This window comes from Budorcas taxicolor, chromosome 22, assembly GCF_023091745.1.
Source record: "Budorcas taxicolor isolate Tak-1 chromosome 22, Takin1.1, whole genome shotgun sequence".
Lineage (NCBI taxonomy): Eukaryota > Metazoa > Chordata > Mammalia > Artiodactyla > Bovidae > Budorcas > Budorcas taxicolor.
In genome coordinates, this window is record NC_068931.1 from 25,603,727 (window position 1) to 25,675,815 (window position 72,089).

General features: G+C 41.1%; 1 protein-coding gene across 1 annotated transcript; it reads right to left on the bottom strand.

Moving 5' to 3' along the window:
- Nucleotides 1–5,854: 5,854 nt before the first annotated feature.
- Nucleotides 5,855–38,608, bottom strand: MEP1B (meprin A subunit beta). The gene is made up of 15 exons (XM_052660368.1): nucleotides 38,546–38,608; nucleotides 36,331–36,349; nucleotides 35,426–35,470; nucleotides 35,296–35,339; nucleotides 30,021–30,099; nucleotides 22,044–22,161; nucleotides 20,214–20,392; nucleotides 17,886–18,104; nucleotides 16,816–16,968; nucleotides 14,086–14,301; nucleotides 11,061–11,504; nucleotides 9,007–9,186; nucleotides 7,689–7,812; nucleotides 6,256–6,460; nucleotides 5,855–5,887 (listed from the first exon to the last, which is right to left on the bottom strand). Exons 1-15 carry the CDS (start codon nucleotides 38,606–38,608, stop codon nucleotides 5,855–5,857), a joined length of 2,121 nt encoding a protein of 706 aa, XP_052516328.1.
- Nucleotides 38,609–72,089: the final 33,481 nt, after the last annotated feature.

A 72,089-nucleotide genomic window follows, 5' to 3' on the forward strand; every position in this document is an offset into this window, starting at 1 on the left:
GTGACATTGTACAGGAGACAGGGATCAAGACCATCCCCACGGAAAAGAAATGCAAAAAAGCAAAATGGCTGTCTGGGGAGGCCTTAAAAATAGCTGTGAAAAGAAGAGAGATGAAAAGCAAAGGAGAAAAGGAAAGATATAAGCATCTGAATGCAGAGTTCCAAAGAATAGCAAGAACAGATAAGAAAGCTTTCTCTAGCGATCAATGCAAAGAAATGGAAGAAAAGAACAGAATGGGAAAGACTAGAGATCTCCTCAAGAAAATTAGAGATACCAAGGGAACATTTCATGCAAAGATGGGCTCGATAAAGGACAGAAATGGTATGGACCTACAGAAGCAGAAGATATTAAGAAGAGGTGGCAAGAATACATAGAAGAGCTGTGCAAAAAGATCTTCACGACCCAGACAATCACGATGGTGTGATCACTCATCTAGAGCCAGACATCCTGGAATGTGAAGTCAAGTGGGCCTTAGAAAGCATCACTACGAACAAAGCTAGTGGAGGTGATGGAATTCCAGTGGAGCTATTTCAAATCCTGGAAGATGATGCTGTGAAAGTGCTGCACTCAAAATGCCAGCACATTTGGAAAACTCAGCAGTGGCCAGAGGACTGGAAAATGTCAGTCTGCATTCCAATTCCAAAGAAAGGCAATGCCAAAGAATGCTCAAACTACCACACAATTGCACTCATCTCACATGCTAGTAAAGTAATGCTCAAAATTCTCCAAGCCAGGCTTCAGCAATACATGAACCATGAACTTCCTAATGTTCAAGCTGGTTTTAGAAAAGGCAGAGGAACCAGAGATCAAATTGCCAACATCCACTGGATCATGGAAAAAGCAAGAGAGTTCCAGAAAAACATCTATTTCTGCTTTATTGACTATGCCAAAGCCTTTGACTGCGTGGATCACAATAAACTGTGGAAAATTCTGAAAGAGATGGGAATACCAGACCACCTGACCTGCCTCTTGAGAAATCTATATGAAGGTCAGGAAGCAACAGTTAGAACTGGACATGGAACAACAGACAGGTTTCAAATAGGAAAAGGAGTATGTCAAGCTCTATATTGTCACCCTGCTTATTTAACTTCTATGCAGAGTACATCATGAGAAATGCTGGACTGGTAGAAACACAGGCTGGAATCAAGATTGCCAGGAGAAATATCAATAACCTCAGATATGCAGATGACACCACCCTTATGGCAGAAAGTGAAGAGGAACTAAAAAGCGTCTTGATGAAAGTGAAAGTGGAGAGTGAAAAAGCTAACTTAAAGCTCAGCATTCAGAAAATGAAGATCATGGCATCCGGTCCCATCACTTCATGGGAAATAGATGGGGAAACAGTGGAAACAGTGTCAGAGTTTATTTTGGGGGGCTCCAAAATCACTGCAGAGGGTGACTACAGCCATGAAATTAAAAGACGCTTACTCCTTGGAAGAAAAGTTATGACCAACCTAGATAGCATATTCAAAAGCAGAGACATTACTTTGCCGACTAAGGTCTGTCTAGTCAAGGCTATGATTTTTCCTGTGGTCATGTATGGATGTGAGAGTTGGACTGTGAAGAAAGCTGAGTGCCGAAGAATTGATGCTTTTGAAGTGTGGTGTTGGAGAAGACTCTTGAGAGTCCCTTGGACTGCAAGGAGATCCAACCAGTCCATTCTGAAGGAGATCAGCCCTGGGATTTCTTTGGAAGGAATGATGCTAAAGCTGAAACTCCAGTACTTTGGCCACCTCATGTGAAGAGTTGACTCATTGGAAAATACCCTGATGCTGGGAGGGATTGGGTGCAGGAGGAGAAGGGGACGACAGAGGATGAGATGGCTGGATGGCATCACTGACTCAATGGATGTGAGTCTGAGCAAACTCCGGGAGTTGGTGATGGACAGGGAGGCCTGGCGTGCTGCGATTCATGGGGTCGCAGAGTCGGACATGACTGAGCAACTGAACTGAACTGAACTGAATCCTGTTATCTTAAAATGTAAATTATGGGAGTAGGTCTGTTGAGGTCTTTACAACCTCCAGACATTCTTTTGATTTATTGGAGAGACTATAACTCCACTGCTAACACTAGCAAGACGGTACTCTTTCTGCCCTCTTCTGATGCCTATGTCAGAAGCTTTCTCTATCTCCTTTATACTTTAATAAAACTTTATTACACACACACACAAAAAAGAAGCAACAGTTAAAACCGGACATGGAACAACAGACTGGTTCCAAATTGGGAAAGGAGTATGTCAAGGATATATATTGTCACCTTGCTTATTTATTTAATTTATATGCAGAGTACATCAAGTGAAATGCTGGGCTGGATGAAGCACAAGTTGGAATCAAGTTTGCTGGGAGAAATATCAATAACTTCAGATACCACCTTTATGACAGAAAACGAAGAGGAACTAAAGAGCCTCTTGATGAAAGTGAAAGAGGAGAGTGAAAACCTGGCTTAAAACTCAACATTCAAAACATGAAGATCATGGCAAATAGATGGGGAAACATTGAAAACAGTGACAGACTTTCTTTTCTTGGGCTCCAAAATCACTGCAGATGGTGACTGCAGCCATGAAATTAAAAGACACTTGCTCCTTGGAAGAAAAGCTATGACCAACCTAGACAGCATATTAAAAAGTAGACATCATTTTGCCGACAAAGGTCTGTATAGTCAAAGCTATGGTTTTTCCATTAGTCATGCATGGGTGTAAAGTTGGACCATAAAGAAAGCTGAGTGCCGAAGAATTGATGCTTTTGAACTGTTGGAGAAGACTCTTGTGAGTTATTTGGACTGCAAGGAGATCCAACCAGTCAGTCCTAAAGAAATCAGTCCTGAATATTCATTGGAAGGACTGATGCTGAAGCTGAAGCTCCAATATTCTGGCCACCTGATAAGAAGAGCTGACTCATTAGAAAAGATTCTGATGCTGGCAAAGATTGAAGGCAGGAGGAGAAGGGGACGACAGAGGATGAGATGGTTAGACGGCATCACCGACTCAATGAACGTGAGTTTGAGTAAGTTCCGGGAGTTGGTGATGGACAGGGAAGCCCAGTGTGCTGCAATTCATAGGGTTGCAAAGTCGGACACAACTGAGCAACTGAACTGAACTGAATTATAAATTAATAAGATGTAACATTATGTGTAAATTATTTATGAATATATATAGATAACATGTAATACAATTCAACAGAGAAAATAATGCCAAAAATTAACTCCAACCTAAACCTTACACCTTGTACAAAAATTAACTAAAAATGTATTATTGAGTTAAATGTAAAACAAAAAATATACAAAACATTTTTTAAATAGGAGAAAATATTCAGGATCTAGGAGTAGACAAAGATTTCTTAGATTTGACACCAAAGCCACAATCCACTAAAATAAAAAAAATGATCAACTGAACTTTATCAAAATTAAAACCTTCTGCTCTGCAAAATATTATTTTAAGTAAATAAGGCAAGTGGCAGAGTGGGAAAATATGTTTCCAAACCACCTGTTTGACAATGAAATAGATAGATCAAAATATATTAAAAGTTCTCTAGACACTATAAGAGCAAAAATCTCATTCAGAGCATGAGTGAAAGATGTAAAGAGATAGTCCACTGAAGATGCTATAGAGACAGCAAATAAGCGCATGAAAAGAGGTTCAGTATCATGAGTCACTAGGGACCTGCAGACTAAAACCACAATGAGATATCACTTAACAGGAATGGCTAAAATAAAAAATAGTGACAAGGGAATTCCCTGGCAGTCTAGTGTTTAGGACTCTGCTCTCTCACTGCTGAAGGCCTGGGTTTAATTCCTGGCTGGGGAATTAAAATTCTACAAGCCTTAAGTGTGATTAAATAATAATAATAATAAAGAAAACAAGAAAGTAGCCACTTTCAGATGGAGGGGCAGATGTCCCCAGGGAGAACGGAGCTGCCCTCTGCCCCTCTGTCCATCAGGACAGGACAACATGGCAATGGGGAGATTCTACATGGAAGATCATTCCCATTGGGCAATTTCTAGGGAATGGCCTGTGAGGCCATGGCACTTGGCCCCCAAAGAGAAGGATCAGTCACTTGGAAAGCTATTCCCAGTTCTCTCTCTCTGACTTATAAACAGTGTTTTTCTTCCACAACAGCCTGAATTGCTTCTCCACTTTATCTATTTTTATTTTTCAATTTTTCTAATCCCTTCCTTTAAAAACAAAAACACAGCAACATCTCACCAATTAGACTTTTACCAAAATAATGATTTATAGTGTACCCAGCTATTTACAGAGAGAAGATCCATTTACAGAAGGAGGAAGTGGTTGTAATATATTGTGGGTGAATCCATGATGAAGAATCTTTCATTTCATTTGCTGGCTGTATTGCAGAGTTAATCTTCAAAGTGCATATTGCTAAAGGGGGGAAGAACAATTGATGACTTAATTTCTGAATTTAAAAACTGTTATCGAAATGCATCACAATGAAACAGTCTCATGTTTCAGCGAAGCACCCTCTGCAATCTTCTGGCTTCCCTCCCAGCTGGCATCCTTTCCAGGCTTGGACTGCAGGAAAATGCACAGGCATCTCCCACTTTATTCAGATGTTCAGACATCAGGGTGAGCACACACTTCAGACTCAGAAAAAAAGGTCATTTCAGTTTCAGATTTAAACTAGAGGTAGAGGTTCTGCTATCAGTGAATAAACTGTAGAAAGGCCTTGTGACCCCATGGACTGTAACCCGCCAAGCTCCTCTGTCCATGGAATTCTCCACGCAAGACTACTGGAGCGGGTTGCCATTTCCTTCTCTAGGGGATCTTTCCCACCTAGGGATCCTATATCTCCTGCATTGCAGGCAGATTCTTTATGGTTTGAGCCACCAGGGAAGCCCCAGAAATGCCTAGACTAAGTTGATTCCTTACTCTTGGGCATGTGTTTAAATGACCCAGAGGCAAAACAGTTGTGTTGTTATGTTATGGTGGTTGTGTGTGTGTGTGTGTGTGTGTGTGTGTGTTTCCATTTAATGGCCCTAATAGTTCCTTTATTGAATTAACTTCCTTCTTTTTCTGCTCTTTGTTTTATCATTTTACTTCCAACTTTAGCTCAATAAATCAACCTTTATAATAGTGCTTACATCTTTCAGTTTCCAGAGGACTATCTTGGTAGTCTCACCCTTCAGCTAACCAGTCCTCTCCTCTCTAATCACTTCTCCCACCATAGTTACTCCAACCCCCAAGTACTCCCCTAATGGCCCTGGGTTTCCACCAGGCTGACCTACTGGATCACTGGTTGATCTGTCCCTTTTAAGTCATAAGATAAGCTGGAAATATCTGTTTGTTTGTTTGTTTTTTTAAAAAATAAAGCTATTAATATATACATTTTAAGTACTTTTCTAATGAGCTTGTGAAGGAAGAGATCCACTGCCTTATGACTTGCTTTAAATATCTTCCTGAGGTTCAGGAAACATGACAGCTGTATATGAGAATAAAACTCTTTGCTTTCTGTTCATTATCATTGTCCATCTTTTGAATAACTTCACAAAAAAATTTAGTGAAGTTAGTTTGTCTTTAGACAAAAATTTAGTTTGTCTTTAACAAACAAGGGTCTTCAAACAAATAAGTCTGTCCACTTAAAAAAAATCATAACTTTAAAATAGAGCTGCCTGGTCCAGCTTCCCTCACTCCATCACTTGTATCCCTGGTAAACATCCTTTATGCCAATACCTATCTCAGAGTCTCTGCTTCCCCCAGGGTAATTTCAAGAGTCTGTTGCCATTCTGGAGACCATCTAAGGCAAGGCTTTAAAATTTCTACTTGAAAACCTTGTCTTAGAGTTATCACACCTGAAGCCAGAATTAGTTGGAATCTTCTTTAATGCAAACACCCCAAGTGTGCCTAGCGCCGCCTTTCTACAAGCCTGAGCTCAGCCTTTAGAACAAAGACATTTACATGGTTCATCTTTCCACTTAACCAGGTAGAATGAAATGTGTAGGCAAAAATCAGTCGTGCCTTTCAGGAGGGTCATAGACTCCCACCCCAGAAAACTGCAGAACCATACACAATTCTAGGTACAGTTTCAGGAGGATAATAAGCCTCCCCTCCAAAAGTTTTCAAGGATTCCAATTTAAGAATCGTTGATTTATAGTGAAAGTAACAAAAACTCATAGTCTCCAAGCCTTTTTCCCCAGTACAGGGAATAGAAAAAAAATTTTTTTAAGATATTAAAAAAGTCCTAATTTTTCTTTATATGATTTCATCAGTGGGTTTTGAATAACCAAATATCAGAGTCAACTTACATTTTCCATAACAGTGTTGACTGTCCTTGGACTTGGCTGTTTACGATACTTCTTCCTGGTACAGTAGATGCTGACAAGAGTGACGATCAGCATCAGGGCAAACGCAGCGGCAGTGGAAGATGTGGCAATGACAACGGTGTCTCGTGTTGACCCTCTCTTTTCACACCTTTCTCCCATGTACCACCAGTCATCCCCCGACCGACACCTACACGTTTGAAACATGACTGAGTTATGAGCGGACATTTAAATCTGAAAATCTTCACCATTGAAGGTGTGGGTCAACACTCAGGTCATTGACAGATGGAACCATTGGTCACCCACTCGGACTGAAAGGATTGGTTAAACTAGCCCAGGAAGCCAGGCAGGGCCAACAGCAAGGAGCAATGAAATTATTCCTAATCTGGGATTTAAAACAGCAGCTCCGAGCTGGGGAAGAAAGGCAGCACAGACAGTGGAGAAAATTTAGTTCTCAGTGTCCCAGTCTGGAACATCTCAGCTGTGACTATGGCCGGGTTCTTCTCAGAATTTAGGTATCTCCATCTACGGAATGCAGACAGTCACGTTGACCACATCAGACTGTTGTGAGGATTTATAACTCATGAGGACTGTTTCAGGCAATTAGAAAAGAACGTGCCGGCTTCCCTGGTGGCTCAGTGGCAAAGAATCAACGTGCCAAAGCAGGAGACATGGGTTCCATCCCTGATCAGGGAGGATCCCACCTGCCTCAGAGCAACTAAAGCTGTGAGCCTGTGCTCCAGAGCCCAGGAGCCACAACTACTGAAGCCCATGCACCCCAGAGCCTGTGCTCCCTAACAGGAGAAGCCACCACAGGGAGAAGCCCGAGCACCACAGCCAGAGAGAAGCGTCCACTCTCTGCAGTTACAGAAAAACCCACATAGCAAGGAGAAGGAAAAGGCACCCCACTTCAGTACTCTTGCCTGGAAAATCCCATGGATGGAGGAGCCTGATAGGCTACAGTCCATGGGGTTGCAAAGAGTTGGACATGACTGAGTGACTTCACTTCACTCACTTCATATTTTATCACTGGAGAAGGAAATAGCAACCCACTCCAGTACTCTTGCCTGGAGAATCCCAAGGACAGAGGAGTCTGGTGGGCCATGGTCCATGGGGTCGCAGAGAGTCGGACACAACTGAAGTGACTAAGCACACATGCATGCCACATAGCAACAAAGACCCAGCAGAGCCATAAATAAACAAAATCTAAAAAATATATAATGTACTCACTTTACATTAATAATTTCATTGTTCTACTGGCAACCCAAACTCCCAAATGGAGAGCAAACAATAAATTCCCTATGAACAGTTGTGAGATGAGAATCAACTGATTTCACTCATATGAAATATCACATGAATCATACATTGTGGGAATGAAACAAATAGCTAACGAAAGGATGAGGAGATGGCACCCTTACCTGCACTCAGCTTTGCCATTCTGGAGAATGCAGATCCCATCATTCTCACATCTGAAACTTGTGCAGAGGTCATTGACGTCCAAGGTTGGAAGTGGGTCATTTTGTGTATTAAGGTGGGATATGTCTAAGGAGGATGAGGGGAGAGCAGGTGGGGAAGTCAGTTGGAGTTTAATGAGCATTTGATCTTTAAGTTCAAAATCAAATGTTCAGTTTGTAATACATTCAGGTAATCTTGAAGCAGTGTCCAGTAACATTCACAAGAGTGAAAAAATCAAACAGGCGGGTTGAGAGCTAGCCACCAAGGGAAGCTGGGCCAGCCTGTGGGGCTACAGCTGAACATGTGTTTGCCTGGGTCTGGGCTCACCTGAGCTCGAAGGGGAGCCTGTGTTCCGAATCCCAAGGGATCAACAAGGAAACAAAAGCTCAGAAATGCAAAGAAATGCAAAGAGGCCCTTGCCCAAGATCCCAGGTCTCTTGCATGGCAGAGCAAGTAGATAGATATTCAGCACAAGATACCAGGTCCCCTGACAACCAAGAATCTGTTCTTTTCGGTGTTTTCTGATCCAAACAGGGTCAAACAGACATGATGAACATATGAATTTGTCTCTGCTACCTAAAATGTTTTCTCCCTCAATGAAAGTTATTTCTGAATCGTTTTTCCCCTGAAGTATCATCTAGATTTACTCTGACACTGAAATCAAAATTTCATGGGTTTTAATCACATCACCTTTTGTCACAAAAAATAGTTCTGAGTTACTGAGATGCAAGTGGGTATTTAACAGTAAATGAGTTAAAATCCTATCACATAAAACATGGAAACCACCAGTTATTCCTGGAAAATGTTATTGGTGGCTGCGATGACTAAGAAACTTTAGAAGACAAGAGATTAATGCTGGTACTGACAAGACATATGTATGTGTGCACGCATGTGTATACATATTTAAAAGAGACAACAAAGTCCATTTCCACTTTCATTTTATGTTTTGTGTGACATTTTTACTTCTAGAATCCAAGAATTAAATTCTAGGGTATAATGGATATACTTTAGCTTATTTTTAAAGAAATTTTCTGGACTAAAGCTTTCCACTGTTGTTCCATGCAGTGGTAATTAATTTGTCCTGGCACTATCTCTGTTTCCATCTAAATTATTTTTATATTGTTAATAATTCATACAAAAAAAATCCCACTCATGCCCACTTCTTCCCACATCTCTATCTAATATATCGGAAAATAGAACCCAGAAGAACACAGTAAATAATCAATGACCACAAGAAAAAAAAAAAGAATAGCTTAGAGAAAACTATTTTTATTGACATACCTTCCACTGTCAGTAGGATATAAACATCATCTCCTTTGATAAAATCTCTGCTTTTCAGCAGTTCTTGGGTCATAAAGTTATGGAATCCACGGCCCCTACCTCTTTGAAACTGAGTTCCATTAGGGAAAATAACTTGTGCTCCCACTTTGGAAGGCCTGTCCCAAAAATAGGTTCCATTATCTGAAAAAGCAATTTATATTAATGGATTATGTTTAGCATCATCATAGCTTTTGGTGGCAGGAAAATGCAGGCAATGTGAAGCACAATTAAGATGGAGCTCAGAATAATTAAATGATGTTATTGACCTGTGCTGTAGTCCCCGGCAAATCACTGGAGTTTTTCATTTATATTATCCTGATGGAAACGAGATGGCGCAGCAGAGAGGACCACACTCAGGGTTACTACAGAAAGTTTCCTGGGTAGGAGGCATGGGTAGTAAAGCTCTACACTTTTACTGACTGACCAGTGTAGAAATTCAGCTACCCATTAGAATCATTCTGTAGTGGCCTTCTGAGTTACAGACAGCCCTTTAAACTGAGTTAAATCAGTGCATTACTGAGAGAGTTATTAATTTTAGCATAGAACAATTCATCTTATTAACTAAATTATTCGCCTAACATAGCAAAGTGCTTCAGGAGTAGAAGACAGTAAAAAGCACTGTTTCTGGAAAAGCAGGTGATGACCCATCCAACCTTGAGACATTTTCAACATCATTCAGAGAAAAATGTTTTGAAAAAAGATAAAGAAATTGTGAACATCAAATTCCCACATCTCTTTGTCAATACTATTTTTTTTTTCCTATCAGATTAGATTTTTATCCCCCCAGATCACTTAGGTCCATTCTTTTCATATACAGAATTCAGATTTGACAATAATATTGACCTTGTCATAATTCCTTGTTTTACTTTGTTAGGTTCCCAGAGGGCAAAGGATTATTATAATTAGAAATGTGATCATTGCTTTCTGGGCACTGCATCTTTCAGTCTAGAAAGATGGGGAATGATGTCACCATTGGCAAGTCCCCCAGAACTCCTCAGTAAGAAGTTACAGTCCATTCCCACACCCTTCCCAACACTAAGAACATCTACTTAACATCTTCTTTCTGATCAAAAACCACCCGCATTTCAAAAGCTGAGCTGTTTTTGACAATATCAGTGACAAGACAAGGACAGCATGGGTTAGGAGAACTCAGCATCTGAGACTCTCTCCCTGCCAGGCCCTTCCACAAGCTTCCCTCCTTGAACTGTAGAGACACTGTTAATAGAATTGTGGGGTTATTATTATTGTCCCGGTTTTGCTGCTGAAGACACTGAGGTTTCAAGAGATTATCAGTGCAAATTCACAATGCTAGTGAGAAGCAAACCTTGGATTTGAACCTAGGCTTGTCAGACTCTAAAACCAACAACACACCTCCTCCCAGGTGGTGCTAGTGGTAAAAAACAAACAAACAAACAAAAAAACCCGCCTGCTAGTGCAGGAGACATAAGAGACAAGGCTTGATCTCTGGGTCGAGAAGATCCCCTAGAAGAGGAAATGGCAACCCACTCCAGTATCTTTGCCTGGAGAATCCCATGGACAGAGGAGCCTGGCAGGCTATGGTCCATAGGATCACAAAGAGTTGGTCTTGATTGAAGTGACTTAGCACGCACACACTCCTTGTACAACCTTGAGAATTTAGGCGTTGTCATCAAATTCCAAGAATACAGCCAATATCTTCTCAATTTGTTGGCATCTCTGTTGATATTCCTGACAGTCTCCTGCCTGGGAGACTCTGTCCAGAATTGCTGAAGCCCTTCCCCTACACTGAAGAAGGAAATGGCAACCCAATCCAGTATTCTTTCCTGGAGAATTCCATGGACGAAGAAGCCTGTCCATGGGGTCACAGTCAGACATTACTGAGAGACTATCAGACTTCCCCCACACATCTTCTGATCCAAAGATTTGGGGCTCAAAAATTCCCTAGGTGCCTGGTTGTGCATTCTCTCATTCCCAAATCATCCATCCCTCCTAGAGCAATGATTGTGTATTAATAATAAAGAAGATGAGCCACAAACCGATGGTCAGGAATGGGTCTGTCGTTAGACTCTGCTGGTTGGACATACGCTTTCGAATGTCAGGAGTTTGATCCAAGATTGTCATCGTGACTTGTTGCCAAGGACATGGCCACTCTAACTGATCATCATTGGCTCCAGAGATCAGGTGGAAATACATTCCTATTTTAGGCAAACTATATAGATTCAAGTAAATCTGAAAGGCATATCCCTTAGAAGAATAAAATGGAGGGCTGTAGAAAGACCCATCAGGGCTGCCAATGAGCTGTGTGAAATTCCTTATATGCCAGACATGATGAGGGCACCGTGTTTCTGAGAGATTGATGTCATCAATAGACAGGCCACCCAGTGAGGCACCAGCGCCTCTGACCCCTTCAAACACCACTCGAAATTTACTGGTCGCATTCAGTGTTACATGGTAAAGTTGCCAGCTCCCAGAGGGTATATCTGCAAAAGAGGTATTATTATTTCAGAGAGGATAAAGGACCATGTGGGTCACATACAAATTGACATTAGAGTCCTAATCTTCATGGCCAAAGGATCTTTCTAGAGCTGCTGCCTCCTGCAGGTGTAAGGTATGGCTTTCTTCTTCCGCCAGCTCAGATCCAGTTACTCCGAGGCAGTTTTGTAGGGCCAAGTGGCTCTCTGGAATATTTGAATGCTTATCTAGCTCATTTTTATTCTTAGATAGATCACCATTTTCCAGACACAGGTGAGCAAACAATAGCATCTAACTCATGAGTACTCCATACCCAACTTATAAGTCACCTCCTCTCAGTCAGTTAAACAGACAAGCAAGCCCAAGACTTTACATTTGTACCAGATTCCTGTGGTCCTCAGCCAAAGCCTCCTTTAATCTATGTAAACTTTGATTGGAATATTTCCTCCAAGTGCAAAATTTTCAATCAGTTTTTGGCAGTATTAGACAGGAATTCATCAGACCATAGAAGGCCCACAACCTACAGTTGGCTCCTTACATCATTTACCAGGGACTCAGCATTACAAGCTTCCCAGGTGGCACAGTGGTAAAGAATCCACCTGTCAATGCAGGAGACGCAGATTTGATCCCTGGGTTGGGAAGATCCCCTGGCGTGGGAAATGGCAAACCACTCCAGTATCCTTGCCTGGAGAATTCCATGGACAGGGGCATCCGGCCGGGTGGGCTACAGTCTATGGGGTTACAAAGAGTCAGACATGACTGAGCAACTGAGCACGCAAAGGCATCAGTATTTATCTGATACCTGGTACCATCTCCTTTCTTCCCAAACTGCACATTCCCCTCAACTATTACTCTCTACCCTGGAGAACAGTGCACCATAGGATATCTTGTGTTATTTTCTTATATCATACAGTCAAATAAGAAGCAGTACATTAAACAATTTTCAGAAGCTCATCCCACAAAGGGAAAGAATAGCTCAGGAATTCATGTCAAATAGTAGTTAACACAGTGCCTTAAAATTTACATGTATTAGCACTTAATGAGAAACACATAGCTTGAAAATCAGTTAGAAAAATCCAAATTACAGGAAACGCTGTTGTCCATGGAAAGACCCTGAATTGAACAAAAATCTCTCATGAGAGCTTCCCTTTGATTTTGATCCGTACTTTCAGCTTAAATTCTGGACTTCTAGGCAGGTTTCTTAAGTACACTTTGTGCTATTATCTATCAGTAATAACACCCACAGATTGCTAATACAAAGGATTATATATGTATAGTCATGTATGCATGTAATAATTTTATTTATAACCTTTTACATATGCATTAGATACATATTATATACATATATAATGTATGGTATATATACATGTCGGAGAAGGTAATGGCACCCCACTCCAGCACTCTTGCCTGGATGTATAATATGAGATTAAGAACCTCAGCTTAAAGTGGTCTTGAAGGGAAATATCATCTATGTTTCAGATTGTTTCTCCTTGTTAAACAGGGGGGAAATGGCATGATATATGGCATAACATGGATCAATTTTTATAATAGGTTTTAGTCAATTCATTCAAATCAAGAAGTCAATATATGAAGCAAACAGTAATATAGTCACTAGCCTACAACCCCTCCCTTCCTCCCTCAGGGAACCTTCTGAACCATCTAATAGGTGGTCAACATGACCCACCTCCCAGACACACGATTGGAAGGAAGGGTGGCCACTCCATCGTTATTGCCCTCTCTCCACTCCAAATTGCTCCAGAAGATACATTTAACCCAAATCATAACAGTTAGAATCCTGCATTGGAATTTATGTTTTTTAGGCTACAAATTAGAGGAAGAGATCCTTCTCTAGTCTGATGGCATGTTTTTAATGTAAATGTAAAATACAAAAATGCAAATGGGAAGTGAAACAGTCAAAGCACCAGTTTTCTGGACAAAGCCCCTCTGAGATAACAAGACAGGTCCCCAGCCATGTTCAGGGACAGGTTCCATCCTACCTGCGGCCACTTTCTCTCTTCTCCATCCTATAATTTAGATATGTTGAGCCAGTAACTCTTGCCGTTTTGCCTAAGCTAGTTTCCATTCTATTTTATTATTTGCCAAGAACTAACTTCGCCAACACCAGAGACCAATCTACAGTTTCTTAAGTGAGCGTCACGTATTCTATAGCACAGAAAGCACTTTCATTTTAGCTTCCTAACCACAGCATAAAACAAGGAGGATCAGGTTCTAGGTTCTAGGTTCATAACCCCTACCCTGTTGTGAGTGGTTGCATTAAATAAAACATTAAGATTGTCTCGCTCTGTTTGGGTTGGACTTGTACGCACTGCTATATTTAAAATGGGTAACCAACAAGGACCTACTGTATAGCGCAGGGAGCTCTGCTCAATGTTATGTGGCAGCCTGGCTGGGAGGGGAGTTTGGGGAAGAATGGCTACATGCATATGTATGACTGAGTCTCTTTGCTGTTCACCTGAAACTATCCTATTACAACATTGTTAATCAGCTATACCCCAATACAAGATAAAAATTTAAAAAATAAAAAGATTGCCTCACTTCGAATGTAAGAATAAAAATGTGATACTATACCTTTTATTTGTTCCACAAGGCTTAGAGTCCTGCTCAGATGAGCCGCAGAATACTCCCTGACATAGATGTTCAGTTGGTCATCTTCACTTCCACTGTTGTACAAAAAAAATTGCAAGCACTGAAATCCTCGTTTAGGGTAAAGTATTCTACTTTCCAGTATTGCTGTGGCCCCCTCGTTTACAGAGCTACAGTTGAAATGCATGAAGAAGCCAGAACCTGTTAAGAGGATAAGAGCAGAACTGAGAAACCAGGTACTGGATACAGGGATGCATATCTTGTGGGCACTCTGTTCCCACTTAGTTCCTGCTGTATGCAGGGCACTGTTTGAGCACCGAAATGCAGATCTTGGAGCAGGCAGACTATGAAAATAGCAACATTAGATCACTTTTTTCTTACTACAGTTGTTAGTTTTCAAAAATAAAAAAAAAGGGGGACTACCCTGGGTCCAATGGTTGAGACTTCACCTTCCAATGCAGGAGGTGCAGGTCCAAAATCTGTTCAGGGAGTTAAGATTCCCACATGTCTGGGCCAAAAAACTAAAACATAAAACAGAAGCAGTATTGTAACAAATTCAATAAAGACTTTAAAATTGATCCACATCAAAAAAATCTTTTAAAAAATGGGAAAAAGTGTTACCTGCTCAGTCTAGCCTCTCTCTCTCTTTCTCCATCCCTTCCTCCCTCCTACAGTAGTACCTATGGAGGGCCACTATCCACTATTCAAATCTACATTTAAAAAATATTTTTATTGAAAATATGTGACATGCTGATGGTGATTGCAGCCATGAAATTAAAAGATGCTTACTCCTTGGAAGGAAGGTTATGACCAACCTAGATAGCATATTAAAAAGCAGAGACATTACTTTGCCAGCAAAGGTCCGTCTAGTCAAGGCTATGGTTTTTCCAGTGGTCATGTATGGATGTGAGAGTTGGACTATAAAGAAAGCTGAGCACCGAAGAATTGATGCTTTTGAACTGTGGTGTTGGAGAAGACTCTTGAGAGTCCTTGGACTGCAAGGAGATCCAACCAGTCCATTCTAAAGGAGATCAGTCTTGGGTGTTCATTGGAAGGACTGATGTTGAAGCTGAAACTCCAATACTTAGGCCACCTGATGAGAAGAGCTGACTCATTGGAAAAGACCCTGATGCTGGGAAAGATTGAGGGCAGGCGAAGAAGGGGACGACAGAGGATGAGATGGTTGGATGGCATCACTGACTCAATGGACATGGGTTTGGGTGGACTCCGGGATTTGGACATGGAGGCCTGGCGTGCTGTGGTTCATGTGGTCGCAAAGAGTCGGACACGACTGAGTGACTGAACTGAAGCATCGTGTAAATTCAAGGTAGGCATGTTCATTTGACACATTTATATATTGCCCACTAATTGCCATCGTAGCAATAATTTGGCGCTCTATTTGATACATAGCATCATTTTTTTGGTGCTGGGAATAGTGAAGTCTAGTCTCTTAGCAGATTTGATGATTATAATATAATATTGTTGCCTATATTCATGATGCTGTACATTCCATCTCTAGGGCTAATTTACTACTTCTTACAAGTTTGTACCTTTAAACAATATCTGTCCTGTCCTCACCAACCCCCATAAAAGAAAAAGGAGAAGCACTTCCATGCTCTAGAGACCCCAAGCCTTGCCCAGACCATCTGAGCTGTCAAGCAACAGTCCTGGGTTCTGAAATCTAGTTTCACCTATCTGCTGCCAGAAATTAGCAAATAAATAAAAATGTGGTACCTGTAGCTAAAAAATGATTATTTGATTCAAAACAAAATTTCAGTAGAAATTTTTACTCATCTGAGTAAAATTAAATACACTGTACTTTCTACCTTCATTCCTGTTTGCAACAGGAATGTGTAACCTCAATCAGCTGAAGTTGCGAAATGGATTAATTCCCAGTCTGGTGCTGTTCACTGGAAGATCTCTTGGATTCTGAAAGCTTCGAGGAAACAAAACCCCACTGCTCCAGAGGTAAGAGTCCTTCCAGAGAGTGGCAGCCCCCCCACCTCCTTGCAGTGGGCATATATTATGGGTAGCGGCCTCACAGAGCCCAGGGCTGGCCCATGGGGAAAAAAGCAAACTCAGACAGTAAAAGCAAAGAAATTAACCATATCCTTATATCATACAGAACCAATTCTTGAGTAGCACTAGTGGGCTATCATTAGTAATTCTAATACAAATAAGAATTCAAATTACAGTATTTCACAGCAAAGAAAAAGGCTACCTAGAGCCTGTTATACAGAGTGAAGCAAGTCAGAGAAAAATAAGTATTGTATATTACTGCATATCTATGAAATCTAGACAAATGGAACTAATGAACTTATTTGCAGGGCAGCAATGGAGACACAGACCTAGAGAACAGACTTTCCACACAGCAGGGGAAGAAAAGGGTGGGACAAATTGGGAGAGCAGTATAGAGACATGTACATTACCATATGTAAAATAGATAGCTAGTGGGAAGTTGCAACTTACAGAGAAAACAGGGAGCTCAGCCCTGTGCTAAGTGGTGACCTAGAGGAGTGGAAAAGGGTGGGAGGTGGGAGGGGGGTTCAAGAGGGAGGGGACATGTGTATACCTATTCATGTTGATGTATGGCAGAAACTAGCACAGTATTGTAACGCCATTATCCTCCCATTAAAACTAAATTTAAAAAGAAGAAAGGAAGAAAAAGGCTAGAAGCACTGAGAATAAAACCCAGAAGAATCTCACTCCTGTTACCTCTGCACTGGCCCATGTTGGAGTGATCACTCTCCGGCCCCTCAGAGACCTGGGAGAGCCGCTGCCAGTCAGCACTGTCTGCTGAACTCTGAATCATCCCACACACATTTTCCAGCTCAAAATCGCACGACTCCATAAAGCTCAAGGAGGAGGCTACAAAAGCAACAGAAACAATTACTGACATGCAGATCGAACACAATAAGCTAAGTAGTAAAAACAGCTCATCCAGAAGAACTAGGAATTCTAGGGTGATATTAAAGGGGACTCGTCGCTGAGTCAGGGTGATGGTGGCTTGAAGATCTCTTGATATCTGCAAAACCAAGACAATCAACCAACTGTGAGTTCTGTATAAGCTGCCTCCCTGATTCTTGTTTATCAGATTAACTGTGTTCGAAACCTGAGTCGAGTCGCTTCCCTGGTGGTCCAGTGGCTTAGACTCTATGTTCTCAATGCAGAGGGCCCAGGTTCCATCCTTAGTCAAGGGACCAGATCTTACATGCCACACCCGACTGAGTTTGCATGCTGCAACTAAAGAGTGTTTTTGCATGCCACAACTAAAAAGATCCTGCATGCTGCGGTGAAGATCAAAGATTTCAAGTGCTACAACTAAAACCTGGAGCAACCAAATAAATATTCTAAAAAGAAAGAAATATGAGTCTACACTCCTCTAGTTATTCAGCTTAATAAAGCACAACTCAAGTTATTTGAACTCATTTAAATTATGACTGTATACTTCATTTGGACTGAAAAGAGTTTTGAATATAGTTGGTCTATACATTTGAGTTAGCAACAATTTCAGAAACTTGAAGGGGGCATGCTGTGACAGGACTTAGTTGGTTTTTAAATCTGAAGCCCAGAACACATGAGAAGAAAAATGCTACTTCCATGTTGTCATTTGGGATCTGGGTGCTAATCTTTTTGTTTTTTTTGTTTTTTCCTTTCTGAACATCAAACTTCAACTATCAACCTATAATTAACTAACTATAATTTCAGAAAACCCAGCACAGAGTAGAATGTTTTCCTACAGAGCAGAGAGGAAGAGAGATCATGTCAAAGAATCTGTCACATACAGCAGTTATACAGTTGATTCAACTTTAAGACATCAGAGTCACTGAAATCCATTCGCTGGCCAATCACATCCATGAAGTCTGGGACCCTTGTTACAATTGTAGGTTCTGATCCATTTCCGAATGCAGTTTTACTGTAGTGCATCACTGAGCTGTAATCATAGGGAACGTTCAAGGAGTCTATTACTTGATCATCATAGAAGTCAAAATTTCTCTCTTTGCCTAAATGATAAATAAAAATTTTAATTACAAAATTTAGTTTGTCTTACTCCGAAGACTGTTAACTTAGAAATAAAGACAATAATAAACATTGTGCAACATTGGTTACAACTAACACTTGATGGTATTTCAAGAGTGCTTCAAATATTCCTGTATTGGAATAGACTCTTCAAACTTAGAATTATGATACCACCTGTCATGCTGAACTTGTCTAAGGTTTCACTGCAGCCCAAAGTTGGACTTGAGCATTTGGCCTAAGGTTCTAAGAACTGCTAATGGAAAGCTATGGCTTTTCCAGTAGTCACAAATGGATGTGAGAATTGGACCATAAAGAAGGCTAAGTGCTGAAGAACTGATGCTTTCAAACTGTGGTACTGGGGAAGACTCTTGAGAGTCCCTTGCACTGCAAGGAGATCAAACCAGTCAAAGGAAATCAAGACAGGGAAGCCTGGCATGCTGCAGTCCATGGGGTTGCAAAGAGTCAGACACAGCTTAGCAGCTGAATAACAACAGTGGGTAGAAAGGGTCTAAAAGGTATTATTGAAACACTCAGTGTCATTGACTGCAATGACGAGATGTAGGTATTCTCACTGGATGGAGATGAAAACAATTGGGAGGTGTGGTGGGATGGGATGGGGATGATGATGCAGGAAGGATTTATATCATCAGTGATTTCTCAGTTGCTGGAATATGTGTAGATGTATGTAAATAAATACATTTAGAGAAGATTCCTGACCACTTAGCATCACTACAAATGGGTCTGATCATCAATGCATAAAGATGCATTATCAAATCAAGGCAGAAGTTTCTAACAAAAATAAGACATTGGAAACCCTGAAGAATGAGGCCATGGGTTGAAGCTAAGCACTTCTCTTGCTCTAGAAATCTTTTAGACTTGGCTATAATGTCTTCCCCCAGACTCTGGGTCAGGGCAAAGGCAGGGGCAACTAATGTGATGTTGGGATTGTGGTGTCAGGGGCCCTCAGCACAGAGCAGCCCTCACTGGCCTCATTTGATGGCCATGTCATCCCTCCCGTCTCACTTCTCTGCCTCCCCATCCCCCTCACCATACCCTATGGAGGCAAGACAGATGGAGAAACGAAATGTCACTGCAGAAAACATGAGTTCTAGTCAGACATGGATATTACAGCCTTTCTGGAGATCTCCCTGGAGATCCAGTGGCTAAGACTCCATGCTCCCAATGCAAGAGGCCCAGGTCTGATCCCTGGTCTGGGAAATAGATCCCACATACTGCAACAAAGACCCATGTGGCACAACTAAGACCCAGTGCAGCCAAATAAACACATTTTTGGGGGGAGAGGGTAGGGGTGGAGAAATCTTTCTGACTTTGAGCACAAAGTCACAAAAAGTTCCAGCTGTTCAACTACTGCAGCGTTTCGCAATATGGGCTCCAAAGGATTATACAACCAAATACTTCAAAAAAAAGAAAAAAAAAGACCATGATCAAGTCACTTGGGAAAACGCTCCTGCTGGAGATTTGCAATTCACGTTAGTCGAGCAAAGACTCCGAACAGTACAATAGTGTAAATAGCTAAGTGTAATTTCTTTTAACCTAGGATTTCCCAAATTAATTTGACCACAGATTCCTTTCTACAAAACACCTGCGAAAAAATTGTGGGACAGTGCTCCATAAAATACTCTTTAGGAAACACTGGTTCCTAACATCACATCCAGCTCAAACTGGGGTTCTGGAAAACTGTTCCCCAATGGCCATCAGGGACTTCATCTCTTACTGTGTTAGAGCCAAATATGCTCAGCCGTGTCCAACTCTTGGTGACCCTATAGACTATAGCCTGCCAGGCTCCTTGTCCATGGGATTCTCCAGGCAAGAATACTAGAGTGAGTAGCCATTCCCTTCTCCAGGGGGTCTTTCCAACCCAGGGATCAAATCTGTGTCTCTTGCATCTCCTGCATTGGCAGGCAGATTCTTTACCACTAGCACCACTTGGGAAGCCCAGAGCCAAATGAAGTAAGATCAAAACATCAGAGTTTTTCCATTATTAATAGACAACACCAATGGCAGAAGAAAGCACATGTTTAGAAATTCAGTATTTACGTTTAAAACAATGTAAAACAACAAGATAAACCTACCTGAAATAATTCTGTTCCAAATTATGCTGACATAGTCATTCCGATCGGACCGTGACTGTTCATGCCAGAACCCAAGGGCATGGAGAAACTCATGTTGAACCGTTGCTATTTTGTCACAGCCCTCTCCGATGGACAGCTGTTGCATCCCAGTAAATTGCTTCCCCACTGAAGACCAGCAGCTGACAGGGGAGTTTACAGTACAAGGAGGAGAGGCTTTTATATTGATGCAGGTTAAGGTCTTAGAGCTAAATCCCTAATGCCTAATCTACCTGGTTACCTAAGATCCTAGATCTTTCATTTGTGTCTAAACACTGTGCACTTCTCCCAAAACCCAGTGAGATATGAAAAGCCTTCCAGACCAGATGATCTTTGGAGAACTTGGGCTGACACCAAATGTTAAGGAGTAATTCACCCTCCACTCAGCCTGGCCTGATTTTTTCTGAATATCCCAAAATTTTTCAGATGGTCCTTGAATAAGGGTTCTATACAGGTAGAGAAACTACTCAGAACTGCTGACCTTGAGTCAAATAACTATCATCTTCTTAAGCAAAGTAGTAAGAGTTCTTGGATAGCAAGGAGATCAAACCAGTCAATCCTCAAGGAAATCAACCCTGAATATTAATTGAAGGAACTGATGCTGAAACTGAAGTTCCAATACTTTAGCCACCTGATGCGAAGAGCTGACTCACTGGAAAAGACCCTAATGCTGGGAAAGATTGGAGACAGAAGGAGAAGAGGGCAACAGAGGATGAAATGGTTGGATGGTATCACAGATTCAATGGACATGAACTTGGGCAAACTCTGGGAGATGGTGAGGGACAGGGCGGCCCAGTGTGCTGCAGACCATGGGGTCACAAAGAGCCGGACATGACTGAGAGACTGAACAACAACAACAAGAGTTCTTGGGTTAAAATAAATTTAAATACACATGCTTGCATGCATACAGATGGGTTTTACTTGAAGGCAGAAGTAAGGAGCTTATTGGAACTCCCCTGGTGATCTAGTGGCTAAGATTCCAAGCTTCCAATGCAAGGGGCCTGAATTCAATCCCTGGTCAGGGAACTAGATCCCACATGCCCCAACTAAGACCTGAGGTAGCTAAATAAGTAGATATTTAAAAAAAAAAAAAAAAAAAGCGGCTTCCTTGGTGCCTTAGTGGTAAAGAATCTGCCTGCCAAAGCAGAAGACAAGGGTTCAATCCTTGGTCCAAGAAGACCCCACATAGCACGGAGCAACTGGGCGCGGGCACCACAGCTATTGAGCCTGTGCTCTAGAGCCCATGTGCCATAACTACCGATGCCTGAGTGCCCTAGAGCCCAAGCTCTGCAACAAGAGAAGCCACCACAATGAGAAACCCACACACCAAAACTAGAGCGTAGCCCCTGCTCACCACGACTAAAGAAAAGCCCAGGCAGCAACAAAGACCCAACACTGCTAAACTAAATAAATAAAAGAAATAAATGGCACCCCACTCCAGTACTCTTGCCTGGAGAATCCCACGGACAGAGGAGCCTGGTGGGCTGCAGTCCATGGGGTTGCAAAGAGTCGGACACGACTGAGCAACTACACTTACTTACTTAAGGAATGCAGAAACTACAAACAGGCTGAAGGTCAGAGTCTTAGGGCGGATGGCATGTGACCCCACCCTCCTTGTCTTTACAAGGTTGAGACAGTGCAGTCTGGTTTTATGGCGAGAGGGAAACTACATCCAGCAAATAGCGATGGTAGCCCCAGCCTCCCTCAAGGTTAGGGTCCAGGGCAATCACTATGATGCAATGTCTCAGCCACAGCAATTCTCAGAACACTTAGAAGACAAACTCTTCAATTTACCCATTGCCCTTGAACACTGATATATAGTTGGGTTCTCCAGACCAAGGCTTGAAGTCAATGCATGATTTTAGGCGATAGCGTTCAAATGCCTTGAGAATAACCCCCCTGGCATTCATCTCTGAAGGGAGAAAACAAACAAAAATAAACTTATTAAAATTATCACCATTGAACAATTCACCATGGAAACAGGGCCTGTAATATATTGTTTATCATGAATTAATCCCTCTATGAAAATTTAGCATTTTATTTTTTACAAAACTTAGTATACAGTATTAATTAAGTATCACATGTAAGTATTTGGTTGTTTTTCAGATTATCTTATTTTGTTCCATGTATATTTCTCTGGAGCCAGTATAGTGCAGATAGCAAAAAAAAAAAAAAAAAGGAGGGGGCGTTTCCTTACCTCTGAGAACACATATACTCGTTCACAGACAACCAAAATGAACCATCACTGTCACATGCTTCATCTAAGAAGCTATAATATATATTTAAAGGCCTGCAGCAGAGTTTTTAATCTGAAGACCTTGAGATGAGAGGGACCATGAATATGTTGAGATAGTATTCAAAGAATTATGTCTATATCTCTATTCATATCTATCTCAGCAAAGTGCAATTTCTGGGGAGAGCATTCATAAGATTCTCAAATGAGTTCAGGGTCTAAAATACGAATAAGAACAACTGCTTCCAAGTTGACTGATGCTAACAGTTTAGATAGAATAGTGCTCAAAGAAGGCAGGGGCAAGAAACCAATAAAGGTATGCAGGAAAAGAAGCTCAGAGGGCAATCTGGGGGAAGGGGCCGTATCAGGTGCATATGAAGAGATAGTCACAAATCAGAGCAGGTACTGGTGAAGTGAAGGATGGTGGCTGCCAGCAGTGGGTGACCATATGGCAGAGAAGATGGTGTGTTGACTGGTTCCAACCAGACACACCTGGGTTCTCTCCTATCCTCACTACTTACTTTTTTTCTAAACCAGAGTCAAACATGACTGAGCAGCTAACTTTATGCTTTTTATACAATGAAAACAATGAACAACTGTTAAGTTAGAAACTTAACAATTATAAAAACAATTAACCATTCAAAAGTGAACATTGCAGGGGCAATTTCATACATGCATAATGTTCTTTAACAACTTGTCTGTCTAGTTCCAAAATGCCTTCATCACCCCAAGAGGACACTTTGTACCCATTAAACCATTGCATTCTCTCTGTATGGATTTTCCTATTCTGTGAAAAGTGAAAAGTCTTAGTTGCTTAATTGTGCCCAACTCTTTGTAACCCCATGGACTATAACCTACAAGGTTCCTCTGTCTGTGGAATGCTCCAGGCAAGACTACTGGAGTGGGTTGCCATTCCCTTCTCCAGGGTATCTTCCCAATCCAGGGACTGAACCCAGATCTCCCGAATAACAGGCAGATTCTTTATGGTCTGAACCACCAGGGAAGCCCCATTCCTATTCTAGTCCTTCTTATTTTTTTTAATTGGAGGACAATTGCTTTACAATATTGTGTTGGTTCCTGCCATACAACAACATGAATCAGCCATCAGTATATCTATGTCCCCTCTATCTAGAGCCTCCTTCCCACCACCCCTCATCCCACCCCTCTAGGTCATCACACCATGAGGATGAGCCCCTTGTGTTATATAACAACTTCCCATTAGCTTTCTATCCATTTACTATTGATGCATAATCTTTGCCAATTTAATTCACCTTTGGAGTTTTGGTATTATCACAAGACCAGCTAAGAGGGGAAATAAAATCGACTTTGCAGGGATATTGTAAGACTAGCACAGAAAGAAGAGGTGAAGTTCCAAGCACAGTAGTCCCCATGGATCTGTGGTTTCACTTTCTGTGGCTTTGGTTACCTGCCATCAACCAAAGTCCAAAAATATTAAATGGAAAACTGCAGACATAAGAGTTGATGATCATGAAACTGCATGCCGCTCTGAGCAGCCTGAGGAAATCTTGTGCCACACTGCTCCATCCCACCAGGGATTCCCCAATCTTAGATGTCCATCATCTGCTTTCAATATCCACTCATCGGCCTCATCAAGGCTCAATGACCCAGCATCACCCAAAGCAGATAGTCCTCCTTCTGATGTGTCATCAGAACGTCAACAGTAGCCTAATGACGCATCACAGCACCTATGTCATTCACCTCAGTTCATTTCATGAAGTAGGCCTTTCATCATCTCCCATCATCAGAAGAAGGCTAACACAGTTCAATAAAATATCACATAACTTTTATTATAGGTTATTATAATTGTTCTATTTTCTTATTAGTTACTATCTCTTACTGTGCCTAATTTATCAGTTTATCATATGTACATAGATTAGGAAAAAACCTAGTATATATTGGGTTTGGTACTACCCACAGGTTCAGTCATTCACTGGAAGTCTTGGAACATATGCCCCAAGGATAAGGGGACACTACTATAAAATGAGCATTTATCAAATGTTTATTTTCTGCTACCTTCTTACATGTCCATTTCACAGACAATTTAAAGACATTATTCAGAATGCCTCGGTCTAGGTAAAGGTAAAGAACAGGACACACATAGGACCTAAAATCCATGAATCTCTAACAGGCACTCAGAATTCAACCATTTACAATATCACACAAATGATACATGCTCAGGGACGTCCCTCATGGTCCAGTGGTTGAGAATTCACCTTCCAATGCAGAGGATTTGGGTTCAGTCCCTTGTGGGGACCAAGATCCCACACATCAATAGGCAACTAAGCTCACATGCTGCAACTAAGACCCAATGTAGCTTAATAAATATTTTAAAAATAATAATTTTTAAAAAGTATAAGTTTTCTAAAAGTAGCTATGAAAAAATAACACACGGTTATTATAAATAAATAATGAAAGAGAAGAGTGAAAAAGTTGGCTTAAAGCTCAACATTCAGAAAACGAAGATCATGGCATCCGGTCCCATCACTTCATGGGAAATAGATGGGGAAACAGTGGAAACAGTGTCAGACTTTATTTGGGGGGGCTCCAAAATCACTGCAGATGTGAAATTAAAGCCTTGGGTATCATCTGGCTGCTAGTGGCAACTCACCTGAACGGGGTAACAAAGCAACTGTGTGTAGCTTCCCATGAGTGAGTTACAGTTGCAAGCCTGAGTGCCAGATTTGAGGTGAGTGGTGGGAATTAAGAAATGGAGGAGAAGGGTTAAAGGTGGGTCTAGAAATGAAGATCAAGGTCCAGGAGCAGGAAGGGGCTGCAGCCATGAAATTAAAAGACACTTACTCCTCGGAAGAAAAGTTATGACCAACCTAGGTAGCATGTTCAAAAGCAGAGACATTACTTTGCTGACTAAGGTCTGTCTAGTCAAGGCTATGGTTTTTCCAGTGGTCATGTATAGATATGAGAGTTGGACTGTGAAGAAAGCTGAGCACCGAAGAATTGATGCTTTTGAACTGTGGTGTTGGAGAAGACTCTTGAGAGTCCCCTGGACTGCAAGGAGATCCAACCAGTCCATTCTGAAGGAGATCAGCCCTGGGCTTTCTTTGGAGGGAATGATGCTAAAGCTGAAACTCCAGTACTTTGGCCACCTCATGCGAAGAGTTGACTCATTGGAAAAGACTCTGATGCTGGGAGGGATTGGGGGCAGGAGGAGAAGGGGACGATGGAGGATGAGATGGCTGGATGGCTTCACTGACTCGATGGATGTGAATCTGAATGAACTCCGGGAGTTGGTGTTGGACAGGGAGGCCTGGCGTGCTGCGAATCATGAAGTTGCAAAGAGTCAGACACGACTGAGCGACTGAAATGAACTGAACTGAAGCCCCTTCCTGCTCCTGGACCTTGATCTTCATTTCTAGACCCACCTTTAACCCTTCTCCTCCACTTCTTACTTCCTACCACTCACCTCAAATCTGGCACTCAGGCTTGCAACTGTAACTCACTCATGGGAAGCTACACATGGTTGCTTTGTTACCCCATTCAGGTGAGTGCCACTAGCAGCCAGATGATACCCAAGGCTTAAGCTAAAAGACTAAAGCCCTACTGGCAGAATTTCATATGGAAAACAGTATGGAGGTTTCTCAAAAAAGCAAAATAGAACTGTCATATGACCACTCCTGTGTATATACCTGAAAAAAACAAAAATACACCACCATCTGAAAAGACACAACCCCCCCCCCCCAAATGTTTATAGCAGCACTATTAACAATTGCCAGGATATGAAAGCAACCTAAGTGTCCATCAAGAGAAGAATGGAGGGACCTCCCTGGTGGTCCAGTAGCTAAGACTCCATGCTCCAAATGCAGGACGCCCAGGTTCAGTCCTTCATCAGGGAACTAGATTCCACAAGCCACAGCTAAGAGTTTGCATCCTGTAACTAAAGATCCAGCATACTGCAGCTGAGACCCAGGAAGGCCAAATAAATAAATAAGTATTTCTTTTAAAAAAAAGTTCCTTAACTTTGTAAAATTTAAAAAAAAGAACACAGATAAATGGATTACGAAGATTAAGTACATGATGGAGTACCACTCAGTCATGAAGAAGAACAAATTTTTGCCCTTTACAGAAACATGAATGGACTTGGAGGCAATTACACAAGTGAAATAAGTCAGAGAGAAGAAAGAAAAATACTGTGCTGCTGCTGCTGCTAAGTCACTTCAGTCATGTCTGACTCTGTGCAACCCCATAGACAGCAGCCCACCAGGCTCCACTGTCCCTGGGATTCTCCAGGCAAGAATGCTGGAGTGGGTTGCCCTTTCCTTCTCCAATGCATGAAAGTGAAAGTGAAAGTGAAGTCACTCAGTCATACCCAACTCTTAGCGACCCCATGGACTGCAGCCTACCAGGCTCCTCCATCCATGGGATTTTCCAGGTGACAGTACTGGAGTGGGTTGCCATTGCCTTCTCCAATAAATACTGTAGATATCACTTATATGTGGAATTTTTAAAGTACAACAAACTAGGTAATATAACAAAAAAGAAGCAGACTCACAGATGTAGAGAACAAACTGGTGGTTACCAGTGGAGAGATGGAATGGGGCTGGGGTAATATAAGGGTAGGGGATTAAGAGGTACAAGCTATTAGGTATAAAATAAGCTATAAGGATATACTGTACAAATGAGGAACATAGCCAATATTTTGTAATGAGGAAAAATGTAGTATAACTTGTAAACATTTTAAATCACTATATTGTATACTTGTCATTTCAGTTCAGTTCAGTTGCTCAGTCATGTCCGACTCTGTGACCCCATGAATTGCAAAACGCCAGGCCTCTCTGTCCATCACCAACTCCTTGAGTTCACTCAAACTTACATCCATCGAGTCAGTGATGCCATCCAGCCATCTCATCCTCTGTCATCCCCTTATCCTGCTCTCAATCCCTCCCAGCATCAGAGTCTTTTCCAATGAGTGGCCGAAGTACTGGAATTTCAGCTTTAGCATCATTCCTTCCAAAAAACACCCATGGCTTCAACAATCTCCCATACTCTTAGCAACTCCCTGTTAAGATTTCTCTATCTTGAATGGCCAGACCAGACACCAAGACATCATATGGTGTCTCCACCACAGTGAGCCTGAAGCATTTCAAATCCTGCATGCCAAAAAGCAATTTCCACCATACTTCTCCATCACTCCCTCTTCAAGACATATTCCCTATTCTTGTTAAAGTCATTGCCATCCACCCAGACACCTAAGAATGAATCCTGGGCACTAGCCCTTCTTTCCCTAGACCCATCTTCTTGATCTCTCACAGTGAATCACCAAATCTAATTGCTTCCTAAGCCTCTTTTAGAATGATTCACTCTTGTCTATCATCACTGAGAGCCTTGGTTTAGAAACGCTTTAATCCTTCTCTGAATTTCTTCAACAGTCTAACTGATCTCCATACTCTTTTTTCTGCCCCTCTGGTAATACATCTTCTGGACTGCAACCAGACTGATAATGATCTCATTTCTGCACTAAAACCTTTGGTGGTTCCACATGACCCTTGGTATACACACCAAGTTCTTTAACACAGGAAAGACTCAAGGCTGGATTCTGCCTACCTGTTCAACTTCATTATCTCCCCACTCTCAACCTAATTCTAACCAGTGGCTTTCTCCTTTCCCCATGCCTTTGCACATAGTGATCTGTCTTCTTAGAGCATTCTTCCGTTGCTATCAGAGGCTGCACTAGCCCACACAGTGCCTTAGAAAGAAGCACCCCGCTATACACCAGAAACTAACACAATATTATAAATCAAATATACTTTTATTAAGAAAGAAATGAAGAATGGAAAGAGGGAAGGAAGAAACGGGCACCAAATCTGAGCAGATACTGCCAGTACTGTCTTAGTATGTGGATGAATAGCACTTCATTCAAAGAGATGAATGCCTCTTGATGAATATGATGCAAACGTAATTTCAGCCCCACTTGCCCCACCTCCCCCGGCACCTCTGTGTGAAGTACAACTTGCACAAGCTTCACAGCAGCCCTACTGCACAGGGTCACTTGCTCCCTATTGTATATGCCTTTATATCTAGTTTGAGTTAAATGTCTTCCAATAGGCTCCCATAGGTCTTTGAACATATATCATCAATCATAATATTTATTCCATTCTATATAATTAGCTTTTGATTTATAATTATCTCTACTGAAATGAGGCTTCCTAGGTTGTGCTAATGAAAAAGAATCTGCCTGCCAATGCAAGAGATGCAAAAGACACGAGTTCAATCTCTGGGTCAGAAAGAGTCCCTGGAGTAGGAAAGAGCAACCCACTCCAGTATCTTGCCTCGAGAATTCCATGGACAGAGGAGCCTGTAGGCTACAGTCCTTGGGGTCGCAAAGAGTTGGACATGACTGAGCACACACACTGAAATATATGATGTTAGTCACTCAGTCAATGTCCAACTCATTGTGACCCCGTGGACTGTATAGCCCACCAGGCTCCTCTGTCCATGGGATTTTCCCAGGAAGAATACTGGAGTTGGTTGCCATTTCGTCCTCCAGGGGATCTTCTAGACCCAAGGATCCAATCCATGTCTCTGGCATCTCCTTTATACAGGTAGATTCTTTACTGCTAAGCCATGGGGGAAGCCCAAATAAATGATACTTAAGCGAAAATTTCCCAAATGGCAGTTTCTAAACTGATGCGGGCCAGTGATATCATTTTTATTAATCCATGGGTAAAATGAGAATTTTGTTTAGTGTTTTCCATGACAATAAATTTCTAATATAGAAAACATACCCTTTCTTTTGGATTAGATTCTTCTGACTTTTTAGTATTAAAACATTATTTATTTTATAAAAAGAGGATGATAAAAAGAAAGTGGGTTCTTGTTAAATTCCTGACTTGGCAAAATAAAATGTTAGTAAAATAATGACAGTTCCTAGAGTTTTGTTTGTTTGTTTGGTGCTTGTTTTTCAGTCATGTGTGAAGTCTGAACATAGATGATGCCTCTGCTTTAAAAGAAAGACTAGCTTCTGAATCTTTATGTTCCAACTGTCCAATATAGAGTAGGCTCTCCGTAAACCTTGGCTGAATTAATCCCTTTACTGGTCAAAGTGAAAGCTGCTCAGTCACGTCCGACTCTTTGCGACCCCGTGGATTATACAGTCCATGGAATTCTCCAGGCCAGAATACTTTCTCCAGGGGATCTTCCCAACCCAGGGATCAAACCGAGGTCTCCCGCATTGAAGGTGGATTCTTTACCAGTTGAGCTGCAAGGGAAGTCCTTTACTGGCCAAAACTCAGCAAATATTTCATACAAAATCGTTTAGGTTCTGTTCATTCTTCATTTTGCTTATTTTTTTTTTTTACATAAGTGTATTTAGGCAGGCTACAATCCATGGGGTCACAAAGAGTCAGACACAACTGATAATGCATACACACACACACACACACAGCCACACAAAGCAACAAACAAAACCTTTAATGGCCATGTGAATCTTCCCTTGAAAATACCATCATCCTATTCTGTTAGGAACATACATTATTTGTGGACACTCCAAATTTCATACTAACCCAAGCTATCATCTAGAACATATGGAATAGTATGAGGCCACCTATATCTTTCTCCAACGATGGCATTTCTTTCTTGCATCTGTCAAAAATAAGTGGGAAAGGATTCATTGAAGGTATCAGTCAAAAATTATGAAACAAGCAATAGTTAAACCAGAAATAAAAGAAGTTTTAAGTTTTCCCAAGCAACCTAAGGGCTTCCCTGTAGCTCAGTGGTAAAGAAACTGCCTGTCAACACAGGAGACTCAGGTTCAATCCCTGAGTCAGGAAGATGTCCTGGAGAAGGGAATGGCTACCCACTCCAGTATTCTTGCCTGGAGAATTCCATGGACAGAGGAGGCTGGCAAGCTATAGTCATGAGGTTGCAAAAGAATCTAGACAGAACTTAGGAACTAAATAACAACAAGGCAACCTAAACAGATTGTCCGTGTGTGTATGCATGTACACATGTGTGTGTACACCTACTTTTATCATATCATAACAAAAGTTTTAGGAGGAAATCATTAACTTCTCTTTTTTAATAAGGAGAATGGCAAGCATTAATACTTCCTTTAATCTTATTTCACTTCAATTATTCATATTTTTACATATCCTTTTAAGTGTTAATGCAAGTTTATATGCCCAAAACATCAGAGTTTGGAGCAGAGAAAGGTTTACTGCAGGACCATGCAAGGAGATGGGTGGCTCAGGCCCCTCAAAACACCTAACCTCCTGAAGGGTTTTGGCAAAGCATTTGTAAAGGCCAGATGAGTGAGAGGGAGGCACAAGATATGTGATCAGTTCATATACAATTCTCTGATTTTCTGATGGGAAATCATTAATTACTATCATTAACTTTGTTGATAAAGTTGAAGAAGGAACCATGTAAAATCATGTAAATAATGATTGATGTAAAACTGGACTATAAATATGGTAGATTCATAGACTAGTTTCCTATATTAAGATTTAAAAACATATAAAAAGAAAGTGATAGCAAAACCTCAATCATCTTGATCTCACAATATGAGAAAAGTTCCACATGAGCTATGCCAAAGTTTTCCAAAAATTTTAAAATATTGAAATTTTTGGAATAGAAAACATAATATTTCATTAATGTATTCACCCAGCTAATGAAATGAACACTGTTCAAGAGAAAAGAGATCTATTGGTAACAGTGGATATACATTTCTCAGGCTCTAGTGGAGGAGACAAACAGCATGTAAGAAAAAAATATAAACAGGATCTATTTAATAGTAGCAGAGGAAATAAAAAGGGAGATGCAAACAAGAATAAAGGAACTGGGGGGAGTGCATTAGATAAAGTAGTCAGGACAGGACTCTTTGAAAGGATGACATTGAAGGTGAAATGAGGGTGACAAGAAAAAGCCAGACTTGAAAGGTTACTTGGACATCACCTGAAGAACTATGGATGGAGGTTTGTGACATTGTACAGGAAGCAGAGATCAAGACCATCCCCATGGAAAAGAAATGCAAGAAGGCAAAATGGTTATCTGAGGAGGACTTACAAACAGCTATGAAAAGAAGAGAAGTGAAAGGCAAAGGAAGAAAGAAAAGATACACCCATTTGAATGTAGAGTTCCAAAGAATAGCAAGGAGAGATAAGAAAGCCTTCCTCAGTGATCAATGCAAAGAAATAGAGGAAAACAATAGAATGGGAAAGACCAAAGATGTCTTCAAGAAAATTAGAGATACCAAGGGAACTTTTCATGCAAAGATAGGCATAATAAAGGACAGAAATGGTATGGATCTAACAGAAGCAGAAGATACTAAGAAGAGGTGACAAGAATACACACAAGAACTATACAAAAAAGATCTTCACAACCCAGATAATCACGATGGTGTGATCACTCATCTAGAGCCAGACATCCTGGAATGTGAAGTCAAGTGGGCCTCAGGAGCATCATGACGAACAAAACTCATGGAAGTGATGGAATTCCAGCTGAGCTATTTCAAGTCCTAAAAGATGATGCTGTGAAAATACTGTACTCGATATACCAGCAAATTTGGAAAACTCAGCAGTGGCCAGAGGACTGGAAAAGGTCAGTCTGCATTCCAATCCCAAAGAAAGGCAATGCCAAAGAACCCTCAAACTACTGCATAATTGCACTCATCTCACAAGCTAGCCAAGTAATGCTCAAAATTCTCCAAGCCAGGCTTCAACAGTAGGTGAACCAAGAAATTTCAGATGTTCAAGCTGGATTTAGAAAAGGCAGAGAAACCGGAGATCAAATTGCCAACATCTGCTGGATCATTGAAAAAGTGAGAGAGTTCCAGAAAAACATCTATTTCTGCTTTATTGACTATGCCAATACCTTTGACTGTGTGGATCACAACAAACTGGAAAATTCTTCAAGAGATGGGAATACCAGACCACCTGACCTACCTCCTGAGAAATCTGTATGCAGGTCAAGAAGCAACAGTTAGAACTGGACGTGGAACAACAGACTGGTTCCAAATTGGAAAAGGAGTATATCAAGGCTGTATATTGTCCCCCTGCTACCCCACTCCAATACTCTTGCCTGGAAAATCCCATGGATGGAGGAGCCTGGTAGGCTGCAGTTCATGGGGTCGCTAAGAGTCGGACACGACTGAGTGACTTCACTTTCACTTTTCACTTTCATGCATTGGAGAAGGCAATGGCAACCCACTCCAGTTTTCTTGCCTGGAGAATCCCAGGGATGGAGGAACCTGGTGGGCTGCCGTCTACGGGGTCGCACAGAGTCGGACACCACTGAAGCGACTTAGCAGCAGCAGCAGCAGCAGCAGCAGCAGAGTACATCATGAGAAATGCTGGACTGGATAAAGCACAAGCTGGAATCAAGATTGCCAGGAGAAATATCAATAACCTCAGATATGCAGATGACACCACCCTATGGCAGAAAGAGAAGAAGAACTAAAGAGCCTCTTGATGAAAGTGAAAGAAGAGAGTGAAAAAGTTGGCTTAAAACTCAACATTCAGAAAGCTAAGATCATGGCATCCAGTCCCATCACTTCATGGCAAATGGATGGGGAAACAGTAGAAACAGTGGCCGACTTTTTTGGGGGGGATCCAAAATCACTGCAGATGGTGACTGCAGCCATGAAATTAAAAGACGCTTGTTCCTTGGAAGGAAAGCTTTGGCCGAGATAGCTGATTAAAAAGCAGACATTACTTTGACAACAAAGGTCCATCTAGTCAAAGCTATGGTTTTTCCAGTAGTCATATATGGATGTGAGAGTTGGACTATAAAGAAAGCTGAGCACAGAAGAATTGATATTTTTGAACTATGGCGTTGGAGAAGACTCTTGAGAGTCCCTTGGACTGCAAGGAAATCCAACTAGTCCATCCTAAAGGAAATCAGTCTTGAATATTCATTGGAAGGCTGATGATGAAGCTGATACTCCAATACTTTGGCCACCTGATGCAAAGAGCTGACTCATTTGAAAAGACCCTGATATTGGTAAAGACTAAAGGCGGGAGCAGAAGGGGACAACAGAGGATGAGATGGTTGGATGGCATCACTGACTCAGTGGAGATGAGTTTGAGTAAACTCTGGGAGTTGGTGCTGGATAGGGAGGCCTGGTGAGCTGCAGTCCATGGGGTTGCAAAGAGTCGGACACGACTGAGCGACAGAACCAAACTGAACTTGGAAAGATCATTCTAGACAAAGGAAATAGTCATTGTTCTATTCAGAGGTGAGAATATGCTTGGTATCTCTTGCATGTTTGAGGCCAGTGGCCTAATGAGATGAGATTAAAGAAGAGAGGAGACAGGAAGAGAGGTAGGCAGGAGTTAAATCATGCAAGGACCTGGAGGCTGTGGGTCAACCTGGATATTACTCTAAATACAAGAGGAAGCCACTGAAGAGTTTCAAAGCGGGAAGTAAAAAGGTAGCACTGCTAATTTAAAAGATCATTTTGCTGTGGAAGACAGGTGACAGGGACAGAGTGGAAAAGATTCTAGGAGATTTGAAGTAGATAAATAGAAGAAAAGTGGATTCTTAGGAGTATAGATGCACTGTGGAGATAGAAATGTTAGAACTTACTGATGGAGAGGATGGCAAGGTGAAGAAAAGGGAAGAAGCAAAGGTGACTCCTGGAAGTTTTTACTTATTATTCAGTGGAGTGGGGAGAGGGAGTGGTGATGAATTTACTAACAGGGAAAACTGGAGAGGGACAACATGCGTGGGAAATCAGAGTTGAATTGAGGACTCATTATGTTTGAGGTATCTCATAAATATTCCAGAGGAACTGATGGATTAGCATCAGGATAGACCAGTTGGGACCTTGGGTGAGGAATGAACCAGAGTTATATATTTGGAGTCATCAGCATAGAGGTGACATTTAAAGCCCTGATACAGGATTGGATCAAGAAGGGGAGAAGAGCAGGCCAAGGACTAAACCTCAGATACTCTGTAGCTCTGATTCTTGAGTTGAAATTCCCTTGGGGGTTGAGGGATATTTAAACATGATACCTGTGTTCATCTGCGTGCTATGATGGCGAGGTAAGAACCAGTACTCTTTATGAATATCTTAGGAGTATCTTTACGTGACAACACTATTCTCAGCTATTAGAGTAGAAGTCACAAAATCTCTCTCTTATGATAGAAAGCCAGATTCATTAAATTGACCAATTCAACTTAATTTTGCTTCAACTAGCTTTAATCAGTGAAGTTCTATTTAAAAACAAAAATCTCTTGTGTGCTTAGTCACTCAGTCATGTCCAACTCTTTGTGATCCCATGGACTATAGCCCACCAGGCTCCTCTGTCCATGGGATTTCCCAGGCAAGAATACTGCAGTGGGTTGCCATGCCCTCTTCCAGGGTATCTTCCCAACCCAGGGATTGAACCCAGGTTTCCCACATTGCGGGCAGTTTCTTTACCATCTGAGCCACCAGGGAAGTTCATAAATACTGGAGTGGGTAGCCTATTCCTTCTCTAGGGGATCTTCCTGACCCATGAATCGAACCGGGGTCTCCTGCATTGCAGGTGGATTCTTTACCAGCTGAGCTACCAGGGAAGCATTGCAATAATGAAAATCAATTAGATCAGTAAGAGCAAAGATATGCAAGATAAGTGACAGTCTTCAACTGCAAAGAAGTTTGAGTAATGAATGATGGAGATACCATTATGTGAATCCCTTAGCACATAATGTATTCATTGACTAAATGTGTCAACTATGATCCTACATCCTTAGAGACTGTTGGGTTTAACAAAACCCACACTATACATTGCCAGGTACTCGATTTCAGCTTGCAGTGATTAATTGAAAGTTCTTCCTTGCATTGTTTCAACTCACCTCATCAAGCATGATGTCTCCCTCAAAAAGATCCAGTCCCAGATCTAAGAAGGAAGATAAAAACTTTTGTTAGCAAATTGGATTCAAGCTCCCCACTTAACAAAGAATGTAAAATTTAAAATCCACAAACCTTCATTGATATCAAATATATCCCGGTCAAGTCCATTATCTACATCTTTAACAAAAATAATAAAAACACATTGAATGTTGTGTTTATGAAAGAAGAAAATCTTTATCAACTGCTGATTAGAAGTAAGCAAGTTTCTTTCGTCTCATATAAGAGAGTACCATGCTCTGATTCAATATACATTGATTGACTGATCGATTGATTGAGAACCTCCCTTGAGTCAGGCTTGGGGCTATGGAGTTTGGCATACATCTCTACATGTCCCTTGAATGACAAATAACTTCAGGAATAAGAAATTGGTCACTCCATATAATATTAATTTGAAGGACTAGATTAGATGACTAGATAGGAAGCAAATGTTTACACAAGATAAAATCAGTTCAAGCAACCCATATATGTATATTCCTTGCTAATAATGTACCTTGGAACTCTCAAGCAAAATTCCTAATCTATATTTGAACTATTCTTTAGTTTCAAAAGGTAGATAATATGGCCAAACCTCAGTGTACAATTGAATAGGAAGAACATCACGTCCATCTGATTTGGCATAAAGACAGCAAAAGTAACAATAGTTGACATTTATGGGATGCCAATATGTCAGTCACTGTGTTTGGACTTTCTTATACCATCATATATATATATATATATATATATATATATATATATATATATATTTTTTTTTTTTTTGCTGAGTATGTGGAACCCCTGAGCAGAAACAATAAAATGTTCTTCAATAAATCAAAAGAAGCCAGTGCTTGATCAAAGTTCAATGCAAGTATGCATTGTGCTTAGCATTAAATGTGTCCTAAGTTCTTCTGTGCTGTTGCTCTATTATTCACACGACCTTCTTTTACTATGTGTGCTGCGCCATGCTCAGTCACATAAGGCAAAACTCAAAATAGACTCACCAAAGATTTCTGGAGTTGGCTGGGAAACAAACACAGAAGAAAATGATATTATTATGATGTCTGTGACGTAAATAGTCTTATTGATTCCTATTTCCATCTAGCCATCTGTGGGGTTTTGTTTTTACCTTAATATTATGGATTAGTTTCTGGCATGTATTCAGGAGAACTAAATCAGAGTCTAAGATAACTTTTTGACCCAAGGGTCTTCTCATTTCATATAAAAAATGAAACAGTCTGTTGTATGAATTTGAAGGGGTGAAGCAAGAAGCCAAGTTCTCAGATTCAAAAGAAGGCAGAACATGAGTTCTGCCCTCCAATAAGTGTTCACATTAAACATGATTTTCTAATGAATTCATGGAGCTTCATTTGAAAAATCTAATAACTTATTCTTGGCATTAAAATATTATAATTTATAATGATGCTTTAAACAGAAAATTTTATTGAAGACCTCATTAACCATGGTTTAATTTCACATTTCACTCAAGACTCTGTCTTCGAAGTCAATATCAAATACTTCAGAAAAAAAAAACTTATGGCTATACTTTGCAAATGAAAAAAACAAACAAACTGAAAATAGTTTCTCTACAGGTAGCCAAATGAAGGGCTCCTCAGTGGCTCAACGGTAAAGAATTCACCTACAAAAGCAGGAGACACAGGAGACGTGAGTTTGATCCCTGGGTCAGGAAGATTCCTGGAGAAGGAAACGACAACCCACTCCAGTATTCTTGCCTGGAAAATTCCATGGACAGAGGAGCCTGGTGGGCGACAGTCCATGGGGCCGCAAAGAGTTGGACACGACTGAAGCAAGTGGGCAGCAGCAGACCAAATGAAACCCAGACCACGTACCCAGCTGAAAAAGCTGAGTAAACCTGAGATTTCTTAATGAAGTCTAGTTTAAAACGCTCTTGGACTTGTAGACAGTAGGTCTGGGTTTTATTCCTGCTTCTACCAATTACCAGCAAGTCAGTTCACCTTCCTGGTACTCGGATACTCAGAATATCTGTACAATGTGGTCACTGCTGGCTTTCTGGGAATTCTGACAGTTATATGATATAGTGTGAAAGAATGTGGCAAACTATAATAAAATGTCATACAAATGTAAGGGACAATTTTATTTAAATACAGATTACCTGTAGGTTCTAGAATCTCCATGCTAGTATCAGTTGGGATATCTGGCAAGCAGTGAGGATAAATTGGTTGGATGGTGACCATCCTTTTTTATATAAACTAGTGTCTTGATTGTCTCACACCTTGGCCACACACAGGCACACCCTCACAGAGGAATGCCAACACACCTCCCGAAAAACATTATCAAGCATTCATTCATAATTACAGTTTTAATGAGTCTCCCATGGTATCTCTTGTTCTCACTGCTGTAGTTCTGTTCACAGAATATTAGTTCAACGTAATAATTGTTATTTAAAAATCGCAACTAAAGATTATCCCCAGGCATTTGAAACTTCATTTAAAACCTCAATTATGGTTACCAGGGGATGTTGGAGGGAGAGATAAGCTGGGAGATTGGGATTGACATATACAAACCACTTATATAAGATAGGTAACTAATAAGGACCTACTGTATAGCACAGGGAACTCAACCCAATACTTTGTATGAAAAAAAGAATCTTTAAGAAAAAGAAGGAAAAAGAGTGGGTTATATGTATAACTGATTAACTTTGCTGCAAACCTGAAACTAACACAACATTGTAAATCAACTACACTCCAATAAAAATAATGAATAAAACCTCAACTTGGTTTGCGGTACCAACTACCTGTCGTTGTAGAAAGATTGGTGTAACCTGATGAAGAAGAAGAGTGATTCCACGCTACACGACTTAAGCCTTGGCTGTGCCCATGACATTCATTACTCACTCTGTCATGTCTCACATTCCTATAACAGCAATACATATCACATTCCTTAGTCAAAACGGAGTGATTTTCAAGTTTCCATCTTATCGTAAGAAAACTTGTTACACAACAATGAAACTGCAGAGAAAACATAATTTTATCTCATGTCCCTGACTTTTCCTCTGGTGCGTCTTCTTCTCACTCCCAGTACTCTGCCTGCCCCTGCTCACCAAAAAAAAAAAAAACCCACATTTAATTTCATTAACATTTTGAAATTCCTTAAAAAACAAAAAACAGGTTGTTCTTTAGTAATCATTATCAACTATCCCCAATTTTTCTAATTTTTTCCCCTACATTGTTTCCTTACCAAGCCAGAAACTGAGAGGAGGGCAGCAGAGCACAGAAACCAAGGCAGATCCCAAGAGGTCATGCTGAGACTACCAGCTGAAAGCTGTGAACTATGAAATTCAGAGCAGCATTTACTTTTTAAAAGGCAAACAACATAACGTATAGCCTTTGGTCTTAATGATCCCTCTGGCAGGTCAGCCAACTGCAGTAGTAATACCTCCAATCAAAAAGTTAAAGTCCAATATCCTTAGCACAGCTCTGCAGAGCTCATTGGTTGTTTTTTGTAGGTTTTTATTTCCCCTGTGTCAACATTCAATAGCCAAACGCCTGACTGAGAACTGTTAACAAAACAAGTTCTCTAATGTGTAATACTGGGCCCCAAGATTATTAAGTGCCACTTGAGAACAATAATATCGTTAATTTCTAATCTCAATCTTTCAAATGTAAACATTTGTGAAGTTCTTTCTGCTCTTCTAGCCCTGAGCTGCTTTAATATATCTAGTTATGTCCATCACGGTTTGCTGTTCATTCATTTAATAAAAATGTATTGATTTATAATACAAAATCCATTAATGTCCTAGAAATTTAGCATACTTGACATTCACATTTAAAGTAGCAAAACAGCAACACATGTCCCTCCTGAGTATTCCCATCAAGCAAAGTCAAGAGAACACTGAAAAACCAGTGTTCCCAACCCATCTCTCAGTTCTTGCTCAGTTTTTCTTCTTGGGGTAATTTCTTTTTAGAGACAATCTGCTTTCTCATTTCCCAGAGTTTCACTCTCAACTTAACTGTGATGTAGGATAATATTTTTGAAATGTGAATTTTTTTTTTCCCTCAGTATTTCTTTCACTCAAGACCAGTCTTTGCTCATTCTGCACTAATAAAAAAAGATTGGAGGACTTCCCTGGTGGCTTAGTGGCAAAGAATCCACCTGCCAATGCAGGAGAGATGGGTTCAATCCCTAGTCCAGGAAGATTCCATGTGCCACCGGGCAACTAAGCCCATGTACCACAACTACTGAGTCCAAGGCCCTGGAGCCTGTGCTCTGCAAGAAGAGAAGCTACCACATGAGAAGCCCTTGCATTGCAACTAGAGAGAAGCCTCCCTCGCTGCAACTAGAGAAAAGCCCGTCAGCGGCGAAGACCTAGCACAGCCATAAATAAATAAAGGATCTGAAAAGACATGATCCACAGACAAAAGACCTACTTTGTGAAGGGAGGATTCTTTGTGAATCTAAGCAAGTCAGCCCATCCTCTGAGAATAGGAGAAGAGTTAAAGGGGAAAGTTAAAGATGGTAGGGATGATCAATTTCTCACTTGTTCCTGGGGAACATGCAGATAGTTTGTGGGATCCAAAATCAAACACACCTGTTTCCTGGTAAGAGATCCAAGAGACCAACATGCTCTACAAAAGAAGTCATGTCTTCAGTGCGTCTGTCTGTTAGTCTCTCAGTCGTGTCCGGCCCTTTACAACCCCATGGACCATAGCCTGCCAGGCTCCTCTGTCCTTGACATTCTCCAGGCAAGAATACTGGAGGGGTTGCCATTCCCTTCTCCAGGAGATCTTCTCGACCCAGGGACAGACTTCAGGCCTCCTGCATTGTGGGCAGACTCCTTACTGTCTGAGCCACCAGTGGAGGAGAATAAATCCTCTGAGGCCGAGAGTGCCCAGAAGTAACAAAGGAAAGGACCAGGCCTGACGGGCCACGTGGATAGGAATGTCTCCGCAGCAGACTGCACAGAATGACAGCCAGCCCAGACAGAGGATGGAAGTTTCGGAGGATGCTTGTGAAGACAGATGACATCGGGAGCAGATGGGGCCTCAGCTGTTAAGTTTAGGCACAAGCCTGGGGGTAAAAGAAATCTTGAATTTGCTACAATTAAATGTCTCCACTTGTGTGGATAGGGACCCAAAATGAAAACGTTGGTTACAAAAAACTAAAGGTATTTATTACACATGTCTGTTTTGTGAGCTGAGATGTGAAGCTGAGACTCCTGACTGCATTCCGTATGTGTCAGGACAAGCAGTTCACATTTGAAGTTGGGGAACTGGAAGCAGGAAGAGAGGAGGCAGCATCCTAGGACTGATGGAGTCTGTATTGAGCCCTAATTATTAATACAACAAACGGACACAGCCTTGCTACGAATCTCAGAGTCATGGAGGCACAGCTGAAATCCAACTATAATGTGTTTTGACAACAGTTTATGGATAGCTTTTACATTTCCTTCTTTCTGGGGTTGTCAGTGACACTCTTTAAAGCAAAAATTATACTTGAGCTGGTCTAACACACCTCCGGTTTTATCCCGCCCCCTAGGAAATTTTTTCAAGCTCATCTTGGAACCTGAAGTTGGATCCCGGGAAAACATCTCTATCTCTGGTTCTTGGTCCTCCTCTGGTCTTCCTTTCTCCCAGGTAGTATGGAAGGAACAGGGATTCATAACCAGGAAGCCCAGGGCTTGAGATTCTCGGCCTTATGAATTGTTCTGAAAGCATCTTAAACAGTTGGGAAATCATATTTTCCTTAGGAATGTAGTTCTATGGATCCTCAGGGAATATGAGTTCATTCTAGACCCGAGAGTCGCAGGCCATGAGTAAAGAACTTTCTAACAAGAAACAGCAGAAAGATTGCAACAGAGATCCCAAAGACTTTGTATCTTTCTTCTTGCAATACCTGTTTCCTAAACTTGATTCTCTTTCCTGAAATAAAAATTTTTTTTTCAAAACAGACTCATAGATACAGAGAATAAACACATGGTTACCAGAAGACATGGGGTGAGCGGAGTAAAGAGAGGAGAGAGATTAAGAGACACAGGCTTCCACTTGCAGAATAAATGGGTCATCTGCATGATGTGTACAGCTCAGGGGATACAGTCAGCAACTGTGTCGTATCTGCGTCTGGTGACAGATGGTGACTAGACATGTAGTGGTGAACATTTCGAAATGTATAGAAATACTGAGTCACTATGTTGTATAACAGGAACTAACATAGTGTTGCAGGTCACGTATGCTTCAAAAACAAACACATTCATAGAAAACGAGATCAGATTTTCAGTTCCTAGAGGCAGGAGTGGGGCGGGGGAATTGGATGAATACAGGAACAAGGCTCAGACTTCTCGTCATAAGATAAATAAGATCCACTCACTTTCTGAGACGGTCCACATCCTGTCCATGGAATACGTATCTCTCTAGATAAACTTTCACTTAAAAAGAAATAATAAGTACTAGGGATATAATGTACAAATGGTAAATATAATTAACACTGCTGTATGTTATATATGAAAGTTTTGAAGAGTAAATTCTAAGAGTTCTCACCACAAGGAAACTACTTTTTCTCTACTTCTTTAATTTTGTATTTACATGAGATGATGGATGCTCAGTAAACTTATTGTGATCATCGTTTCATGATGCAGGTAAGTCAAATTATTATATATGTCATCAAGTCACCTTAAATTTACACAGTCCTGTATGTCAATTATAGCTCAATAAAACTGGGTAAAAAAAAGTTTTGTAAGTTATTTTATTAGTTTCCCAATATTAGACTTTTATGAAATCTTATAAGCACTTGTATAACATATTGGAGAGGTACACAAATTTAAATTTAACTAAATGGATCTTTTTGGGGCTCCAAAATCACTGCAGATGGTGACTGCAGCCATGAAATTAAAAGACACTTACTCCTTGGAAGAAAAGTTATGACCAACCTAGATAGCATATTCAAAAGCAGAGACAATACTTTGCTGACTAAGGCCCGTCTAGTCAAGGCTATGGTTTTTCCTGTGGTCATGTATGGATGTGAGTTGGACTGTGAAGAAGGCTGAGCACCGAAGAATTGATGCTTTTGAAGTGTGGTGTTGGAGAAGACTCTTGAGAGTCCCCTGGACTGCAAGGAGATCCAACCAGTCCATTCTGAAGGAGATCAGCCCTGGGCTTTCTTTGGAGGGAATGATGCTAAAGCTGAAACTCCAGTACTTTGGCCACCTCATGCGAACAGCTGGCTCATTGGAAAAGACTCTGATGCTGGGAGGGATTGGGGGCAGGAGGAGAAGGGGACGACGGAGGATGAGATGACTGGATGGCATCACTGACTCGATGGACGTGAATCTGAGTGAACTCTGGGAGTTGGTGATGGACAGGGAGGCCTGGCGTGCTGCGATTCATGGGGTCGCAAAGAGTCAGACATGACTGAGCGACTGAACTGAACTGAACTGAAATGGATCTAGGAAAAACTAGAAGAATGGGGAGTGTAGTGATGGTAGAAGTCCCTAGGCAGCTAGGGGGACACAAATTAAATAGTGTCCCAGCCAAGTGAAGGGCAGAAGAGCTCCTAAGACATCTGCATCCCCATGTGTTGTGCAGACAAAATTGCATTCTTCACACAGATCTTCTAAGCCCCTCCCCAAAATTACTATCTCTTACTCCATTTTCCAAAATCGTGGTATGTTCCTGTATTATTTAGGATTTTCCAGAGAAGCAGAACTGATAGGACATATATATAGATAGAGAAATTTAAGGCAATGGCTCACATCATTGCAGAAGCTTGCCAGTCCAAAATCTGCAGTGGGCCAGCATGTTGGAGACCTAGAGAAAAGTTGATGTTGCAGACTTAAAAAAAGAAAAAAAAGTTCAAAGGCAGTCTGCAGGCAGAATTTCCTCTTCTTCTGGGGACCTCTGTCTCTCATTGCTTCAATCCTTCAACGGATTAGATGAGGCCCACTCACAGGAGGAGCAAGTTATCCGCTACTCAAAGTCTACTAATTTAAATGTTAATATCACCTAAAATACTTTCACAGGGACATTTATATCTGTGTTTGACAAATATCTGGACCCTGTGGCCTAGCCAGGTTGACACATGAAATGAAGCATCACAGTTTTGCTGCAAGATCTTCTTTTATTTCCTGGACTCTTGATGATCACCTGCTTATGGATGGCTACTTGTCACACTAGAGATGACTACTGTTGCCACTTAATACAAGTGTCTTGACTCAGCTATAACCCTGGCTGAAGACAAAGATGTCATTTATTACAGTTCATGAGGAGCACCAAGGACAATACGGTCACATCTCTGATGCTAGAGAAATATCAAAGGGCAAAGAGTAATCTTACAGATTTCAGGAAGCCAGTAGGCTAAGACCCCGAGGAACAATTCTGTTCTTATACCAAATGATCCTACTTCAAATCTTTGTACTTATTTTATACTAAGAGGCAGCCCACAAAGAAAGAGTGGGGGGTGGGGGTTGGAAATTGCTGTGGCACAACAAGATAAACAGATTCCTCCAATCACTACAAGAGGGTCACCAGGTGGCTTGTAAAGTTCTCCAACCCTAGTCTAGTTCAGTTGGCTTGGTGTCGTTAAGAATTTACGCCAAGCTCGAACAGGTCCGCAGGAGGCATCCATTGACTCTGTGATGGAAACGATGCCAGCTGAGATGGCTCGTAACCTAATACCTGTACATCTACTTTCTGGGACTGTTCAAGAGGTTTAATGGCCTCAGGGACCCCCATGGCAGTCCAGTGGTTAAGAACTCTGCCTACCAGGGAGAAGGGCAGGGGGAAAGGATAATTAGGGAGTTTGACATGGACATGTACACACTGCTATATTTAAAGTAGATAACCAACAAGGACCTACAAGTTCCCAACAGGGAACTCTGCTCAATGTTATGTGTCAACTTGGATGGGAAGGGAGTTTGGGGGAGAATGGATACACATATATTATGACTGAGTTGCTCTGCTCTGAACCCGAGACTAACACATTGGTAATCAGCTATACTCCAATATTAAATAAAAAGCTAAAAAATAAGTTAAAAAAAACACTCAGCCTTCCAATGCAGGGGGGCACAGATTCAGTCTCTGGATGGGGAAGTAAGATCTCACAAGTCACATGGTACAGCCCCAAAAAAGAGTTTTTATGTCCTCAAACTCCAATCCAGTTTTCTACTCCTGTATCTCAGGCCTGCAAAGACTTGGAAGAAGGAATTAATCACTCTTCTTTCTGGCTGCACTTATGTATGACAGTCATTACCCAAAGTTATAGTTATTATATATATTATATACTCAAGGCTGTATATTGTCACCCTACTTATTTAACTTATATGCAGAGTACATCATGAGAAATGCTGGGCTGGAGGAAGCACAAGCTGGAATCAAGATTGCCAGGAGAGATATCAATATCCTCAGATATGCAGATGACACCACCCTATGGCAGAAAGAGAAGAACTAAAGAGCCACTTGATGAAAGTGAAAGAGGAGAGTGAAAAAGTTGGCTTAAAGCTCAACATTCAGAAAACGAAGATCATAGCATCCGGTCCCATCACTTCATGGCAGATAGATGGGGAAACAAGGGAAACAGTGGCTGACTTTATTTTTCTGGGCTCCAAAATCACTGCAGATGGTGACTGCAGCCTTGAAATTAAAAGATTCTTAGTCCTTGGAAGGAAAGTTATGACCAACCTAGACAGCATATTAGGAAGCAGAGACATTACTTTGTCAACAAAGGTCCATCTAGTCAAGGTTATGGTTTTTCCAGTGGTCACGTATAGATGTGAGAGTTGGACTATAAAGAAAGCTGAGCACTGAAGAATTGATGCTTTTGAACTGTGGTGTTGGAGAAGACTCTTGAGAGTCCCTTGGACTGCAAGGAGATCCAACCAGTTCATCCTAAAGGAGATCAGTCCTGGGTATTCATTGGTAGGACTGATGATGAAGCTGAAACTCCAATACTTTGGCCACATGATGCAAAGAGCTGACTCATTGGAAAAGACCCTGATGCTGGGAAAGATTGAGGGCAGGAGGAGAAGGGGATGACAGAGGATGAGATGGCTGGATGGCATCACTGATTCAATGGACATGGGTTTGGGTGGACTCCAGGAGTTGGTTAGGGACAGGGAGGCCTGGCATGCTGCGGTTCATGAGGTCACAAAGAGTTGGACACGACTGAGTGACTGAACTGAGATTTATATATACTATATATAAACTACTCACTGAAATTTGTAACTGCCAGTGCTTGGCACTTAATAGGTGTTTGCTAAACACTTACTGGAAGAAATGGAGAATGAACTATTGAAAATCAATATCTAGAAATTGCTTTCGTTATAGATGTACTCCAGTGGCACTAGTCACATAACAAGTTTTTCTTGGGCACAGAGGCCAATAAAACCACATGCTTTTGTCCTGTATGTTTTTGTCCAATAAGAATTAACATTTCCCACTGGGAACAAAAGTAAGGCTTTGTTGTGACCTATTGTTCTGGGTTGCCTGTGCACAGATCAAGTTTTCACAGTTTCCTTGGGCCAAATCAGATTTACGTGCAAAGTGACGTTAAGAGTCCTTCCCAGGGGTGAGGTTGTGTGTGTGCAACACGAACACGGTGTTAAAAGCTACTCATCAATATGGCAGTATTCAGTGTAAGCTCACTCCATTTATTTTTGAGGAAATTTCTGCCAAATAGCCAATTACCATAGTTTGTCAGTTGTTCTTTAAGTAAATATGAGTTTTTTATGTAATGAGAAAAGCAGCTGCTGCCGCTAGTTTAGTTCATTTCTCAAAAAACACAGAGGTGTTTTTCCTCTGTATGTTGAGTGCATGGATCATTGGCTATTTGGGTCAGCTAAGGTGACACTCTTAGGCCCTTGATACAATCACTAAAGTGCAACTAATCTAATTTAACAACGAACAGGTGACACCTTCCATGTGCCCATGCGTCATCCAGCTTGTTTTTCCCTGAATTGGCTTTTTGTTTCATTTTGTTTTACAGTGTCCTGCGAAGGTAAGCCACCCAGACATGTGCTGAAATGACAACTACTTTGCAAGGAATACATAAATGACACTGTCTGCCAAGTGACAACAGAAAGAGGGCAGGAGGTAAACGGTCCCATGCAATGCGCAAGCCTGGGCTGGTGCCGTCAGGGAGGAACAGGACTCGGCTGCGTTGGGTCTGAGCATCAGTGGCACTGCTCAAGCCTTCACTCCCTCTGGAGGGAGAAAACTTGCTGGACAGAAGCAAAGGAAATTTGAGAGTTTAGTTCTCTTTCTTCTTTCCGTTTTCTGGGCTCCAGCTTTGAACACACAGTAACATTCAGCCTAAGCCACTTAAACCTCAAAGACTACTGAGAAAGAAAAGCTTGATTGTCTGATTCACTTCATTGTCATCAGCTGTGAATAGAAGCGATCCCTGAAGCACTCAGCCATGTGTCTGGCTCCTGGTCCTTTTTGTCACGTGTGCAGTCCTCTACAGCTGTCCACCAACCTTTTTCTCTTTGTTTTCCCCATTAATTAATTTTTATTGCAGTCTAGTTGCTTTACAATGTTGTGTCAGCTTCTACTGCACAGCAAAATGAATAAGCCATATATCCCCTCTTTTGGACTTCCTTCCCAATTTAGGTCACTGCAGTGCATTAAGTAGGGTTCTATCTGCTATACAGTATGTTCACATCAATTGTCCATTTTATACATGGTACCAATAGTGTATAGGTGTCGGTCCCAATCTCCCAATTCCTCCCACCCCATCTCTTCCCCTTTGGTATCCATCCCCAACATTTTCTCTTGAAACCCATTTTCATTCTGAAAAATGACTGAGGAAATCCCAGAGAAATTTTATTGTTCTGAGTTATCACACAATACTGGCCTTATTAAAAAAAAAAACAGAAAAAATTTAAATGAGCATAATTTATTTTAAAGTAACCATTTTAAGAGGCTTCCCTGGTGACTCAGTGGTAAAGAAATCTGCCTACCAAAGCAGGCAACATAAGTTCAATATCTGGTCCGGGAAGATCCCACAGGCCACAGAGCAACTAACCACAACCACTGAACCTGGGCACTAGAGATTCCAGGGCATGTGGGATCTAGTTCCCTGACCAGGGATGGAACTCAGGCCCCCTGCATTGGGAGCTCAGAGTCTTATCCACTGGGTCACCAGAAAAATCCCAGGTCAAAAGTTCAGTATTTTACAAAAGTAGTTTGGCCTGTGGAGCCCTAAAAGGGTCTCAGGGACACTCAGGGGTCTGTGGACCGTATTTTGAGAGCTGTTGCCTTCTAGCGAGGGGAAAATAGAACAAGACTCAAAATGACTGGGGTTTAAGCCTTTAGCTAAGAACTTCACCTATTTATCAGCTACCTGAGCATGGGAAAGAAACTCTCTGAGTCTCAACATTTTTTATTTATGAAATAGAAATAATGAAACAAATGGGCATGTTCAGTATCCTTTTAAAGTCATATACATAAAGTTAGTGCCTGGAATCCCAGTGGGCGCTGGCGGTAAAGAACTCACCTGCCAACGCAGGAGACCAAAGAGATGTAGGTTTGATCCCTGGGTTGGGAAGATCCCCTGGAGACGGGCATGGCAACCTACTCCAGTATTCTTGGCTGCAGAACTCCATGGACAGAGGAACCTGGTGGGCTACAGCACATAGAGTCACAAAGAGTCGGACATGGCTGAAGCACGCACACACGCAGTGCCTGGACTATAGATCAAACTAGGATACGAACCAGAGATTCACAAATCTCTGGTAAAGGAGTTCATAAAAAGGAGCTCTTGTAAAGGTTCCATCCCTGATCAGGGAACTAGATCCCACATGCTGCAACTAAGAGTCTGCATGCCACAACTAAAGACCTCGCATGCTGCTACAAAGATCGGAGATCCCACGTGCTGCAACCAAGACCCGGCACAGCCAAATAAATTATTTTTTTTTTAAAAACTAAACAATTCTTTAATTAATATATTCATGCATTTGTTACTGAAGGAAGTCAGACAGAGAAAGAGAAGTATCATAAGATATCCCTTATACATGGAATTTGAAAAGAAATGCTACAAATGAACTTATAAAATAGAAAAAGACTCACAGACTTAGAGAACAAACTTATGGTTGCCAGGGGGAAGGATGAGGGGAAAGGAAAGTTAGGGAGTTTGGGATGGACATGTACACACTGCTGTATTTAAAGGGGACACCAAGCTCATGGAACTCTGCTCAGTTTTATGCAGCAGCCTGGAGGGAAGCAGATTTCAGGGGGAGAATGGATCCATGTATATGCATGGCTGAGTCCCTTGGCTGTTCACCCGAAATGATCACAGCAATATCAATCAGCTATACCCTAATACAAATAAAAAGTTCAAAAAAATATATTCATGCATTTGTTCCAAAATATTTATAGAGAGCCACAGCCAGACACTGTGCTAGGTGATGGAGATGTATAAACAAACGACATGAGCCCTGCTCTGTAACAGTTTACAGGGACATTTAAATTAGCTGTAAGAACTCAATCTGATGAGTGTCATTTTAAAAAAAAAGCAAGTGCCAAGGTCAAGCAGTGAAATACTTGCTTGGAGTCTATATCTGGATTTAGAAAATCAGTTTAAAAGGAGAGATGGGCTCCTGAGCCAATACGAGGGGAGAAGAATACAGACAGCCTGACTTTGACGAGGTTTACAGGTCACCAAAGTGCGCAGTGAGCTAAGAAGAAGAGTGGGAGCCCCATCATTCTGAACTACAAACTCTGCCCTCAGATGGGGAAGAGAGTCACAACAAAAGTGCCATGAGCACCGGACTTTCAGGCCCCCACCAAGGCAGTGAGAAGCAGCAGCAGTTGATCCTCATATACACATCATGGGAACCTGCAGCCACAAATAATGCTCAGCTGTTCTATGACCGGGGCTTCCCAGGTCTCAGTGGTAAAGAATCCACCTGCCAATGCAAGAGACGTGAGTTTGATCCCTGTGTCAGGAAGATCACCTGGAGAAGGAAACAGCAACCCACTCCAGTATGCTTGCCTGGGAAATCCCATGGACAGAGAAGCCTGGAAGGCTACAGTCCATGGGGTTGCAAAAGAGTCAGACATGACTTAGTGACCTAAATGACAACACCACTGTGGGTTCTGGGTCCTCAAGTTTGGGACTTTGTGTGGCCAGAAGGGAAAGGTGTGCATGGAGGGGGCAAGATGTGATTCATTGCAGGTTTGGGTAAGAATAGAAGGGAAAGAAAAACATTTGCTTCAAGTGTCATAATTTAAGCCACTGGTCAGTGTTTCCACGGAGCTGGCTCCTCAGATGAGAATTCTGAAGGGTTATGAATGGGCCTGGGACACAAAAGAATTACACCTCACAGATACAGCTGACTAAGTCATCATTGTTTTCAGACCAAGCAGGCAGGACATACAGGCTACTGTTTCATCTTCATCTGAGAAAGGAGAGAGAATAGAGATAATGAGCTATCGTGGAAATAAGTGTCATCTTACAAGTGGGCTTAGGGAATCTACTACCAGCACTACACATTTCAGGTCTGAGGACCAGGAGCCAAGAATAACCTGCCTATCTCACCAACCGGCCCTCAAACCAGTCCTGTAGAGTGAAGTGACTTTAGAAACTTCTGAGAATGACTCTATCATAGATTATCTTTTGACTTACATAGGTGTTTTCCAGTATGAGTTTATGAACAAGGAAGAATTTGGAAAGACAGGTAAGTTCTCATTTGTACCTTTATATCATGGCATCCTTATGAAATGTATGGCTAAATGTTTGGATGGATGGGTAGGTGGGTTCGGGGTGGTTTGGTGTGAAATGTGAACTTGACAGCTAAAGATGAAATACATTTTGGAAGAAATTAAAATCTTCTAAGGAAGGGTACATCAGGAGAGCTATCTGGGGGTCATTTGCCAGAGAATGGAGAGCACAATTCCAAGTCATAGTCCTGGCCTTGATCTGGAGATTGGAAATCACTGTGAACATCTCAAATATTCCAGGGCACTTACTTTCTTACTGATATGGTATCAGAAAATTTAGGGAACTTAGAGATCAGAGGGGCCTTTCCAAGTAGCTTGTCTGGTAAAGAATCTGCCTGCAATGCAGGAGACCCCAGTTCGATTCCTGGGTCTGGAAGTTCCCCTGGTGAAAGGATAGGCTACCCACTCCAGTATTCTTGGGCTTCTCTAATGGCTCAGACAGTAAAGAATCTGCCTGCGGTGTAGGAGACCTGGGTTTGATCCCTGGGTTAGGAAGATCCCCTGGAGGAGGGCATGGCAACCCACTCCCAATATTCTTGCCTGGAGAATCCCCATGGACAGAGGAGCCTGGCGGGCTACAGTCCATGGGGTTACAAAGAGTTGGACATGTCTGAGCAACTAAGAACAGCACAGTACAGTACAGAGATCAGAGACAGCCTCAGAATCTCTCAGGTTTGAGAGTTATTTGGTGTCTATAATCCTCCCACACAATAATTCATGATGGGAGGGTATCCCTCACCATCCATTGAGCTTAACTTGAGATCCATAGTCACAAATAGAAATCAGTGGTCCTAACTGAATTAAACAGAGGAAATAATTACATCTTAATATCATTCACTTCTAGTTAAACTGTAACATTTCCCTCCATCACAAAAATAGGCTACAAGTCCTAGTGACAACTGTAACTTTGTCATCAATAAAAATAACAAATATTTTCAAAGAGGTATGGGGCAGGAGTGAAGTGGATGTGGCTATAAAAGGGTGATACATGCTTATAGTAATGTTTGCATTTCCATTATATCAATGTCAATATTCTGATTGTCATTTAGTTTTGCAAGGCATTACCAGAGAGGACACTGGATAAAGAGTATGTGGAATATCTCTGTATTATTTCTTACATTTCATATGACTCTAGTTATCCCAAAATAAAGTTTAATTTTAAAGATAAAAACCCCAAATATTTTCATATCAGATCAGTGTGTTGATATCTCAAAATATTCTTTATACTAATTGCTGATTTGAATTATGGTAGTTATGAGGACTGCAGCTAAATCTTGTCATTTAATACATTAATAAACATTTGTATTATTGTCACAAATGTATTTGTTTTGATAACTGTATCTTAATATAATTGGTTTTCTTTGCAATTCTATGTATTTTATTCCATGCATTTGAAACTTTATTCTGAGAAGGGATCTGGCTTTATCAAACTAACAAAGGGGTTTGTGGCTTAAAAATGTTAGGATGGAAGTGCTTCCTTCCACAGTGGCCCATCTCCCCAGGATGGACACCGCATTGAATTCTCTTGAAAGAATAGGCAGTTTTTTCATGACAGTTCCAGGAAGCGGCCCAAACCATCAAGTCAGAGGACTGTAAGCAAGCTGTTTTATCCATTAGGCACCATAGAAACAGGGCCTAGAGCCAATGAGCTTGAACAATGAGCTGTCCACACAAATGTTTGAGACAGATCTAGGGTGAAAAAATTTCCTCTCAGGTAACAACAAAGCTATAGATGTGAAATTAGTAAATGTCTAGTTAAATGTTGTACCAAATCTCCTGTGTCAAACTCATTTGTCATCTCATTTAATATTCATAACTATTTTTGCATTTGAAAAAAATTTACAGACAAGACTTTCTCACTTTGTAAAGACTCAAAAAAACATGATTATTAAGAAAGGCAATGGATAGCAAGGGATAAATAGGGAGTTTGGGATTAACATACACACAATACTATATTTAAAATAGATAACCAATAAAGACCTACTGAATAGCACAGCAAATGCTGCTCAAGCTCAATATTCTTTAATAACCTCAATGGGAAAAGAATTTGAAAAGGAATGACTATATGTATAAATGAATCATTTTGCTGTATACCTGAAATTGATACAATATTGTAAATCAACTATAATCCAATATTAAATTTAAAAAATTTTTAAGATGATAAAAAAATTAAAGGTTACAAACAAATATGTTCAAAAACAGAGCTATACCCAATATTTTATGGGGAAACTATATTTGCACCATGTGGAAGGTCAGTACATTTTAGGATATTGTAGTATGTTTGAAGAGATGTAAAGTGGGGCCTCAATTAAGGGAGAAGGCACAGGCCTTCAGAAGCCTTAAAACTGCACTGACCTGAAGTTGTAGGTTGTCCTCTTGAATCCTAGAAAGTTCAGAGTTTTTGCTCTGGGAAGATTCCCAATCATGGCATCACTTTTCCCCTTTTTCTCACCAGCTTCTCAATCCCCTCACCACCTTCCCTCAGCCCCCACTTTCAGCCTCACTCCCCCGCCCCTAGCACTTCACTTTCTGAGTCTCAGTATTAATGTTCTTTCAGTGATGAAGGTGGACTTGTCTGAAGGTCTTTGAGGAAACCAGACACAGCATTTCTGGTATAGAGAGGAAAAGCCAAGTGAGAGGATATGGTAGAATTCTGACACCAGAGGGCCAGGCACCCTCCCTTAGAGGTTCACAGATGTGGACAGAGGAAAACACAGTTAACATCCCACCCAAGCCAAATACAGATTCTTTTCAACCGTACTTCAGGATAGATCACATACTAGGCCACAAAACAAACCTCAGTAAGATTGAAATCATATTAAGTATCTTTAATAACCACAACAGTATGAGGCTACAAATCAACAATAAGGAAAAAGCTGAAAAAAGTACAAATACATAGGGATAAATGGCTTCCCTTGTAGCTTAGTTGGTAAAGAAACTGCCTATGATGCAGGAGATCCAGGTTTGATTCCTGGGTTGGGAAGATTCCCTGTAAAAGGAAATGGCAACCCACTCCAGTATTCTTGCCTGGAGAATCCCATGGACAGAGGAAACTGGAGAGCTATATAGTCCATGGAGTCGCAAGAGTCGGACATGACTTAGCGACTAAAACACCACCATAGGAATAAGCAATATGATACTAAACAACCAAGGAGTCACTGAGTAAATCAAAGATGAAACTTAAAAAATACCTGGAGATGAGTGAAAATTACACAATAAACCAAAATCTATCAGTCAGTCAGTCAAAATCTATGGGACACAGCAAAAGCAGTTATGAGGGGGTTTATAGCAATAAAATCCTATTTTAGGAAACAAGAAAAATCTCGAATAGACCATTTAACCTTACACCCAAAGGAACTAGGAAGAGAAGAACCAACAAAACCCAAAGTTATTAGAAGGAAGGAAAGAAATAATCAAGATTAGAGTGGAAATAAATGAAACAAAAACCAAAAGGAAAAAAAGAAAGAAAAAAAAAATCAATGAAGTTAAGAGCTGGTTCTTTGAAAAGAAAAACAGAACTGTTAATGAAATACAGTCTAGTCCCTAGCTAGACTCCTCAACCATAAAAAGGAAAAGGAAAAAAAAAGACAGAAAGAGCCAAATAAATGAAATCAGAAATGAAAGAGAAATTACTACTGACACTACAGAAATCCAAAGGATCATAAAAGATTACTACCAACAATTATACACTAATGAAATAGACAACCTAGAAGAAATGGATAAATTCCTAGAAATGGCAGTCTCCTAAGATTAAAACAGAAAGAAACAGAAAACATGAACAAACCATCTGTTCATATTTTTTAAAAATCGAATTAGTAAAAAAATAAGATTCCCAGGCCATTCTTAATGGCCCAGTAGTGAAGACTCTATATGTCCAATACAGGGACGTGGGTTGGATCCCTGATAGAGGGACTAAGATCCTATATGCTGCCACAGTACAGCCAGAGGGAAAAAAAAAAACCTTCCAACAAACAAAAGTTCAGGACCACATGGCTTCAAGGGTGAATTCTACCAAGTATTTAAAGATGAATTAACATCTATCCTCCTCAAATTATTCTAAAAATTGAAGAAAGATGAATGCTTCTGAACTTATTCTACAAAGCCAGAAATGACCTGGATATCAAGACCAAAGACATCACACACTATCACTGATGAACATGATACAAAAATCCTCAACAAAATATTGTTGTTGTTTAATCACTAAGTCATGCCTGACTCTTTGAGACTCCATGGACTGCAGCATGCCAGTCTCCTCCGTCCTACACTAAAATATTAACAAAACCAAATTCAACAATGCATTAAAACTATCATTCTGTATGTTCAAATCAGCAAATCAATCAATGTGATAACAAACATTAACAAACTGAAGAATAAAAATCATATGACCATCTCAATAGACACAGAAAAACAGTTTCGACAAAATTCAATATTCATTTGTGATTTTTAAAATTTCTTAACAAAGTGGGTGTAGGGGAACATTTCTCAACATAATAAAGGATTTATATGGCAAGCCTACAGCTAATATCATAATCAACAGTCAAAAGCTAAAAGTGTTCCTTTTTAGATCAAGAACAAGACAAGGATGCCCACTCCTACCACTTTTATTCAGCATAGTTTAGGAAGTCATAGCTGTGAAAATCAGACAAGAAAAATAAAGAAATCCAAATTGGGAAGAGAAAGTAAAACTGACACTGGTTTACAGATAACATCAAACTACATATAGAAAAATCTAAAAATGCTACCAAAAAATTATTAGAACCAATAAATGAATGCAGTAAAGTTTGAGGAAATACAATTAATATTCTGAAATCTGTTGTGTTTCTATGCACTAATAATGAACTATCAGAAAAAGAAGTTAAGAAAACAATCCCATTTATAATTGCATCAAAAGAATAAAATACCTAGGAATAAATCTACCCAAGGAGGTGAAAAATCTGTTCTTAGAAAACTATAGAAGAAACTGAAGAGGACACAAACAAGTGGAAAGATACACTATACTCTGAATCAGAAGAATTAATATTGTAAAAATGGCCATACTACCCAAGGCAATCTACAGATTCAAAGCAATCCATTTCAAAACACCTATGGTGGACTTCCCTGGTGGTCCAGTGGTGAAGAATCCACCTGCTGGGCTTCCCTGGTAGTTAGGTAGTAAAAAGTCCATCTGCCAATGCAGGAGACATGGGTTTGATCCCTGGTTTGGGAAGACCCCACATGCTGTGGGGACACTAAGTAACTGTACCTCAACTACTGAGTCTGTGTTCTAGAGCCCACGTGTCACATCTGCTGAAGGCCACACACCCTAGAGCCCACGCTCGAAAACAAGAAAAACCACCACAATGAGAGGACCACACTCCCTACAACTAAAGAGTGTCCCTTGCTCGCCACAACTAGAGAAAGCCCATGTGCAGCAACAAAGACCTAGCACAGCCATAAATAAATAAAAAACAAAATTAAAAAAAAAATACCTATGGCATTTTTCACAGAACTAGAAAAAATAATTCTGAAATTTATATGAAAACACAAAGAACCCCAAATACCAAAAACAATTTCAAGAAAGAACAAAGCTGGAGGTAGTATCATCCCTGATTTCAAACTATACTACAAACGATACTGCAATAATCAAAATAGTATGGTACTGTCACACAAACAGATATATAGATCAATGGGTCAGAATAGAGAGCCCAGAAATGAACCTACACATATATTGTCAATTAATCTATGGCAAAGGAGGCAAGACTATACAATGGGGAAAAAGACAGCCTCTTCAATAAATGGTGTTGGGAAAACTAGACAACTACATGGAAAAGAAACAAACTGGACTACTTTCTCACACCATATACAAGAAGAAACTCAAAACAGATTAAGGACTTAAATGTAAGACCTAAACCATAAAAATCCTAGAATAAAACATAGACAGTATGCTCTCTGACGCTAGCCTTAGCAATATATTTTTTGGATATATTTCCTCAGACAAGGGAAACAAAAGCAAAAATAAAACAAATGGGACTACATAAACTAAAAAGCTTTGCACAGCAAAGGGAACTATCAATGAAGCAAAAAGGCAGCCTAATTGAATGGGAGATGATATTTGCAAATGATCTATCTGATAAGAGGTTAACATTCAAAATATACAAAGAACTTATACAGCTCAACATCAAAACAGACAACTCGATTGAAAAATGGGCAGAAGACCAACAGATGGCCAACAGGCACATGAAAAGATGCTCAACATCACTAATCATCAGGGAAATACAATTCAAAACCACAATGAGATATCACCTCACACCTGTCAGAATGGCAACTGTCAAAAAGACAAGAAATAACAAGTGCTCACAAGCATGTGGAGAAAAAAGAACCCTAGTACACTGTTGGTGGAAATGTACACAGGTGCAGCCACTATGGGAAACAGTATGGAGATTCCTCAAAAATTAAAAATAGAACTACCACATGATCCAGCAACTCCATTCTTGGGTATTTTTCTGAAGAAAACAAAAACACTAATTCAGAAAGATATATACACCCCTATGTCCACTGCAACATAATATACAATAATCAAGATATGGAAACAACCTGTGTCCATCAGCAGAGGAACAGATAAAGAAGATGTGGTATACATACTTACAATGAAGTATTACTCGGCCATAAAGAAGACTGAGATTTTGCCATCTGCGACAACATGGATGGACCTGGAGAGTACTATCCTAAGTGAACATACTTATATACAAAGTGAACATTCAGAGAAAGACAAATACAATATGATTTTGCTTATGCGTGGACTCTAAAACCCAAAACAAATGAGCAAACATAAAACCACCACAGACTCAAAGATACTGAGAAAGAACATGTGTTTGCCAGAGGGGAGGAGTGTGGGGAAATATGCGAAATACGTGAGGGAAATAGAGGTGTAAAATTCCAGCTCCATAATATATGAGTCATGGGGATGAAATGTACAGAGTGGGGAATATAGTCAATAATACTGTAATAACTTAGTATAGTGACAGATGGTAACTTTAGCTTATGGTGATCACTTCGTCATATACAAAAAGATTGAATTACTATGTTGTATACCTGGAACTAGCATAGTCTTCTGGGCAAATTATACTTCAATAAAAAAGATATTTGTCAATATTTTTATATATTTTAAAAAATCCCTACTGAGAATAAATCTTTAAATTCGCTTCTATAAGGCCTTTCTCTTGGTTGTGAGAATGTCATAAAACTTTGATATCTGCTCATGACTAAACTGTCTGAAAGCTTTCTTTAACATTACTATTGTTTCTATTTGAAAGTAAAGGTGTTGGGTGCCATGATATTTCCAGGGTTAAAGATCTCTAATTCTGCTGCCTTCTGTACAACTGAATTACTTTACAAGCATACATTACTTGTATAGGTTGTAGGCAAAGGAATTTTGCTTTAATAACATTTCCCACATAGTCTGTTAAGGCACCATACTGGCAAAGTAATATTTTCAAAAAAGTAGAATTATGACTCTCATGAAAAGTTTAAATTTACAGACACCAAAGCTTTTATTTAATTAGTTGACAACAACAACAAAAAAATGAGATGTAAGAACCAGTTTCAAGAAGAATTTAAAGGACACTCATATTTAGGCAATCAGGAATATTGAAATAAAAGTGCTAATAGTTGCAAAACTGACTAATATTATACAGGAAAATGAAATCTTCCTACCTTTCTACAGGGCACCAACCATTGTACAGTATCTCTACTGGACAACAGCACTTGCATGTCTGTTGATAAAGGTCATTTGCATGACCACCAGTGTTCTGCAGCTTCGATTTTGCCCTAGTCAATAGGGAACAATTGATATCAGTGTCGGGAGTTTCCTGGCAACCCAGTGGTTAAGGCTCTGCCCTTCCAATGCAGGGGCTATGGATTTGAGCCCTGATAGGGGAACTAAGATCCCACATACCATGTGGTATGTCAAAAAAAAAAAAAAAAACAATCAGACAGACATTGTCCTCTTGGCAGTGCATAGCACTCCACTGAAAGACAACCCAATAATCTCTTTAGCCAGCTTCTACTTCTGGACAATTTTCCTGATGATAAACCATTTTATCAACAATTGTGAAAGTGAAAGTGTTAGTCACTCTGCTGCTGCTGCTAAGTCGCTTCAGTCGTGTCTGACTCTGTGCGACCCCATAGACGGCAGCCCACCAGGCTCCACCGTCCCTAGGATTTTCCAGGCAAGAACACTGGAGTGGGTTGCCATTTCTTCTCCAATTCATGAAAGTGAAAAGTGAAAGTGAAATCACTCAGTTGTGTCTGACTCTTAGCGACTCCATAGACTGCAGCCTACCAGGCTCCTCCTTCCATGGGATTTTCCAGGCAAGAGTACTGGAGTGGGGTCCCATTTCCTTCTCCAGGGGATCTTCCCAACTCAGGGATCAAACCCCAGTCTCCTGCATTACAGGCAGATTCTTTACCATTTGAGCCACCAGAGTAGATCAACAAACATGCTGTATCAAAAACAAAAGCATACAATAAATTAATGGTGAATAGGGACCATGGGCATTACAGCTGAACAACTGCTGCCTCCTCTAATTTCTTATTTCTGACCTTACAGTAACAAAGTATTATAATAGTTTCTAAAATTCTTTATAAACAATACAATTTAAATCCAAATTCTTCTGTAGAGGGATAAACCTGGAAGGGGGAAAAAAAAGATTCCAGAGCTCACCTGAAAAAATAAACATTTAAAATAATCAAGAAAATTTTGAGAAAATTGAGAGAAGGAGTGGGCGTAAGTGTTTATGTAGGAAGAAAAGTGCAGAGATTTGTCTTGTCTATTGCTAGGTATTAGAAGTCATTTGGAATTCATAATAATAAAAACAGTAACAACAAGAAATAGATTAATAAAATGACATAAAGCCCCAAACCAGAGCCAACGTAAAGATCTACTATATGCTAGAGCTGATACTTGGAGAAGGCAATGGCAACCCACTCCAGTACTCTTGCCTGGAAAATCCCATGGACAGAGGAGCCTAGTAGGCTGCAGTCCATGGGGTTGCAAAGAGTGGGACACAACTGAGTAACTTCACTTTCACTTTTCACTTTCATGCACTGGAGAAGGAAATGGCAACCCACTCCAGTGTTCTTGCCTGGAGAATCCCAGGGACGGGGGAGCCTGGTGGGCTGCCATCTATGGGGTCGCACAGAGTCGGACACAACTAAATCAACTTAGCAGCAGCAGCAACAGCAGCAGTAGAGCTGATATTTAAAAACAGTAGACGAATGATGGGTTATAATTAATGATGTTGAGAAAACTAGATACATAGTTGTTGTTTTAAAAATTTGAGGACTAAAAGTATCACGTGGAATTACTGGATGGGGGTGGGGAAGAAGCTGGGGCATTTTAGACAGAAGGTAACCAGACCAAAGCCATCACAGTGAAGACAGGAATATAGTGCAAGCAAGGATAAAACAGAGGTTCTAAATGGAAAGCCAAATACCCATCAGAAAATGATAAGAGCTGACTGAGGAAGAGCAGTCAGGAGCCAGCCACATTGGCCCTGGGATGCCATGCTAAGCAGTCTTGAACTTGATCCTAAAAGCAATTGGAAGACAAGGAAGTTTTCAAGCAGGAAGTTGTCATGATCAGATTTTCATTTTAGGTAGATTACTCTGCTGATTAAAGGATAGATTCAAGAAGATTAAGAGAGACCATTTAGGATTAAGGTGCGTAAAAAGAAGGTTGCAGAAATGCTTAGGAATATGAGCCAGATTCTAAAAAAGGAACAGATGAGATGAGCAAGAGATAGGTATTGTCAATATCATCCTTGGCTTGAGAATTACATCTGGGTGGTGAGAGAGAGAAGAAAGGTAGGATGATAGTAAAAGGGAGGTTCTAACAGGTTCTAATAGAGATAGGAAGAGACTTGGTGTGTTGGCAGCAAAGCCAGTCAGGAAAGATTGGGGGCGGGGGTGGGGGGTGAGGTGGAGGAAGGTCACAGGGGAAGTCCTGGCAGAGAACCATAGAGGAGCCATCTCCTCATTTCTATAGAAAAGGAGGAGGCAGATGCTGTGGACCATGCAGTTTTACTATCAGGCCCCATGATCCCACCTTTATCAGTTTCTGAAAAGAAAACGTGCTTCTTGCAACTAGTAAATAAGTCCTGGAGAGCTAATGCATGATAGAGAGATTGCAAACAACAAAAACCATACTAGAACCTCAAACTTGCTAAGAGACTGGATCTTAATTATTCCCCCCACCACACAAAAAAAAGAAGAAGAAGAAATAGTATGGAACTTGATAGAGGTGTTAGCTGATCACAATGCAATATATAAAATCACAGTGTATCAGGTCAACACATTGTACACCTGAATCTTACAAGATATCACTTGCCAATTATGTATCATTTTTCTTTTTGGCCATCCAGATATGTATCATTTTTCTTTTTGGCCATGCAGGTGGCTTGTGGGATCTTAGTTCCCCAACCAGGAATTGTACCTGGTTCCACAGCAGTGAAAGCCCCAAGTCTTAACCACAGGACCACCAGGGAATTCCCTATGCACCACTTTGTTTTTAAAAGACAAATCCACATATTGCTCTAAAAGGTTCATAACTGCCGCGGCCAGCACAAGCAAGAGTTGCACCTGCACAGGGAGAGAACGGAGTGTCCCCGCTAAGAAAAATAAGAGAGAGAGACAAAAGATGGGGTTGAGAGGATCAGACCACAAATGGCTGATGCCTTTCTTTATTAGGCTACAATATCTATAGGATAATGTACGTGACTTAAGACATGTACAGGATTATTTTTTAATCTCAGGATACAATCACCAGACCCTTACCATTGTGTACAGAGCACTATAAGATTATCTATCTTCTATGACATGTTGCAGAAACAAGACATCTTGGGGCCTTAAGGGCTATAAAAATTCTTGAGGGTGGCGGGACAGGGAGCTTAGGAACATGCCTAAGGCTCTGCATACCTGCCGAGCAGCTCCCAAGACTTAACCCTTCACGGGCAGTCCCCCGCAGCTCCCCTCTCTTTATTTTTTAAAAACTCCATAAGATGTCGGTGTTGCAACATGTTTTTACGTATCAGAATTTTCACATGTAAAAATTCTTTAACAATACTACGAATAAAACAAGGAGCCAAACAAATCACGATAAGCACAACAGTCAAAACCGCGCCCACAGCAATTATGCTTTGCCACAGTGAATGCAGGCTAGGGAAGTTAGAAAATAAATTTTGTAAAAAATTGTTGACAGTATCAGCTATATTTAAAGTAGCCTTAGGAGAATTTTCAATATTAAGGATTTCATTATGTAATTGCAATAGATCTAGAGAAACATTAGTATTAAACTAAATTCCTTGTAGATGTTTCTTCACCTTATCCCACGGAAAGTCAGATGCATTATAGGTCTTTTTAGTAACACAAATCCATTTATAATTAGCATGACATTGAATTTTCATACGAAAGTTAATGCTCTGAACTTGTTCCCCTAGAACTCTAACTACATCATATAAAGCTGATAATCTATCTTCTATTTTTCTATCTATATCTTCTTGTGTTCCCATTACTTTAGTAACGTTATATGACAAGGAATCTACAGTATGAGCAGCTTGAATGGATTGTGCTAGAGATACAGAAGCGGTAACAGCAGTTGCTATAAGGGTGATTAAAGATACTATACCCAGAACAATCAGGCTCACACTTCTTTCAGTGCGGCTAAGAGCCGTGTTAATGCGTTGTAGCAATTCTAAAGCAGTCTCGTCATACCAAGCTTCAGTTATTTTAACTGGTAACATTACAAAAGCAGGTTGTTTTACTATTATAACTTGTTCTCCTTTTTCAACACCTCTTATGCAATTGGTAAGTATGCAATTAGAACAATTTAAATGATAAATATTCAATGACAATGTTATTTCCACATGGCCTTGTATCAACATGAATGGGTAAGGGACACAAGCTCGGGGATATAAAAACCCCGTAACTCCTACATTACCATATTTACTCCCACTGATATTGGGTTGCAAATATAGACTATTACCATGACCAAAGGCAGCCAAAAGTTTCCACAGTTCTGTTTGACAGAGAGAATGGGTGGATGTTGTCCTCGATATTCAAGAAAATCAGGTTTTCCTCCAGGTGCCCAATCCCACAAAAAGGTGGTATTTGCATTGTTGATATTGTACACCGACGCAACCCGGGCTCGACATAAAGTCCAAGGAGTGTCTATCCGTATGCGGATGCTTAGATGTTTGTTACAAAACGGAATGTCGAGAGGTCCAGTTCCGTCACGGTGCGATCTTTTTCCGGTTTTTTCATCAATGCCAGAAATAGTCACTTGAGGATAGGATATATCAGCTGACACCTGTATACAGTGAGGATGTTGTAATTGATAAGAAAAGCACATAGGATATTGCGTAGTAAGACCATAAAAGGAGACATTGGCTTGCTGAGGGGAAATATGAGTGTCTGATTTTCCTCCTAAAAGACTTGTGTCGTTGACATAGACAGGTACTATTTCTTTATCCCATCCTAATGATTGAATCATAGGCGGGTCAGGAATGTATGCCCAAAAAGCCGTAGCCGCTCCGTTTTGTATCCGCTGTAACAATAATAATAACATGATCAATATATTTGTAGGTGTCACTGGAGGTTTGTATACCTTGCTGCCGATTAACATCGGCTATATGAGCACACTGTTTAACATTTTCAGATTTCCATAATAAATAATCTCCCCCCGAAAGACAAGCTCTAGCTATTTGTTTCCAATCATTTGGGGGTAGATTCTGAGTACCCAAATTTTCTATCATAGCAATAGTGAATGGAGCGGTAGGACCGTATTGTGAGCAAGCAATCTTTAACTCTTTTAATTGTTTGAAAGGCAGCGCTTCATAGAAACGCTCGTTGTTATGTTCAAAGACAGGAAAAGCAAGAGAAAAATCGGAGACAACCTCACCAAGTCGTTGTGCTTGTCTTAATGCCTTTTGTAGCGGAGACACAATTTCAGATGGCGGAGGAGGAGGAGGCCCCGGAGGGGGATCGAGACCAGCAACAACGGAAGGAGCATAGGCAGGGGGAAGAGGCGGAGCAGAAGGGGATTTTGAGTTGTTATTAGGAAGCTTAATTCCTGAGTTCTGTAAAGCAACAGTGAGGTTTTTTAAACATTTAACCAAATCATCTTTAGATGTTGATGCCCCCTTTTCTTGTGCTAAAAAACCCCAATCTTCTTGATGGTATTTAGCAGCTCCTTCGTCTAATTTCGCCTCATCTGTGGAGGAAAGTGAATCATCATTATCCGAAGGACGCGATAAGTTACAAAATGGAGGGTCACCTTCAATTCCCTCGGGAACAGCATACCTGGGCTCCGAATCAGGAACATGAAGAGGATTTTCTTCCTGTTTTAAAAAATTTCCTAAACGTTTTAATTCATCATTATCAAAGTCCAGGCAATCACGAATTAGTGTCCAAAAAGATAAAGTTTCTACAGGAACCTTTTCAGGGCCATGTAAAGTATAATGAGTCCGAATTTGTTCCCCTACCTTCTTCCACGTCTCTAAACTTACTGTGCCTTCTCTGGGGAACCAAGGGCAGACTTCTTCAATAAATGAAAGAAAATTGATTAATTTAGGTTTGGAAATAGTAATTCCCCGGTGTTTTAACATTACAGATAACATATGTGCAAACAATTGACGACTATGCGTCTGTCCCATATTTATACTCTCAACTATATACCTTACTACTCCTCCTTAATTTAAGTCACTTGTATACTTATATACTCACTCTTTTCAACTTAATAAGAGTAGTGGCGAGGAAAACTGTCAAGCTGCCCCACGTTGGGCGCCACCTGCCGCGGCCAGCACAAGCAAGAGTTGCACCTGCACAGGGAGAGAACGGAGTGTCCCCGCTAAGAAAAATAAGAGAGAGAGACAAAAGATGGGGTTGAGAGGATCAGACCACAAATGGCTGATGCCTTTCTTTATTAGGCTACAATATCTATAGGATAATGTACGTGACTTAAGACATGTACAGGATTATTTTTTAATCTCAGGATACAATCACCAGACCCTTACCATTGTGTACAGAGCACTATAAGATTATCTATCTTCTATGACATGTTGCAGAAACAAGACATCTTGGGGCCTTAAGGGCTATAAAAATTCTTGAGGGTGGCGGGACAGGGAGCTTAGGAACATGCCTAAGGCTCTGCATACCTGCCGAGCAGCTCCCAAGACTTAACCCTTCACGGGCAGTCCCCCGCACATAACCATCCAGTCAACAGATTTCCATCCTATTCTATGCTGATGTTATTCTGTGTTTGGAATAAGGCAGTGAACCAAACAGATGAAATCCTGCCCTCATGGAGCTTATGTTCTCATGGAATAGAAGACAACTCTCAAATCTGTTACTTAAAACAGCACTTGTGGAAGTGATACGTGCCCTGAAGGAATGCAATTCTAGCTAAGGAGGTCCAGAGTAACTGAGGGCACTATTTACAGGAGGCAGTCGGCAGCCGGTGGCGAAGGTGGGCAGATCTTGCATCAGATGACATTTTCTGAGACCAGAAGGACAGAGTTTAGTGAGTGGTAGGTATGAAGTTTCAGGCTTAGGGATTCTGCAAAATAACATCTTTTAAGAAAATGAATAAACAAAAGTAACCTGGGGACTTCTCTGGCAGTTCAGCAGTTAGGACTCTGCACTTTTACTGATGAGGGCGCCAGTTCAATCCCTGGTGGGGGAACTAAGATACTGTCAGCTTTACTTGCACAGTCAAAAAAAACAAAAACAAAAAACCAGTGGCCTTAACAGTTACGAGTTATACAAACAGTGGCATTTCCCAATAAAAACTTGGGCTGCAAATCAACTCTCTATTAATCTCAAATGGGACCTAAAATGCTATTTAATACTTATTTTTGATCCACCAAACAGGCTTAAATTTTGGAGAACTGAAGGATAAAATTAGTATTATAATAATCCAATTTCTGTTAAGTTAGCATGGAAAATGCTAAGAGAAAATGACACTTAGAAAAGCCTGAGACAAATAGCTGAGATGTCTAAAATATTTTAAAATTTCCTTGTAATTTAATTATTCATCAAACATGTGCTCTACTCCCACAAATGCTAAACACTGCCCTGAGCACCTTGGGTCAACATCTTGAGCCACAGCCCTGTCCTCTGAGATTCCACTGCTGAAAGGGATGGCAGACTGGAAACTACTAACAACTAGTCACATTGCATGGCTACAAAAGAACGTGGCCAGGGTGCTTTGGGAATATAACACCCAGAGAAAGAAGAAACCAAGAGCTTCTCAGAGAAAGCCCTGAACCTTTCCTTATGGGCTTCTCTGGTGGTTCAGATGGTAAAGAATCTGCCTGCAGTGCAGGAGACCTGGGTTTGATTCCTGGGTCAGGAAGATCCCCTGAAGAAGTGAATGGCTACCCACTCCAGTATTCTTGCCTGGTGGGCTACAGTCCATGGGGTCACAGAGTCAGACATGACTGCGTGACTAGCACTTTCCTTATTGCCTTACCGTATCTTATTCTTTTTATGTGCTCCAGCAGCTAGCAAACTACCTGGCAGACAAGAGGTACTCCACAAATATTTGCCAAATTGAACCAAACCAGGTGACACCTTGGTTAACTCTCATTCAGGTTCTTCCTCTGCCACACCCAGAGCTGTATTCCTGTCTTGCCCCAGCCCTCCTCCTACACTATATTCCTTCATTCCTTCATTCAATAAACACATATGTGACAGCTCTAAGTGCCAGGACCTGTTCTGACAGCCAGTGACATAGCAGGGAATAAAACAAGCAAAAATCCCTGCCCTGGTTAGGGTTAACATCCCAAGACAGGAGACATGACTAAAATCTGTAGCATCATACAAGATAGAGCTATGGAAAAATTAAACTGGTCTGTTAGATAGGGTACAGTCAGAGAAGCAAGACCTCTAAAGGATACTCCCAGTGATGTGCAGGACTTAGTAAGTACTGGCCTGAGAGATCAAATTGTTAACATCTCTCTCCCACCACTTCTTGATTTGTGATGTCACACATGTGTGCGCACTGTCTCTTGTATCCAACTCTTTCCCACCCCATGGACTGTAGCCTACCAGTTTTCTCTGTCCATGGGATTCTCCAAGCAAGAATATTGGAGTAGGTTGCCTTGTCCTCTTCCAGGGGATCTTCTCGACCCAGGGAATGAACCTACATCTCTTAGGTCTCCTGCTTTGGCAGGCGAGTTCTTTACCACTAGTGCCACCTGGAAATCCCAGTGATGTCACATGAGTAGTTTAAAATTGCCTTGGAGCAGCTAAAGCCCATGTGCCACAACTACTGAAGCCCACATGCTCTAGGGCTGGTGAGCCACAACTACTGAGCCTGTCTGCTGCAGCTGCTGAGCCCAGGAGTTGCAGCAACTAAAGCCCAAGTGCCTAGAGCCTGGGCTCCACAACAAGAGAGCCACCAGAATGAGCAGTCCTTGCACCACAACTAGAGAGTAGCCCCCAGCTTGCTGCAATGAGAGGAAGTCCACGCAAAGCAGCGAAAACCCAGCAGAGCCAAAATAAATAAATACATACATAATAAAAAGCCAAAGTAGGAATATTCTATGAGGGAAATTGGCAAGTGCTATGAATCAGGACTTCTCTTTTTCTGGAAAACTAGTTGTTCAACATTTCCCAGAATCACACACACACACACACACCACATACCACACACACACACACACACACACACTTATTGAGATTTGACTTTATACAACTGATTGAGTAGTCTATACAGGGCTATTTCTTCTGTGTCTGAGGCTGGTGCCTGAAGGGTAGGTAACCAGGAGGGGAGATGGATATGAGGTAATCCCAACAAGGTGGAACCTGCACAGCTGAGCTAGAAACCAAGAGGATGGACTAGAACTCTCATTGCTCTCCCATCATCTCTAAGCCTCAAACTTCAGTGATGGGGAGAGTAGGTTAGGGAGGTTTTACAGGAGAAGCTGGTGCCCTTCTTTATGGAGCTAAACACATCTCTGATCTCAGAGTCTCAGAAACTAAAGGAGGATCCAGTTAGACCTAGAGAGTTGTGGGTTCAGCCACTTCCCCTTGCCAACCAGCTGAGCCAGCCAGGTGAGGCAGCAGGTAAATGACACCAGATGCGGCTACCCCAGTAGACCTTGTAACTATGTCAGTCCTCTGAGTGTAAAAACAACATGGCTGTGCCTTCACGTCTATCTTCCAAATGTCGTGCAAAATGTTTCTTTGACCCATATGACCTGGGAACTCTGTAGGAAAGAGAACCTGACGAACGAAGTTCCAGCTCAGCTAAGTTGACAATATAAATCCACCATGATTAGAAAAGGGAATAAGGAGTATTGGTAGCAATTTTCAATAGGATTTTCATGGAAGTGAGACAGGAAGGGGGCAGGGCACAACTTTAAAAGAATGACATAGCTGCTGAGGATACAACATAAACGGGTTAGAACTGATTAGGCCTAAGATGGCAGATGATTCTTCAACTTTCAATAGAACTTGATCCTCGTTATATGCTCATTGTAATATATTAGCATATGCTAAATGACACATGGACTGCAAGGAGATCCAACCAGTCCATCCTAAAGGAGATCAGTCCTCGGTGTTCACTGGAAGGACTGATGTTGAAGCTGAAACTCCAATACTTTGGCCACTTCATGTGAAGAGCTGACTCACTGGAAAAGACCCTGATGCTGGGAAAGATTGAGGGCAGGAGGAGAAAGGAATGACAGAGGATGAAATGGTTGGATGGCGTCACCAACTCAATGGACATGGGTTTGGGTGGACTCCAGGAGTTGGTGATGGACAGGCAGGCCTGGCATGCTTCAGTTCACAGGGTCGCAAAGAGTCGGACACGACTGAACTGAACTGACATGACACACCCACAAGTGCCATGACAGTTCCAAGGTTGACCAGAAAAGGCCAAAAAATGGGCAGTGACCCAATTTCTGGAAATCCTTGCCCCTTTCCCAAAATAGTTGAAATAATCCTCCCTCTTATTAGCCCAAGAAGTTATCCAGCCCATAAAACTAACCACCCCATACTTTAGGACCACTCTAACCTTCTGAGATGGATCACATTCTATCTATGGAATATGTATCTCTCTCAGTAAACCTGTTTTCACTTTATTGTGGCTCACTCTTGAATTCTCTTCTGTGCAAAGCCAAGGACTCTCCCTTTGAGGCCCTGTCCCAGGAATTTGCCTGAGATCTGGGACTTGACCATCCTCTCACATTCTATTTTCCTGCAACATCTTTACAAAGGAGAAGGAAGAAGGTGGTCTTCTCTCCCTCCCCACTCTTCCTTTGATTATGAATATGTAGCCCATGTAGTTCTCAGGGTAGAGCCCTCTGCCTGCCCACTGGTATTATTCACAAGCATTAATAAACCTACTTCTTACCTTTCACTTTGCCTCTTGCTTGAATTCCTTCTGCACTGAGACATAGAGAACCTAAGTTTCCTTAAGTCCTGAGATGAGTTGTGTGGTTTCAGTTGGAAGATTGTGGGTCTGAGTCCTATTTCACAAGGACTTACTAATAAAGTGACATTTGAATAATAAATTGAAGGAAGTGAAGGAGCAAAACTTTGGGGATTTTTATGAGTAGGAAGTTCCAGGCAGAGAGGACAATAAATGAAAGACCCCAAGTTGGAGGCATACTTCACATCTTAAAAGAACTACAGGGTGACATGTGACTGGAGTGAGTACATGAGAGAGAGAGTATCTACAGTGGAGTCAAAAGGGTAATGGCCAGGTGTGTGTATTTGTGTGTGTGTGTGTGTGTGTGTGTGTGTGTGTGTGGTGTGTGTGTCCTGGGGGGAAGGCATGTAGGATTTTGCCAAAAACTTGGCTTCTACTCTGTGCAGGATAAGCATCCACTGGATGATTCTGAGCGGGGGAATAACAACACCAAACAAGTCTCATTGGTTTTATTCTGGCTGCTATCTCAGGAACAGACTGAAAGGTCAGCAAATGCAGATGGTAAGGTTGCTGCAAAAATCGACAGGAAAGCTGATGACAGCCTGTATCAAGGAAGCAGCAAGGCAGATGATGCTAAGAGGCTGGATTCCTGAACATCTTTCGAAGATAGAATCAAAAGAAATGGGACTGGATGTGGGACATGGGGGAAACAGTAATCAAAGATGAGTCCAGGTTTGGGGGCTGAGCAACTAGAACAAGAGAGTTGCTATCAACGAAAAGTGGAAAAATTGAAGGACAACCAAGCTTGGATGGGAACGGGTGATCAGGGTTTAGTTTGAACAAATTAAGCTTGAGTTTTCCTTTAAACCAAGCTGAAGATGACAGATCTATGAACTGGAAGTTTAGAGGGCAAGCACAGGTTGAAGACACTAGTGGTAAAGAACCCACCTGCCAATGCAGGAGATATGGGAGACATGTGTTTAATCCCTGGGTTGGGAAGATCCCCTGGAGGAGGGCATGGCAACCCACTCCAGTGTTCTTGCCTGGAAAATTCCATGGACAGAGGGGCCTGGCAGGCTACAGTCCATGGGGGTTGCAAAGAGTCAGAACCATCTGAGTATCTGAGCACAGCACCACAGAGGTTAAAGTTATAAAGTTGGGGTTAACAGCAAAGAGTATTTAGCACCATGAAATTGGGTGAGACCACCAAGGCACAAAATAAGCTGCAAGGACTAGACCCTGAGGTCCTGCCCACTAAAAGCTCAGGGACGCAAGGAGGAATAAGCAAAACAAACTAAGAGGGAGTAACCAGAGAGGGTCACAGAAGAACCGAGAGAGCATGGTAACCACCGAGCAAGAGACAAAAAGACAGAGGGGGTGATTAATCAATTTGCAGATGAGCCAAAAAGGATTAGAACTGAGGGTAGATCAATGATTTAGCAAAATGTCATCTTTGGCCACCTTGTTATATAGTTTGGGGAGACCTGAAGCAATAACAACCACTCCGGAGTAAGTCAAGTAAGATCGAAATACAGAAGTTAGTGACGTTGAGTATAGACAACTCTTTAGAGGTGTGAGAGGAAGAGCAAAAATGGAACATGAGCAAGAAGCAGAATGGGGTCAAGAGAGTCTGGGTTTTCATTTTGTTTGAACCTGGAGAGATAATAGCGCATTGATAGCCACTTAAGAGTGAGTCAATAGAGAGGGAAATTTGTACGATGGACAGAGAGAGGAATAATTGCTAGAGTAACGTCCTTCAGTAGATAAGCAAGGATGACACCTAGTACACAAGTGGTGGGAGTCCTCTCTGAGTAAGTAAAATGGGTCTCTGCAGCAGACCAAGCATGTGAGGTGAGTAGACTAGTACCTGGGCAGATGCGGGTGAGGAGGAGATTGTGGAAGTTCTCTTATTATTATTCCTAATCTCTCTTTCTATATAAGTGGAGTAAAAGTATCAACTGGATAGATTTGTTTGGAGTATTAAAAGAAGTTAATACATATGAACATAAGAGGGTGTGTGTGTGTGTGTGTATGCTTAGTTACTCAGTCATGTCTGACGCTTTGCAACCCCATGGACTGTAGCCTACCAGGATCTTCTGTCCATGGAATTCTCCAGGCAAGAATACTGGAGTGGGTTGCGACTCCCTTCTGTAGGGGATCTTCCTGACCCAAGGATCGAACCCAGGTCTCCCACACTGCAGGCGGATCTTTACCATCTGAGCCACCAGGGAAGCCCATAAGAGTGTAATAAATGTTAAATATTAAAATAGTACTGCATATTAGTGTCAGTGATCTCATCTATTCTTGTGGTATTGAAACCACAACCTCCTATCCTTAACTTCAGATTTAAGATCCCTCTCCTGTGGGACAGTTCTCAGAATCAACAGGTCTAGAACTCAACTCACTTTGCTCCTCTCAGGGCAACTCCATCTCCTCCAAGCTCATCACAGCAAATGGCTCCTTCCTTCTCCAGGGAGGAACATCAGCAGGATACTCGTTTTCTGAATCTCTTCCTTTCCCTCAGACTCATGCCTGAGCCATTTGGTAAGCATATGGAGCAGAAGGGGATTCCCTGGAGGAAGAGAAGTAGGCATGGCTTTCTTGACATGAGAAGCCATTTTGGCCTAAGCCATTTCAGCCTAAGCCATTTCGTGGTCTAAGCCTGGCCACAATGCTTGTCCTTGAACAGGTCTCAATGATGATGACCTTCAAGAAACAAAAGAATGAACTGTTATCAGGCAAGAGAAATAACAATAGCAAAGAAAATGAATCAGCTGTAAAGATTCCCAGTTCTGTTTCAACAGTAAAGATTAGCCTGAAGAACTTTTTTGAGCTGTTTTGCAGAATTGAAACCCCCCTTGGGCCCTCAACCACCAGATCAACTAGAGCTTAAGGCATGATGATGCTGTCCTTTTCTGATCCTCCTGACTTCAATCAACTAAAGCTTGGAGTCTATCAACTTGGCCCCAATACAAATACAAAAATGCATTTGTCATCCAATAGCAACTGTGTGATAAATCTACCGGCTGTAATGTCTGAACATTTATATATGCATAGTAGCTATGGGTTATATTTTATGGTATTTGGATGATTTTTAAAAAAACACACAAAATAAAACACTATTGAAATCTCTCACTAGAGCCAAACCAATATACACTGCATAATCTTTCAAAAGTTCAGCCTCCACCAGTTATTACCCTCCCCAAAGACCTTGCGTGCCCCTGGGGTAAAGAACAGGCCATTTGCTGGGCATATACCCAGAGAAAACCAGAATTCAAAAAGACACACATGTAACCCAATGTTCACTGCAGCACTGTTTACAATAGCCAGGACATGGAAGCAACCTAAATGTCCATCAACAGAGGAATGGACAAAGAAGAGTGGTACATATATACAATGGAATATTTACTCTGCCATAAAAAAGAACAATAATGCCATTTGTAGCAACATGGATGGACCTACAGATTGTCTTACTAAGTAAAGTTAAGTCAAACTTAGAAAGACAAATATCATATGATAACACTTATATGTGGAATCTAAAAAAGGGGATACAAATGAACATATTTACAAAAACAGAAGAAGAGTCATAGATGTAGAAAACAAATTTATGGTTACCAGGTGGGGGATAAACTGGGGGATTGGGATTGATATATACATACAT

Bases quoted from the DNA above. Each gene is read 5' to 3' on its own strand.
- MEP1B (XM_052660368.1), bottom strand. From the start codon at position 38,608: ATGACCTCTTGGGATCTGCCTTGGTTTCTGTGCTCTGCTGCCCTCCTC. The intron at 22,162-30,020 runs GTTAGTATGAAA...TTCTCCCTTCAG, and splicing joins TGTTCTAGATGATAGCTTGG to AGATGAATGCCAGGGGGGTT. The intron at 18,105-20,213 runs GTAGGTTTATCT...TTTATCATTTAG, and splicing joins TTGGAACAGAATTATTTCAG to GCAAAGAGAGAAATTTTGAC.